Below are 68,791 nucleotides of genomic sequence, written 5' to 3'. Positions count from 1 at the left end.
TGTGGCCTCTGCTACTGCTGCCACCACAGGGCTGTGGCCAGACCACACTCTTCTCTCATCCAGGTACCACAGATTTTCCCCACTGACATTCTACTTTCTCCTTGGTGTTGTGGGTTGATAAGTCTGGAAACCACCATAACTGCCAGTGATTCAATACCCTGAGGCCTACCCCAGCCCTGTCTGTGCCAGCACAGCCCCTGCTTGACTGTGTTCCACTCCCAGCCTGGTGTGATAGCCCCTTCCTGCCAGCCTTCAAGGTTGTCTTGGGTTGGAGATTTGTTTCACTGTGTCACTTTGTGAGTTCTGTAGCTCTAGAATATGTTTAGAGTCATTTTTTACAGGTATTTGGAGGGGTTTGTGGGAGAGCTCAAGCAAGTCCCTGCTTTTATTCTGCCACCTTTGCTCTACCCCCAAGAGAGAATATTTTAAGCATAGAAGGCCACCAGTGGAAGAACATAGTGTCAGGAGATGGAGGTTCTTGACCAAGGATGAGCCAGGAGGCCAGTGGCTCTGGGTCAGAGAGCAAGTAGAGAGAAGTGAAGTATAAGAAAATCAGAAAGGGGGTTGAGCCACTCCCTGGGATGAAGGGCAGGACTTGGGGAAAAGAGGCAGGCAGGGTACTGAGGTCACAATCCAGTGTACCATTGGAGGAAAGGGCCAATCCTGGGGTTCAGAGACCAGACAGAATTGGGCTCTTTAAGACTAGGAGGACTCACACTCAGTAGCCTGCCTATGAACAGGAAGCCTAGGAGCTGAGATCACTCTGCCTTCTGGAAGCCAACTCTTCCAGAGCAGGTCCCAGGTAGGTCTGGACCAGGATCCTACAAAGTACCAGGGTCCTACTGGCTCCCCTTCCTTTGGGCCTCATTTCTCTCTTCTTACATGCTGCTCACCGTTCTCCATGGATGTCAGGAACATGCCTGTCTCTTAGGCCTAGCTGTCTCTTAGGGGTCGCTGTCTCTAAATCTTAACCAGACTCCCAGTCACATACCAAATGCGCCAGGGCACCATCCCCCACTTTATCATTGATTCCCACTGTCTCTTTCTTTGGACTCCTTCTATAGGACCGCAGGTGTCCTGTATCCCTTCCCCCTGCTCAAGGTTGGAAGTTTGGTGTCCTGCCTTCATCCCAGGCCCCCTGTGAATTAATACTTTATGAAATGGGGACATGGTTATGGGCACACCTTGCTCTTCGTGTACTCACTGGGAAACACCACAAGGAGAAGCAGGAAATGAGGAAGGAATCACATTTTAAGAAGGCACAGAGACAAGTTCTGAAGAGTGTGGAGCAGCAGAGAGGAAGAGGGCAGAGCTCTCAGACTGGGAATGGGATGGGGAAGGGAGGCAGAATGAGGGAGAGAAGGGAGGGGGAGAAGCAGAGAACATCTCTCCCCCAACCATGGCTTAGAGTTGGGGTCATTAGGAAGCTTGGACTGGGGATGGCTGGGGATGCAGTGGATGACCTTGGCATCTTCAACGTCTGCCCACGCTCCAAGCGCTCCACCGAGCCTCCTTCAGCCACCTTCGTGGCCATTGGAAGAATTTGTTCTCATCTGCCCATTCCTGGGTGGGAAGGGGTAGTTTTGTGCTTGGGGTTGGTACCCCCTCCCTCACCCATGGGTTTGTGGCCTTTCAGTAACCCTCAATCTGGCTTAGCCAGAGGCAGTTTTCCAAGGGTCACTGCTGAGCATGCTACTGCTTCTTGGGGCCACGGGGGAAAGCTGGGTGACAGGTGGATATCCAAGGAGTGTGAAAATGACTCAGCCAGGCCTCCCACCAGAGGAGCTAGTCCTCCTTGAACAGCCACATCACTACAAAGGAAGAGGGGTGGGGCTAAAGACATCCTAGCAAGCGGGGGAGAGCATTTCCAGCATGGGGGACAGCCATTGGAAAGGCAGAGTCAGGAGATCAGTTCTTGGTCAAACATGAGCCAGGAGGCCAGCATCCCTGGATCAGAGAGCAGGAGGAGGAAGAAGAGAGGAGTGAGGTGTAAGAAGACTGGAAAGGGGCTGGTTATATGAACCTACTGCGTGCCAGGCACCTTGTCCATTTTAGCTCATTTGATTCTGCTGCCAGAATTCTCAGGGTCCTTGTTAGCGACATTCTGAATGAGGCACACAGAAACATACATGCACACAGAAACAAACACACATGCACATGCACTCACAAACGTACACACAAACACACACACATAAACACATGTGCACACACAGATACAGATTTAGATGTAGCTTCTCTCCTCCTGAGGTCTGGGACAGTCCCAGAGACAGGGTATGATCTGGTAGGGCCCTTAGGTAGATAAAGGTAAAAGAAAGTTGAATTTTTTAAAAAAGAGTTTAAGTGTTAATGTCATCAAAAGCCTTCAGTATTTGCAATAAATCCAAGAAAACAATGTCTTCTTTTTGAGTTATTTATTTACTTAGCATTTGTTAAGCTCCTAGTGGGCAGCTAGGTGGCCTAGTGCAGAGAGTCCTGGGCATAAAACTCTTCCAGAGTTCACATCGGGCCTCAGATACTTCCCAGTTGTGTGACTCTGACCAAGTCACTTAACCTTGTTTACCTCAGCTTTCTCCTCTATAAAATGAGCTGGAGAAGGAAATGCAAATCATTCCAGTATCTTTGCCAAGAAAACCCCAAATGGGGTCCGGAAGAGCTGGGCAGGGCCAAAGCTACTGAATAACAAGCTCCTAGGCCTTGGAAGGCATGGCCTGTGAAGGAGAGGCAGGCTGGGTTCTGACGTCCTGACCTAGGGTGACATTGGAGGAAAGGGCTCATCCCGGGGGCCTCTGGGGCTGGGCACTGGGGGCCCTCTTGGGACTAGGAGGAGTCTCCCTAAGTGGGCTGGCTGGAAGCAGAAGCTGAGGTCACTCTGCCTTCCATGGAGATGAGATCCTTCTGCTTTCTTCCATAGAGCTCAATCTCTCTGCCTTCCAGAAGTCAGCTCTTTGGGTGCAGGTGCCAGGTATGACTGAGCCAGGGTCCTACAAGGTCTAGGCCTCTGCTGGCTGCCTTTGCCACTGGGTCTCATCCTCTTCATCTGACCTTGTGGTAAGTGTCCTCCAGCTCCACCAGTACCACGCCTCTCCCGGCCTGACTTCTGTTGGAACTCCCTGCCCCTAACTCTTCTCCAGAGTCCAGATCATTTACCAATGTCTGGGTCACCCTGCCCAGACAGACTATTGGGTCACACTTTCCCAAACTTTAGTCTTGCCCATAGGGACCCAGAAGTCTTTTTCAGCCTTCTCATGAGGATTCATATGTCCTGTCTCCTTGTCTCTAGCTTCTGCCCTCAGATGGCCCCTGTAAGGATCCCCCAGTTCTGCCTACCCTGATGACCCCACCTTGAACACAGTTACCAAAGCTCTCTCCTGGTCCCCCTTCTCTGCACCCGTGGCTCTGGGACTGGTTCCCTGTCAGATCCCAGGCATGTGGCTCCCTGTCTCCACTTTCCCTTTAGGGATTCCAAGCCTAAGCTCTCCCAGAGGGACCCAACAATCCTCCCCAGCTCCTAGTGAGACCTCAGGACACAGTCATCCTGCTTCCCCAGGCTCAGTGTCTCCCTGGAGCCCTTCTGTCATTCCATTGTCCCTGACCTCCCTCCATGAGCTATGTTAGATTGTGCCTTCCAGACCCTATCCCTGCTCCCCTTACCCAGGCCTCCTGATTCCCTGCCTCCCCTTCTTTCAGATCCCTCAGGTCCCATGCCATGGGCCTTCATCCCAGACTGGATTCTGTCTCCCAGTCTCAGGTATCCTGTGGTTATTCCTTGATTGCCCTATTCAAGAGCCCTCCTGTAACAACAATTTGGGTACTGGTTGCTGTGGGGGTGTAAGACCCAAGAAGACCAGCAACAAGAGCTGCTAGCACAGGTTCTTTGACCTGCTTTACTAAGTAGAGTAACTTTAAGGGGTCAACAATCTCACTTTAATCACACATACAAATATACCTCACTTCAGAGCAAATACAAACAAATTATAAATATACATTATAAAGAAAACAAATACAAACCAACATCTGGGTTAGCAAAGCAGGGAGGCAGTTACAATGTCTTGCCCAGAGTCACATGCCACTCTTCCAGAGAGTGAGAGCCCCCAAGGTGAAACATCTGGGTTTCTTTAAAGCCTGCGAGGGCTCTTGACAGTGGCTACCCAGAGTCTCCACGTCAACACTCTTCCAGTGAGTGAGAGCCCCAGACAAAATGCCAACTTCTGAGTTTATATACCCTTCTTAAGACTGGAATGGTTCACACCTAATCAGCAAAAGGGTGCAAGCCTGAGGCTTTACACCTAGTAAGACTTAATCAAAGGCACTTGATTACTTTAGCATTCTCAAAGAGAAAACAGTAAAAAAAAAAAAAGTGCCACCTTAGTTAATATTACACCTCCCCAACTGCAACCTTCCCTAGCTTCCCTCTCTCCTAGATGAAGCATTCAGTCTGCTGTCTAGTTAATGTGTGTATTCATCAGGAAGGGGAATGATTTGGAGGGAGAGCTCTGACTCATAGCTCATTGAGGCTGGTCTTCCCACAACTAGGATCCCAAACCCCTTCTGCCCCTTGGGTCTCCATTGTTCATTCTTCTTCTTCTAAGAGGACCAATGACATCAGTAGGGTGAGATCTTGACTTGCAAGTGAATTAGATCTGAGTGGGGTGGAGCTGTACGAAGTCATCAACTTCACTCTTTCCCCCAGAATCATTCAGAGTCCAGAGGCAAGACATAGGTCAGGACAACTGGTGATGGCCCTGAAGGCAGTGGGAGATCTTGGTCTTTGTAAGCTAAGGTCTTTCCCAGGTCTCAGTTTGTCTGAGGCAATACCCATTGAGAGACTGAAGGCCAGTAAGAAATGAGGCTAAAAATTTGCCTTCTCAAAAATCAACCTGGAAGAGGAAGACCCTCAGGGTTTCTGACTAAAACAGAAGAAAAAATTGTCATTTACACTCACTCTGGACCATCACCACCCAAAAATGAATAAGTGAGGCTTGGGCTAAGCCCTATTATTGGCCAGTCAGTGAGAGCCAGAGTGGTTTGGGTGTAATGGCATCATCATGTAGCTCCTTTTGAATCCCAGGGGGCTTTAACAAAGCCTGGCTGGTCAGAGCTAGATTCCAAGAAATCATAAAAGAAGGCTACATGAGATGAGATTTAATTGTCCCAGTTTTAAAAAAAATCATACAATAAATAAGTAGGGAAGAAAAAAATCTTGCTACCAAATCAAAGATACTTTGGGATGTTTAAGTGATCAACATTTATATTCCTTTGGATAGAACTCCCACAAGTAAGCGTATGATTCCTGTGGACCTGGAACTAAGTGGGGTGTAAATTCACACTGTGTATTCCCTTAAGCTAGCCAACATGTAAGTACATACAAGCAGAGCTTTAATTCTGACTGATTTAGGCAAAAATGAGGAAGACTTAGATGTTCTTAGAGCAATCCTGACTCAGGCTGTCTATATCACTCAAAAATTATCATTTCTGTATGTTTTTAACCATAGCATGGGAAAGGAAGTTTCTTAGTCAAATAGGATGTAAATACAATAAGACAAGAGAATTGACAAAAGTGTCAATTGCAATTACAGTCCCAGGATATCTGTTTCCCCTACACAGTATATGTCCACAGGATGCCAAGATAAGAAACGTCCCACTGTCCAAGACGGTGTCAAAAACAGGCAGAATGTTCCTAGTCACTTGGAGCGCATAGAGCCTAGAAGAGACAAATCTGGCAAGGAGATTAAGCAGACAAGGACCAAAAGGAAGTAGAAGGAATATAGGATCAGGAGTAGGACAAGAACAGGAGTTAACATTGAAAGAAGTCAGGATCCTGAGATGCTGATCAGTGATTAAAGATCTTTTCTGCCCATTCAATACACCTTAGGTGGGGCTGGTTGGGAGAAGTTTGATCAGAGGTTTGTTTGTGAGTAGGTCTACACCTTTTAGCAGTGACAAGAGGAGAGGGGGAGAAGACAAGTAGGGAGATATATATGCTTGCACCAACAATTCTAAGAAATCCCACCCCAGAAGCTGGACCCCCATCCCCATTTTCGGGAGACGAGTGGCCTCACAATCTAACCAGGAATAAGTTTTTACCCAATACAAGCACAAAAACTACAGAATTACCTTATAGGGAAATTTTAATGCCAAGATGGCAGTTTGTAAGTAGGCTAGGGGTGGGGGAGATGGGAATATCATCTGGTTTCCCCGAAATTATATGATTTACAGGAAAACGAAACTTAGGCCTGGTGAGGTTCATATCCTAACTAAATTTGTACTATCTCTATTTGAATATATAGGGAAGCTTTCACAATCTTCTATTTCATTCAGGCTGAGGTGACATCTATAAATCTAAAGAAGGAGGGAGAGAAAGACATTCCTAAAGGCTAAATAATGAGATTCCCACAGCCTCCTATTTCCCTTTTCTCTAAATATTGGTTTTCAAACATTTCAGCTATAAATACATACATATATATATATATACACATACATATATATATGTATTCACACACACACACACATATTCCCTGTGAAGCCTTCACACTCTATTCTCTCACTACCTCACACAGTGCTAACCCCAGGCCTATACCCTTCAATTACTAAGTGCTAACCCCAGGCCTACACCCTTTATTTACTAAGTGCTAACCCCAGGCCTGCACTCTACTTACTAAGTGCTAACCCCCAGCCTCTACCCATCTTGCTGACTGGGTGTGAAGCCCTGGGGCCTTAAGGAGAGTATATATACCCAGAAGGTAGCCATAGAACTCAGAATCTGCAGAGTTCAGAGACTAGGAAACTAGAGAACTCAGAGCTGCAGAGAGAGGGTACATAGATTTGGACCTTGGCCAGACACCTTGAGTGCCTAAAAAATGAAGAGTAGCTGTGGCAGCACTCAGATATTCCTCCCTAGTAGGGCTATAGCTAAGGATATCATCCACTTATTGAAATAAACTGCTGTTAGGTAAGTCCAGATCCCTTAAATTTTTTCCCAAACCCTGACCAAACAAGCAGGGATTTCCCAGAAGCCTTGTGGCAATACTGTCCACGTTCACTAGCCTGGGTTTGATTTTCTCAGGGGGTGTCCACTCCAATGCAAATATAAATTGGGAGTCCTTGTGGAGCGGTATACAAAAGAAAGTGTCTTTGAGATCCAGAGTGGAGAACCATTGAGTGTCCCCCAGAGCCATGGGTGCAGATAAGGGGGACCAGGAGAGAGCTTTGGTAACCGTGTTCAAGGTGGGGTCATCAGGGTAGGCAGAACTGGGGGATCCTTACAGGGGCCATCTGAGGGCAGAAACTAGAGACAGGGAGACAGGACATGTGGGTCCTCATGAGAAGGGTGAAAATATGACTTTTGGGTCTCTATGGGCAAGACTAAAGTTTGGGAAAGTGTGACCCAATAGTCCATCTGGGGAGGGTGACCCAGACATTTGTAAATGATCTGGAGTCTGGAGTGAGGATGGTGGATGGATTAGGGACTACGGGGTGAATAGCAATCAAGAGGCGCCAAGGGGAAGAGCAGGGGCTCCTCAACTGGGGGGGTGGAGCGGGAATCTCCCTGGGGCTATCCCAGCCTCCGTCAGTCCATCTTCACCCTCCAGCGGGCGTGATCCCGCTTCTCCCTGTCTGCTTCCCTTTGCTCTTCCCAGGCAGGGTCTGCATTGGGGCAGCCGCAGCCCCGGCAGGCACCCAGGCGAAAGGACAAGGCCAAGGGCCTCAAACTTCTGGGCTCGATTTCGGACCCACGTGCTCTCCTGGGGGTGCGACGGGTGGAGAGAAGGCTCTGAATGTCTCCCCAGATACTCAGAGTGAAGCGGGACCGCTGCGACGCCCTCTACCGGCCGAGTAGGACTTGCACCAGAACGGCGGAGCTTTGCCTGAATCTGGAGCGATCCTTTCTAGGAAAAGGAACCTGTGTGTGATTGTTGCCCCAGCGGAATCCGCCACTTCCCCTAAAGGCAATATTTGGTTGGGAACGGTCGAATCAGGGACAGAGGCCGATAGGAAGTCCCGCCTCGTCCATGGGAGGAACCAGGGAGAGAGCGATTCTGGGAAACCGAGTCCTCCTGCGGAAACCTTGGAGACCGGAGAGCGGTCCTGTCCGGTAGCCGCAAGTCCTGCAGGGAAATGCAGTCCGGAAAGGCCGCTGGCATAAACTCGCCGGAAGTGGAGGTTGAGGGAACCAATGGGCAGGAGGCGCAGGATGGGAAGGGGGCGGGGCATCCTGTAGGAGTCCGCTGGCTTCCTGGTAGCCAGGAAGGAGCGGAGCATATGCGGAAGTGGGAAGCTGCGGAGGAGCTCCGGGAGCTCGGGGTCTGAAGGGAGGGAGTCCTCTCGAAGGTCCGGTGCGTCTGCGTCCCCTTTCCCGCAGTTGTCGGCCTGGGGGCAGGCTCAAAACTTCCGTCACGGTGCCTCGAGCCTGGGGAGCTCCGGGAGGGGAGCTTGGGGAGTTTCTCATGGGGGAACGTGGCCAAGGTGGAGTTTGAGCTCTGGGTGGACTTTGGAGGCCCTGGGCACTTTAGGGCTGGAGAAGGCTTTCCACGTGATGGAGGGCAGGCTGAGGGAGGGGAGGCCGGCAGGGTCTTTTCCGGGCTTAGTGTCCATTTGGACTCCTTGTGTCACTGCCCTCTGCCTGACCTCCCTCCGAGAGCTGTTGCCTTTCGCCGGGCCTCCTGCCAGGGGGCTGAATCCCAGACTGGCTTTTGTTTCCCAGGCTTCCCCTGAGCATTCTCTGGTGGTTCCGTTCAAGAGCCCTCTCTCTCCTCAACCTTGCCTAGCTTGCGTCCTGTATCTAGGAGTCAGTTTGTAGTCTAGATAATGTGTGTGTGACTGAGGAGGGGGAATGCCGGAGAATGGGGAGGGGAGGGGGAGGCAGAAGAAAATAAGTAAGAGAGGGAAGGAAGTAGGCTTCCTGTTGAGACCATGTTCATTTCAAGCCTGACCCTCCCTGCTTCCTCCTTCCCTCTGTAGGGTGGAGTCTCTCTCCTAAGGGCAGGGCCAGGGCCTTTGTGACTCCTGTGGAGCCTCACTCTTGTAAATCCCTGTAGACCAGTTTGATGCCTAGGAAGAGAAGAGCAAGACCTCTCCCCCTCTGGGATCCTTCTCCCTGCCCAGCTCAGTCTGCAGAGGACCAAGGCCTGGCCCCAGCAGGGAGCCTGGAGCCAGAGGGAATGGCCCCTAGGAGCAGCAGCCCTCCTCTCCAGGTGAGTGCAGTCTGTGCACAGACATCAGCCAATGAGGCCATTGCCGTAGGCATAGAGGATGGTCTATGGAGCTGGCAATGTGGTCCTCCTGGAGCATTTCTTTACAAAAATAGGCATTCAAAGCCTTGTATGACCTACCTTTCCAGTCTTCTGACAGCTTTCTCCCCAGCATATACCCTTGACCCAGTGGCCCTGGCCTCCTGGCTTCTCTCAGCTCTAGGCATTTTCAGTGGCTGTCCGCACTCCTGCAATACTCTCCCTCCCCAGCTGAGACTCCTTTAAGTCCCAACCAACAACTGAAAAGCTGCAGGAAGTATTCTCTCACCACTGTGAATTCTTACTCCTTCCCTCTTCTAATTATGGCCTGTTTGCCCTGGACTTGGCTTGTTTTGTATATGTTGGTTTGCTTGATGTCTCCTCCATTGGATGGTGACCTCCTTGAGGGCTGGGACTGCCTTGTGCCTCTTTTTCTATCCCCGGTCCTGACCATTGGACCTGGTACATGATGGATGCTTAATAGATATGTATGGGATTGAAGTGACAGTTTCTAGTCCTTGAGGAGCCCTTGTCACATCACTCTCTTCTTCCCCTGCTGTCTTCTCTCTGTTCCTTTCCTGAATCTTCCCTTGTTGCCATGTAGAGCCACCAAAGGACCTTGTCCTGCAGGCAGGACAGGATGTCAGAAGACCGTGTCATTAATGCCCCCTGTCATCCTGTGCACTCTTACCTCCCCCAGAGTTCCTCCTTCATCCCTGTCTGCCTGTGGACTTTCAGAAAGAAATGTCTTCCTGGTCTGTCTGTTGTCCTCCACATTTATTCACTGCTCCTGCATTTCTTTAGTGTGGGTGTTTCAGAAGCAAATAATCTCTTCCTTTCTGGTTTCCTTTCTAGAAATGTTTCCAGCTCCTCTTCATTATTGAACATCTGCTTTTTGGCCCCTAATGTTAAGCTCCCATCTGCAGGATGGGTCACCCTGGGCTGCATCCTGATCTCCAGAGTGGTCTGGCTGCTTAACCTTTTTCCCCTCATGCTCTCCCACAGATCTACCTGCCTCACAGGTAGAACACCAACTTTCTCCCTGATTCTACAGGGAGATTCATTTAAGAGGAAGGTAATTCTCAGCTTTATTCTAATTGGTCATTGAAAATGCTTTTCTTGGAGCCTGGAAGAGATAAACCTGGCAAGGAGGTTAAGCAAACAAGCACCAAATAGGCAGTTTAGGAGTATAGAAAAATGTCCCTGGTGTAAAAGACAGTTTCCCTGGAGGGAATTAAAGGTGACTGTTTCATACCTAGCTCCCCTAATCACATGTTCTGTGTAGCACACTGCTTTGGGTTTCAGGAGTGTGAGGCATACCCGAAGAATTAGAATTAGGAGTATATAAGAGCAAGGCTTGATATTTGTTGAGCCTGTGGCTAGTCAGCCACTGGTGGCCCTCTGCTTCCAGGATGCTCTGAACTTGATGTGGATTCAGAACTTCTAAAGGCTGGTCAACTACAGGTTTAGAAGCTTCCTCAGTTGGAATGGCTGTAGCAGCCAGAGAATCTAATTGTTTTGAAAAACAGGCAACTGGCCTGGGGTCAGGTCTTAAGGATAGGATTAGGATTCCCAAAGCCTGTCCTCTCCTTTCATCAATGTACCAAGGTTTTTGCCTGGTCTGGGCCCCACTGGAGTGAGTCAGGGCCTTGAGTGGCAATTAATGGTTGCAGTGCCTCCCAAGCCTTGCTCATAATTGGATATTAAAGGTGATGGAGGGAAACTATGGCTGGGGTAGCAGAAGTAGCTTGGCCAGGAATTCCCTGATCCCAAACAATTGGCTCAACCCTCTCCCACACCTCTGAGGAAACATGAAGGTCTTGTAAACAGAGGGAAAAGGGAGTTATGAGGCGTAACTAGAGAAAATTGGCTTCCCAGTTTCACCATCACGTCTCTTCCCAACAAGAGGCAGGGCCAGAGGAGAGTGTAAGGAAGGAGTGTTCAAACAACGGATCCTTGATGCCCATGACCAAATGGGTCAAGAGGCATGTAGGGCCAGAGCAGTTAGTTAAAACAAGAGAACATAGCCATGATAAAGTGGGTAACCATACCTTCAGCCTCAACTTTGTCCAGGGCTCTGCAAGAGAGGTGAAGAAAGTGGGAGCACTGCCAAGCCCCAGGCTTTCCCCTCCTTCCGAGTCTTGAGAAGACTGGAGGACAGGGTACTGGGAGAAGGCCTCTACCAATTTTCCAACCTTGGGGACAATCCTGCCTCCAGGCTCCAAGCCGTCAACTTCCAGGTGACTGCTCAGACTATGTACCCCTTGAACTGGACCAATCGAGGGAGGTAGGGACAGCTCTACGCCCTTTGCCAGCAGGAAGCAATTTCAGAAGCTGAGACCTTCGCCCTTTATCCCAAAAGAATTTGTATCCTATTTGTTTGAGCAGGGAATGATGAGGGCACAGTGTCTGGGAACCCCCTTGAACCTGGAGTACAGTCTCTGGGCAACCCCCTTGAACTCTCCTTGTATCTTCCCACTTGATCTGGCCTTGGCCTGAGGCTATAACCTTATATTACCTAGCCTTGCCCTTTATTGTCCAGCTACTTCCCACCCTTGATACTATCAATATCCATGCCTTTAATCCCATTCTCTTGGTTCCTGGAGTCTGACCTCATCCCAGTCCCATCAAGCTCCTCCTTAGACTCCTCAAGACCCTCCCTAAACCCCTCCTCTAGTCACCCCAGACCACCCCTCAATCCCTCCCACAATCTTTGTATATATAAGTCTCATCATGCTTCCATGAAGGCACTCAAATTCAATCTAGCTCAGTAGATTGAATCTGGCCCTCTTGTGAAAACAGGCATCACAAAGGGTGGGATTTCTTAACACAGCCCATTATGGTGAATCCCTAATAAACTTTGTCTTTTTCCTTGGAAAAAAAAGAAAATGCTTTTCTCAAAATTCAATAGGGCCCTTAATGACCATTGTTTTAGGAGTTGACTCTATCTAATCCCTTCTCTGCACTTGAGTTTTGTTCTATTAATTAATGAGGGTTGGACTATTAAAATCTGAAGTTTCCTTCAGCTCTACATTCTATGACTTTTAATGATTTAGGGGTTGGTGACATTCAAGGACGTGGCAGTAGACTTCACCCAGGAGGAGTGGGGCCTTTTGGACCATGCTCAGAAGGAATTGTACAAGGGGGTCATGCTGGAGAACGCCCAGAACCTGCTCTCCTTAGGTAAGGACATTTCCTCTGGTAACATTGAGTCTGCAATCAAAGGAATATCTTCATCCCCTGGTGTGCAGGGTTTGGAGCTCTGATCAGTTATTAGAGAGAGACAAGTGTTGGTCTCCTGTCCTGCTGCTTATTTTTTTTTTGGAAGATGGAAGGGAGGGCAATTGGGGTTAAGTGACTTGCCCAAGGTCACACAGCTAGTAAGTGTGTCAGGTGTCTGAGGCTGGATTTGAACTCAGGTGCTCTTGACTCCAGGGCTGGTGTTCTACTCACTGCGCCACCTAGCTTCCCCCTGAAGCTTTCTTTTACCCCTTCTAGGCAGCTTCAGGTGAGTGTGGAAAAATCTCAGACCTGGAAGCAATCTCAGGGTTATTTGATCTCACCTGCACCTGGACATGAATTCTGTCTGCCAAGTTTCTGAAAGCTGCTCGAGTGGCTTTTCCTTACAAGCCCTTCCTCTATGGGTGGGTCTGGGATCTGGAATTTTTTTTTTATTTTAAGAAGCATCAATCTGTAGCTCCCAACTTCTTGTCCCTGGTACAGTGAGTTTGTCCTTAATCTTCCTTCGTATTGCTCTTCAGTACCAGCACAGATGGTGGGAAAGGAAGGGAAGGTAAGAGGCATTTATTCTCACTTCCTATTTGCCAGGTCTTCAGCCAAGGACCTTCTTTACAATATTATGTCACTTTATCCTCCCAATGACCTTCCTGGTTGGGTGATGTTATTCTCCCCATTTAACAATTGAGGAAACTCAATTTTAAGAGACTTGTCCAGGGACATAATCTAGTAGCTGTCTGAGGCTGGATTCAGGCTCTGGCATGCCTCACTATGGGCCCAGGACTCTCTCCAGCACCATCAGCTGCCTCTAACTTCTGGAGAATAAAAAATGTGCAATGAGTCCATCCTTATACGAAGATGTACCAAGGCCACATTTTCTGAATCCAGCCTGGTTCCCTGATCTTCTTCCCCAATTATGCCGAAAGCTCAGGAAAGAAATGCCATGAGACTATCCTTCAGGAGTCCTGGGAACCACCCTCAGGTCCTTCCTTACATGACCCTGGCATTGCCAGGAATAAGAATCTGGCCAAGAAATAGAATTTGGACCAACTAGGCTTTATGGAGTTTGCCAACAGGAGACTCTCACCTGAAGAGGTAGAGATGCCCCAAATGAGCAGTACATGTGGTTTCTACAGGTTTCAGGGAGTAAGGAACAGGGAAGGAGGACAGTGCAGAAGGTGGCTCATCTGGGTCCCTGTTCTGTGACTCCAGTCTGGTCTTGCATAGTAACTCTTTTTAGCCTTAATTGGAATTGGGAGTTTCTATCAGAAAGGGACTTGACAGGATGGGGGGCAGAAGTTTGACTCTTTCTCATAACAGGTGGTTCAAAAGCATAATGTGGCATATCCTGTTCTGGGTTGCTTGCATTACAAGTGCTAATGGATGAGTATAGGGTCACATGTGTGAACATAATAGTGTGAATCTCAAAGTGGAGCAGCTCTGGGTCTGAGCACCTTTCCCTAAAGAGAACTAAATGACAAGTTTGCCTCCATGCTTATCCCTGACTCCCCATGCCCAGGGCTGCCAGTTCCCAGAGAAGACGTGATCTCTTACTTTGAGCAAAGGGAAGCACCATGGATGCTGGAGCAAGAGGGCCTGAGGAGCTGCGGTCCAGGTGAGTGAGGTGAAAGCGGGTCTATGAGAGCTGGGATTACAAGATGTGTTCTGGTGAAGCAAACGCTACATTTGGAGCAGGAAGGACTGACTTGGAATACTTTTTAGCTATCTCTCAGTGGCAGCTTCATGGGTCAGTCACTGAGCCATTGGGCCTCAGTTTCTCCATCAGTAATAATAGGGGTTTTGATTCCATGGCCTTTCACCTTCCTTCCAGGAATCGATATATAATTCACAAAAAAGTCATTGTTTGGAATTTGGGGGCATGGAATTCTGAAAGTATAAAAGGGGTTAAGGTATCCTATATGAGCTCTTTCCTAGACCTTCTTCAAGTTAACCAACGTCTGAGTGCCTGCTCTGTTCCAGACCCTGTACAAAGGACTGAGCACATAAATAAATGCAAAAGACTCCCCCTACTCCCGTGGAGCTCAGTCTGGCGGGACAGAGAACATGCCCACAACTATGTAGAGACTCACTATAGACAGGAAAACTTGGAGCTAGTCAAGAGAGGAAAGGCCCTGATTTCAGAAGGACTGAGAAAGGCTTATTGTGGTAGGTAGGCTTTAGCTAGAGATTGAGGGAAGCCAGCAAGAACGTTGTAAGCAACAGGGATGTCAACAAAACCCCACAGAGTCTGAAGGTGGAATGACCTGTCCCCAGAACAGAAAGGAGGCCCAGACAAATGGATTATCTCATGTATGGAGGCACTCAGAGTAGAAGGGAGAAAGAATACTGGAAGAGTAGGTGAGGGGTATGTGATAAAGTGCTTTCACAACCCTAGAGAGGGTTTTATGTTTCATGTTTCACCGGAGACCCACTGGAGGCTAAATACATGGTGACATGGGGAGGTGAGATCTGAAGGAAGATGAACTTGATAACTGGATTGAGGCTTAGACTAGACTGGGAGGAGAATTGAGGCAGCTGGACCAACCAGCAGACTCTGACCCTATGTGAGGTGTGATGACAGAGGTCTGAACCAAGAATGTGACAATATGGAGACTGAAAGGAGTTCTGGAATGATGCCACAAAGGTGGAATCAAGAGGACTCTGCAAGAGATTGAACATGGGGTTCAGGAGTGTGAGTGTGTGAGAGTTGATGTGGAAGGCATGACATTTCATTTCTGAGCCTGGACTATTCGGAGGATGTGGGAGGGTTGGAGGAAAGAGAATGAGTTTCCTTTTGGATGTGGTAGAAGTAAAACCTAGAGAGAGCAATGTTGCTAAAATCTAGGGAGGAGAGGATCAAAAAGAAGGGGGGAACTGACAGTGTCAAAGCCTGCAAAGAAGTCAAAAAGTATCATGATTAAGAAATGGCCATTGAATTTTAGCAGTTTGGAGATTATTGGTAATTTTTGAGAGATCTGTATCATTTAAACAATAAATTCCAGAGGTTGAGTGCATAGTTGTTTTTTCCCACTCTTGTAAATCCCCAGTTTATTATAAAGTTGAAATAAAGATGGTATCCCCATAGAGAAAGAACTGATAAATAGAAATATGCTTAGATTAATTTTACATAGATATACCTATTTGTGTCTTATTGTGACCTAATTTTGGGCAGTGTGGCAAGGTAGAAAAAAAGCAAGGAAAATAGAAAAGAGTTTCAAAGAAATCCAGGGAAAACAGTTGAAGACAGGAAATGGGAATGCCCATCTCTGACTCTTTAGTTATAAAATGGAGGAAAGATATTGGCCACCATTTCATGGCAGTAGATGGGTGAAATGAGAGTGTTTTAAGGATTAGAGACAAATTATATCATTTGCGGTAAAAAAGAGAGTGATCAGTGTGGGAGAGAGTGAAAGTTGGTGACAAAATGGAGATACTGGAGGAGGAATACATGGAGGTAGATGAGGGGGCAGAATAAGATCATTTGCACATGTAAGGGAATTTTTTTACCAAGGAGAATTATCTTTCTATATGAAATAGCAAGGCAACAATTAAAATATAGACGATAATTGTCACCATTGCACCATGTGATGTGTGGGTCAAAGAGAAGACTTCTGATTTATGACAGATGAGGAGGCTAAGAAAGCCCTTGATAAATGACTAGTTTTTTTCCACTGGTTGGGAGGGAAGTGGTAGCAAGCCATGATGGAGGGTTGGAGATGGATGAAAAGACTTGGAAGAGCTACTGCAGTGAGTAGCACAGGGAGTCAATCAGGGAGATGGCAAAGGATTGCCTTGCCCAATGAGAGCCCCACTGACATTACATAGCCTAAATTGGTAGTAGATCTGGCAGCCTGGTTTCATGATTTTCTCTCTACATTTAGCAGCATCAGAGGAGGAGAGATGGCTGCTCCCTTACTCAGGAGTCTTCTAAGGCTAAGCTTTGCATAAATCAACAGCCCAAGTCCCTTTCCAAATTTCTGTGGCTATACTGTGTATGCCCATTCTTGGAGAATCATTGGCCAGGTCCTTGCATGTGACCACCACATCAGTTTAGGGAGCTGGGAGTTCCCACAGGTGTCCTATGGCAGGAGAGCCTTAAGGAAGGTAGAAAAAAGCCTCCGTACTCTTGAATATTGGTTCCTATCTAGCCCTCACTGCTGCAAGAATGGCAACCCAAGTGAGATCTTGATCTGGTAATTTCAGGTTTGATGAGATGTGGTTACAAGGTTGAACAAGAAGGAGAGAACTACTCCGGTGCAATGATAGACAACCACCAAGTGTTTTTGCATGCCTGTGACCATTTGCACATTAATGTCCAATCTTCCTGGAAGTTTGGAAACAATTTGATGTCAAGTTGAGAAACTGAAAGAATATGTTGCACTTGGTCAAAAGCAGAGTTTGAGATACCCACTGTGGACCACTGTTAAGGTAGAAACATACACATTCTTCTTATCCCAGGAGATAATTATCTTTGTAACCTAATTGGATGATTATTTACCACTTAAGGTGCCACTGACAAATTTTAGGTCAAATCCCTTGGACAACTGCCTCAGTCCTTCAAGGGGTTGCTGAACCTTTGAAGGGGAAGGAGTACAAGAAGACCAGGAGTGAATCATGCTGTCCACTTCTGTACCAAAGGGTGATAGAGTCCAATTCCTGTATGAGACACATATTTTCAGAAATGACCAATGCTATGTATTTTTTAAAATTGTGCTTTATAGAAAGCTTTTAATTTTATTTTAGTGGGCAGAGGCATTTAATGATAATTTTTAAAAAGAAGTAAGTCATGGCTATCTCAAGAAATTAATGGGTTAGAACAAAATCTCTTAAGCCTCAGGTAAATACATAAAAGTGTTGGTACTCTGAATGTAAACGCAGATAATGCTACAGAAAAAATAAGATTGAAACTGATCCCTAGGGAAATTAGGTTCTGATTACTCATAGAGTAGATCATGAAATAATTTGAATCTTTAGTATATGTGCACCAAATGGCACTGTATCTATGGACAAAGAACTGAAAGTGCTGACAATGAAAGGGAAAGGGAAAGATTGAAAATGGAGATCGATTTTTCAAGTGCTCTTGACAGAGTAGACCCACTCACAGGGTTCAAATTGTAGTCCAAGCTGTTAGGATTTAGGTCAAGTCACTCAGCCATTCGGAGCTCATGGTCTGACTTGTGAATGTGATGAGAGTGATGGCCCTAACTGTGTCACAGGTTTTTGTGAGGATCCAATATAAATTCATGCATGAAGCACTTTGGAAATTAAATCATTGTTGGGATGTGAGCCAAGGGCATTTTAAAATCATTGTTTCTTCCCTTTTAAGATGTTTCTCTTTGCCGGAGAAAATAGGGAGTAACTTTTTTCGTTCTGCCTATGAAAGTAAGAGGTTATAAATGTGTGTGTGTTTGTGTGTGTGTATGTGTGTGTGTGAGTTTGTGTGTGTACTATTTGTTTTATTGTTGGCTTTTTTTTTCAGAACGAGAGATCAGCTTGGAAATGAAGGAAACTGCTGTAGAGCTACCCCAAAGATTCATGAGTGATGTCCCCTCTGACTTCAGTTGGAGAGAAGTCTGCACAACACCTGAGAATATCCTAACTGTGGAGAAATATGACTGTAAACAGTGTGGAACGGGCTTTAGAGGGAAAAGATGTCTTATTGTACATGAGAGAATCCACACTGCAAAAAAACCTAATGAATGCAATCAATGTGGAAAGGCTTTTAGATCGAAGTACGGTCTTATTGTACATGAGAGAATCCACACTGGAGAGAAACCTTATGAATGTTTTCAATGTCTAAAAGCTTTCACACAGCGGGCTCATCTTATTAGACATCTACCAACACACGCTAGAGAGAAAGCTTATGAATGTAATCATTGTGGAAAACCTTTTCAATCGTGGGAGAGTCTTACTCTACATGAGGGAATCCACACTGGAGAGAAATCTTTTGAATGTTATCAATGTGGAAAAGCTTTGAAATCAAGGGAGAGTCTTACCCGACATCAGAGAATCCACAGTGGAGACAAACCTTATAAATGTAATCAATGCGGAAAGTCTTTTACATGGAAGGATGGTCTTACTAAACATGAGAGAACACATACAGGAGAGAAACCTTATGAATGTTACCAATGTGGAAAAGCTTTTATACAACAGGCTAATCTTACTAGACATCTGACAACACACACTAGAGAGAAACCTTATGAATGTAATCAATGCGGAAAAGCTTTTAAATTGAGGGAAAGTCTTACTCGACATCAGAAGATCCACACTGGAGAGGCTTTTCAATCATGGGACAGTCTTACTCTACATCAGAGAATCCATACTGGAGAGAAAGCTTATGAATGTGATCAATGTGGAAAAGCTTTTAAATGGAGGGACAGTCTTACTCTACATCAGAGAATCCACACTGGAGAGAAACCATATGAATGTGATCAATGTGGAAAAGCTTTTAAATGGAGGGAAAGTCTTACTCTACATCAGAGAATCCACACTGGAGAGGAACCTTATAAATGTTATCAATGTGGAAAGACATACAGATGGCAAGAAAGTCTTGTTGAACATCAGAGAATCCACACTGGAGAGAAACCGTATAAATGTGATCAATGTGGAAAGGCTTTTAGAGGTAGAAGGTCTCTGCGTGAACATCAGAAGAGAGAAACATTATTAATGTAATCAACGTGCAAAGGCTTTTACAAGGAAGGCTTGTCTTACTGTATATCAGAGAAACCACACTGGAATGAAATCCTATGAATGTGATCAATGTGGAAAAACTTAAATGGTGAAACAGTCTTACTGTACATCAGAGAATCAACACTGGAGAGAAAACGTATGAATGAAATCATTGTGGAAAAACTTATACATCTAGGGACAGTTTTCTTCAACTTCAAAAGATCCAGATATGTCACCAAGGCAATATTCACAATAGTTGTGATCATTCTATGTCAGCATGGTTCTGTTTCACGAAATATAACAGACTCTCCACATAGAAGACAGAAGAAGCAAAACATTTATCAAACACCACACAACCAAATCCCAAAACCAGTAGCTCCATCCAGGCAGGAAGGAAATTAATATACATAATCACAGCAGAGAACCACTCTATCCGAAAGCCTCCACCCTGCTGCTGCTGAGGCCTTCCCACAAACTCACAGCACAGCTAGCTTGCCTCCTCTCTCTCCCTCTAACTGCTCTTAGCATTTCCTGCTCCACTCTTTGTAGTTCCCCTTGTTCAGCAAGCTCCTCCCACCACATGTGACTTGGGCTTCCTGTGATGTAAGCAGGTCACATGGTCTTACTAATGTATGGGGAAGATCTTCAAATTCACATTACAATTCATTCAGCCCCAAGATCTTTCTTATCCATGACATAGGTCAGTAGGAGTTTTGGGATAACTGGTGTCAACAGAACTTTACAACAGGATAACAGGGATAACACAAACTAAGAACTCAAAACAATATCATCATTGCCCTCTCAAATGAATGTGGCTCAAAATCTTAGACTAAGGGATGAACATTGTGTCATCCATAGCTTGTTTCTGCTCTAATTGGATCTAGAGCTGTCCCTGCCTCAAGGTCAAGAGAGTCCCATTTGAGAGGTCAGTTCTTTAGCTTGGTGGACCCCAGGTCCAGGGATGACACATCACAGACGTCATATCCAGGGGTGACATCAGGGGATGACATCCACCTCAAACTATCAGGCATCTGCAGGTGGAGGGTACTAAGCCTACAGGAAACAAATTTAGGAAACAAGTTTGACATATTGTAAGGGCAAGGAAAGTGGGCCTTTTTTGCTCTTTTTTCTTTTGGAGTTCTAATTCTCAGAACTGAGGCAATCAAATGCCTTTGATGGAATCAAGAGTCTTTGATGACCTGATGAAGTCACAAGAGAGCCGAAACCACACGAGTTTGAGTCACATGGTTGTGATGCCCTCTGACCCTGAAGAAGTGTGTATATACTCTGAGGTTAGCATTTGGCTTTGGGGCTCACTCGTTGGAAGAGTGTTTGTGTGATTTGGCCAGACGAGACTCTGGGTGGCCAGTAAGGAGCACCCCCCCCCCACCCCCATCTTTAAAAACCCAGATGTTAGTGCTTTTTCCTCTGGTAACTTTATGTATTGCTATGGACAGACAGAAGGCCTGTTTGCTGATATGTGTTATTTGCTCTGTTTATATAATTTTTGCTTGTAATTCCTATTTGTATTGTCTCTGAAGTTGAGGGTGCTGACTTTTTCCCCTGAACTAAGTGAACGCCATATATATGTTTAATTAAAGTGAGATTGTAAACCTCTTGGAGTTGCTTTCCTTCAGAAAAGCAGATGAGAGCACCTGTTCTAGCAGCCCTCCTGTGTGCTGGTATTGTTGATCAGGAGCTGCAAGCAAAATTATTGTTACACAGATAAAAAGACAGAAAGAAACAAGCAAACCACAACCAGAAGCAGGGTACTTCTGGAGTCCATAAACTCATTATCATAGTCTCATTCACCAGAGAATACATGAGTCAAGGGTACAATTTGGTAATCATCTTCTCCTGAATAAATAACTGTTACAGTACTATCTTTTCCACATGCTATAATTTCTGCAGCCTTTGGAACATCATATGTTTCACGTTTAACCCATGCTTTAGCTCCTCATTTTATTCTGTCAGTAGAACCAAACCCTTCATTTCCTTGGCTAGTCATTTTGCAAGGAGGGTGAGTTTTCACAAGGAATAATAATCACTTGAACTATTCTGTCACTTTTACATAACTGTATGGGTTCTTCACCTACATTTTGGAATGTCACAATAATTTCTCCTTGATAATTTGAATCTGTCACCCCAGTAGTCACTCCAGCCAGTGCCTGGATTCCTTGAGCTGCTAAGCCTGATTTAGATAGTATCTGCCTGGAATACTTCTTAGGGATTCTGATACATGTTTTAGTAGAGATAGTTGTTATTTCTTTTCTATCCAACCCAAAGTCCTCTAAACAATGTAAATCATATCCTGCTGAACCAGGTGTTGCTGCATTTGGTACTGGAACATCTTACGTCACAGTCTAATACTCAGTATTTGAGATCTTATGTGTTTCTTGTTTTCTAATTTGCAGATTTTGGGTCATCATTCTGACTAATGATGTACTTCCTCCTAATGGCCTGTTACTCAAAATATGTAAAGCTGTGAACAAATTATCCTTTCAATGTTGGTATGAATTATTAGAACTTGACAAATCTTACAGATCTTGAACCCTTGTATCCAAGTGAATCATACCTTCAAGGAGACCAGGGAATAGGCTGAGCCCCAGCACAGATTAAAGAAACACAGACGGAATTATAGACTGCACATGTTCATCTTGAGTATATATTGGAAAAACGGATCAAATCCTATAACTAGGGCAATGATGGATACTGGGGTAGAGGTTGACCTGAATTATGGAAACCCTGACAGATTTAAGCATGGATCTGCTATTACCATCACCGGACTGGGAGGCTTATCAGCCAAACAAGTCAAACTACTGATGAAAATTGGCTAAGAAAGAATATGCTGTGGTCATTGTGTCCATCTCTGAATACATCATTGGAATAGATATATTGAAAGGTATGACGCTGAACTTGCCTGAGGGGAGATACCAATTTGCAGTAAGGAAGATAGGAATTAATACAGTTTTAGTGGGAAAAATAAAAATGGACTCAATCACTTTACCGAAACTTCTGAAGTAATTACTTTGTAGCAGCTTTGTGTGCCAGGTAGGCAAGATGTAATTGCCAATACTGTAAAGGAATATGTTGAAGCAGCAGTGTTAGTCTCAATGGAGTAATCCTCTATGGCCAGCATGAAAGTCAGATGGAACATGGAGAATGACTGTGGACTATAGACAGTTGAATAAAGTGACTCCTGCCTTGTATGCTGCTGTTCCAGATAATGTTACCTTAATAGAAATTATGCAGAAATATGGGGATTGGCATGCAGTTATTGATTTGGGCAATGCTTACGTTATGGTCCCAATAGACTCCAAACAATGTGATCAGTTTGCTTTCATGTGGCAAGGCTGAAAATATACTTTCACATGCTTGCCACGAGGATATCTGCATAGCCCAAGTATTTGGGATGGGATTATGGCTAAACATTTGGATGAATTGAAGTTACCTGATGTACAGCTTACTCACTACATAGATGATATTTTCATACAGTTAGAAACTAAAAGAAGTGGAGAAGACTTTGATACTTTTATTTCTGTGTATGAAAAGCAAAGGATGGGAAATTGACCTTGAAAGATTCAAGGCCCAGCTCAAACTGTAAAATTTTGGGGTATACAATGGAATAAAGGACTGGAAGAAATTCTCCCACAAACTCGACAGAAGATCCAGAATTTTCCTATCCCCACCAGTAAGAAAAGCCCAAAAGGTCATAGGATTGTTTAGATATTGGAGATACCACATTCTACATTAGGACAGATTTTGAAACACTTACATAAAGTTACCAGGAGAACATGAATTTGATTGGGGACTTGAACAGAGTAAAGATTTCGAAGAAGCCAACGATGCTATAAAATTGGCTCTGGATTTATGTAAAGTGGCCCAGTGGAATTACAAGTGATTGTACAGGCTGACTATGTGAATTGGAGTTTATGGCAGAAACAATAAAGGTACCCTTAGGATTTTGGTCAAGGAAAGTACCTTCATCTGGAATACAGTATACACCTTTTGAAATGCAGTAGTTAGCTGCATGTTGGGCTTTGGTACACACTGAACACCTGACTCTGGGCCATGAAATGATATTAAGGCCTAGGATCCCAATTATGAGTCAAGTAATGAGTACCTCAGCATCTCACCGATTTGGACATGCACAAGAGGCTAGCATAATTAAATGGAAATGGTATGTTCAGAATAGATACAAAACTGGCAAAAGTGGAGTTTCTTCTCTACATGAATCTATTGCAAATATAGACATTGATGGAAATGACAAATCCCCTGAACCAGTACAACAGTTGGTATAATCCTTGGTAAAATGGAATGACAAACGTGATGGATTGACTGAAGGGCAGAAGAAACATGGATGGTTTAGAGATGGGACAGCAAAATATTTGGGCCATAAAAGACATTGGAAATCATAGCCTATAATCCATGTACTAAGTGGACTTTGGAAAGCACTGAGATAGGTGGAAGTGGTGCTGAACTTATGGTAGTACATCAAGCTATTAAAAGAGAAAGGAGGCCAGTGTCACATATTCACTGATTTATGGGCAGTAACTAATGGCTTAGCTACATGGATACCAATGTGGAAAAAATCAAAATTGGGAAATTCATAGTAAAGTTTAGGGCAAAGAATTATGGGAAGATACATGGGACATGTCTTTGGTTGGTCATCTGTCAGTTTTTCATGTAGATGCTCACATGACCCTCACTATGCTAGAACATGAGTACAACACACATGCTGATAAACTAGCAAAGATTGCTACTGAATATATTGTCCCTACTCTGACACCAGTTGATGATCTGGCACTAGCCAAATGGATCTACCAAACGGCCAGCCATTTAGGGGTCCAGGCACACACCAGTGGGCACAAGATTGAGGTATTAGTATCTCTTATTCATTGTTAAAGCAGAGGAATGTCATATATGTCAGCTGGGAAAGGAATGAACTGTCCCTTGGGTAGTAACTGGAGAAATAGCAAGGGGAAAAATTCCAGCCCAGATTTGGCAGATAGATTATATTGGCCCACTACCCCAAGATAAAGGATGCAAATTTATATGTACTTGTGTTGACACCTATTCAGGTGTACTAGTGGCTTGTCCTTTTAAGAATGCAACCCAGAACAACATCTGTAAAACTCTTACTATTATAAGTCTACATTATGGAACCCCAGTTCAGATTCAAAGTGACACTGGGTCACATTTCAAAGGTAATAAGATGAAGAGATATTGTGTACTGAACAATATAGAGTGGATACATCATATTCCATATGCATCTGGGTTGATAGAAAGAATGAATGGATTATTGAAAGGACAGTTAAGATAAGTTCAACATTGGAAGGATAATTTGTTCGCTCCTTTATGTAATTTGAATAATAGATCATTAGGGGGAAGTATACCTCTAGCCAGAATGATGAGCCCAAATCTGCCAACTAGAAAACAGGAAACACATAAGAGTCAAAGTAGTGAGTATTGGGCCGTGGGAGAAGGTGTCCCACCAGCGTATCCAGGAATAACTGGATTGGCAGGATTTGATTTAGGTTGTTTAGAGGAGCTTTGCTTGGATAGAAAAGAGATTTAAAAAAAAAATCTCTGCTGGGCTATGTATGAGAATCCGTAAGAATCATTTTGGATGGATATTACCTAAATTGGGATCAGTAGCTGAGGGAATAAATGTATTAGCTGGAGTGATAGATTCTAGTTATCAAGGAGAAGTTATTGTGGCACTCCAGAATTTAGGTGAAGAACCTATACAGTTGTGTAAAAATGATAGAATAGTTCAACTGATTATTATTCCTTGTGAAACAATACCCCTTGTTCAAAGTGACCCTCCTTCCAAAATCACTATCAGAGCAAAGGAAGGAATTGTTTCTACTTAATAGAACAAATTTGTGAACTAAAGTGTGGGTAAAGCTGAAGCCAGAAGATATTCCAAAGGCTGCAGAAAGTATAGCACATGGGAAAGATAACACTCTAACAGTGGTTTACCTAGGAGAAAATAGTTATGAAATTGTGTCCTTGACTCATGTATTCTATTGTGAATTAGGCTATGATAGTCTCTGTTTCTTTTTGGATTTTGTCTGTTAAGTATGTTTATGAGATTTGTTTCCCACAGTCTTAGTACCATCCACCTGCAGATGCCTGATTGCTTAAGCCAGATGTCACTCTCTGTTGTGTTCGGATGTCACCCCTGGACCTGTCCACTACTGTGATGTGTCATCCATCCCTGGACCTGTTGTCAACTGAGTTATGGATACCAGCTTGCTAAAGAACTGACCTCTTGAATAGGACTCTTTTTCTCTTGGGTCAGGGATAGCTCTTTGTGCAATTTCAGCAGGAAGAAGCTTTGGAGGATGAGACCTTCACCCCTCACCCCAAGATTTCGAGCTCCAACCATTCTAGAGGGAATGATGACATTGTTTTGTATGCTTATCTTGTGTTATCCCTGTTATATTGTTGTGTAAAGTTCTGTTGACAGTAGTTATCCCAAAACTCCCCTTGCCCTATTAATGGATAAGAAAGATCTTGGGGCCAACTGTAATAGCAATTTAGATTTGAAGATCTTTCCCACCCATTAATAAGCCATGTGACCTGCTTACATCACAGGAAGCCTAAGTCACGTGTGGTTGGAGGAGCTTGCTGAGAGGAAAAGGAAGTTGTGTCACAGCAAATGCTGAGAGAGAGGAGAGAGAGAGAGCTGTTGTGGCTGTTAGAGATGAGGTAACACAAGTAGACCTCTGATAACTGAAGAGACTGCGACGCTTGTACTGTGAGTTTTTTGTGGGGAAGACCCCAGCAGGGGGTCAGAGAGGTTTCGGCATAGCAAGGCTCCATGTTGTGATATGATGTAGCTAATGCTTCGCGGTTGTGATGGATTGGGTCGGTGGCTTATGGGACATGGTTCTCTGTGGTCTGAATAAATGGTTTACTTCTACCTTCTATGTGGAGGGTCTTGTATACTTTGTGAAAGAGAACCACAGAGGCATTTTGACAATTTCCATCTCCATCGTTATTATTGCCGTACTGTTTCAATGTCCCAACCCCCTTTCCTTTGCTCCCTTGATTCCTGTGCTTTCTAGTGTTTTAATGGGAATGGGTGTTGTATTTTGTCAAAAGCTTTTTCTGCATAATTATGTTCATATAGTCCCTGGGTTTGTCTTGGCAGATAGTCTCCAAATATTTTACAGTGTCTACAGTAACTTTGAATGGAATTTCTCTTTGTATCTCTTGCTGTTGGGCTTTGTTAGTAATGTATAGGAATGCCGAGGATTTACGTGGGTTTATTTTATATCCTGCAACTTTGCTAAAGTTCTTTATTATTTCAAGTAGTTTTTTACTTGATTCTCTAGGATTCTCTAAGTAAACCATCATACCATCTGCAAAGAGTGATAATTTAGTTTCTTCTTTGCCTATTCTAATTTCTTCAATTTCTTTTTCTTCTCTTATTGCTACAGCTAACATTCCTATTACCAAATTGAATAATAGGGGTGTTAATGGACATCTTTGTTTCACCCCTGATCCTGTTGGGAATGCATCTAGCTTATCCCCATTACAAGTAGTGTTTTTCATTGGTTTTAGGTAGACGCTGTTTATAATTTTAGGAAAAAAAAAGAAAGAAGAAAACCAAATTACCAGTATCAAAAATGAAAAGGGTGACTTCACCTCCATTGGAGAGGAAATTAAAACAATAATTAGGAATTATTTTGCCCAATTGTATGCCCATCAATTTGACAACCTTAGGGATATGCATGAATATCTACAAAAATATGCATTGCCCAGGTTAACAGAAGAGGAAGTAAAATTCCTAAATAACCCCACCTCAGCAAAAGAAATTGAGCAAGACATCAATGAACTCCCTAGGAAAGAATCTCCAGGGCCAGACGGTTTTACATGTGAATTTTATCAAACATTTAAAAAACAGTTAATTCCTCTACTTTATAGACTATTTGGGAAAATAGGCGAAGAAGGAGTCCTACCAAACTCTTTATGACACAAATATGGTACTAATACCCAAACCAGGAAGAGTGAAAACAGAGCAAGAAAATTATAAACCAATTTCCCTAATGAATATTGATGCAAACATTTTAAATAAAATATCAACAAAAAGACCACAGCAACTTCTCAGAAGAATAATACACTACAACCAGGTAGGATATATTCCAGGAATGCAAGACTGCTTCAATATTAGGAAAACTATGAGCATAATTGATCATATCAACAACAAAATAGCAGAAAACGTATGATCATCTCGATAGATGCAGAAAAAGCCTTTGACAAAATACAGCACCCATTCCTATTAAAAACACTAGAAAGCATAGGAATAAATGGAGCCTTCCTTAAACAGGGTCCATTTTTGTGTATGTGCCATGTACCACTGAGATAAAGGTATAGTCCTTTCTATCCCCATTCAGTTTTTTCCAGAGGTCTATCATATCTACCTTTTCTAAAATTCTGTTCACCTTCTTAACCTCTTTCTTGTTTATTTTGAGGTTAGATTTATCAAGTTCAAAGAGGGAGAGGTTGAGGGTCCCCACTAGTACAGTTTTGCTGTCTATTTCTTCCTGAATCTCCCTTAACTTCTCCTGTAAGAAACTGGATGCTATACCACTTGGTGCATATATGTTAAGTAATGATATTACTTCATTGTCTATGGTGCCTTTTAGCAGGACATAGTTTCCTTCCTTATCTGTTTTAATTAGATCTATCTTTGCTTTTGCTTTGTCTGAGATTAGGATTACCACCCCTGGTTTTCTTACTTCCATTGAAGCATAATATATAAGTAAAGCATTACAGACTGATTAGAAGGCCCTCATTAAGATTAAAACTGCTTATTATTTATGTATGGAGAAGTTATCAGCATTCTTATAACTGTCATCATTACTAAGGTAGTTTGAAAAAAACTGGCAACTGAATTGTGTATAGTGGGGTGATGATAAAAAACAAAACTGGGGAGGGAAAGTTGAAAGGAAGAAATGATATTGGAAAAAGGGAGTATGAAAAGAAGAGCTCAGAGAGGAAGCAAGTAGCGGTGGATGGCTAGTAATGTTGGAACATTACTCTCATCTGTGTTGAAAAAGAAAGTGCCTGTGCATGTGAAAGGGTGTAGAAGTCTTCTGAATGTCTAGAGAGATAAGAAAATTGGGGAACAGGGTCAGGAACAGACTTTTCAGAGGGGTGTGTGGACTGGGATTTTGGAGGGTGAGAGAGAGGATGGAGGGATTTTTGGAGGCCTTGTGGAGTAAAATTGAGGGGAAAAAAATGGGGGATTCTGAGGGGTTCGGTCAATTGGGGCATAGGAGGGTGCATGGAGAAGATAAAGTAAAAGCAATGGGGCGAAAAGAGAGGGTAGAAAAGAAAAACATGAGTAAAAGTAAAATAGGAAGAAATTCACCGACAGTAATTATCGCTTTAGATGTGATTGAGATGACAGCAACGTGCTTTGTGGTGCCAAAGAACTGGAAATTGCAAGTATCTAAATTGTCATTACATCCCCATCATTTGGGGAAAGGCTGGACAGGTTGTGCTATGTGGTTGTGGTGGAATGCTACTGTGCTGGAAGAAAGGATCAGCTCAACGAACTTTGAAAGGCCTGGAAAGAATTGCACAAAATTATTAAGAGCAAAGCGAGCAGGACCAAGAGAACATTATATACAGTAACAACAATATTGTCTTTAGAAGAGTTTTACCAAAGAAGTCATTTTGACTATTCTAAAGACACAAATTAAAAATAAAGGACATGTAAAGAGTGGCGCAATCTGCATCCAGAGAAAGAACTGACAAATAGTGGTATGTGTGGAATAGTTTTACATAAATTTATATGTGTGTGTATACATACATACAGACATATGTACATATATATATGATAGCCATCTCTAGGGATGGTGTAAGGGCAGAGAGAAAGAAAAGAAGTTTCCATGGCAACTATTATACATTTCAAGGAATACCAAGTTATACATGGGAGATTTACAATTCCACAAGCAATAATTTTTTTGTCTATTGCGCTCTTAGGGAAATGCTTGTTTTGTTCCCTGAATTTAAATTTTTTTTTAAAAAAAGTAAAACATAGTTCCTAATCCTAAGGCACTCACATTCTCATGGAGGAGAGAACATGGAAATTATTTTTTACATATAAGATCTATTTGTTATATAAAGTATTGTCATATATTCATATCCATGTGTTTATATACACATATGTATATACATAAAATATACAAATTTGGTCTGTGGCTTCCCTGTCCTCTGATCCATAAGTTCTCAGCCTTGGTCTCTGTGTCCTTTGAATTTAAGTAAACTTCCTTATAACTCCATTCAATATCAAAGTAAATAAATTCTTGAGTTTACTATGAATATACACGTAAGAGATTAAGAAATACTATTTTAAAAAGAACATATCACATATCAGTTCTGTTAAAGAAGATATTTCCCATCATCCTTTCTCATGCTCTTCCTCACATTTGGAACACAAACTTTCTCCCTGATTCCTTAGGCGACACATTTCAGAGGAAAATATTTCTCAGATTTACTCATAATGATCATATGAAAAGCTTTTCTCAGAATTCAATTGGTTTCCTAATGACTCTGGTTTTAGGAGTTGACTCTGATTCTCATAAAGGGTCTGACCTTTCAGCAAATCCCTTCTCTGTGCTTCAGTTTTGTTCTGTAAATTAATGAGGGTTGGAGGGTTATTTAAATCTGAAGTGTCCTTCAGCTCTACATTCTATGACTTCCAATGATTTAGGGGTTGGTGATATTCAAGGATGTGGCTATGGACTTCACTCAGGAGGAGTGGGGCCTCTTGGATCATGCTCAGAAGGAGGTGTACAAGGGGCCTGCTGGAGATTGCCTGGAATCTGCTCCCCCTGGGTAAGGATACTTCCTCTGGTAATGCTGAGTCTGCCATCATAGGGAATATCTTCATGCCCTGGTGTGCAGGGTTAGGAGCACTGATTAGTTATTAGAGAGAGAGAAGTGTTGGTCTCCTGTCCTGCTGCCTGGAGTTTCCTATAGAAAGTCTGTGCATTGTGTGACAGGAACCTGAGGGTTTCCTTGTTGCTCCTGAAGCTGTCTCTTACCTCTTCTAGGTACCTTCCTATTAGTGTGGAAGAATCTCAGGGGTTCTTTGGTCTAACCTCCACCTGGCCATGAATTCTGTCTGCCAAGGCTCTGAAAGGTGCTCAGGAGGCTTTCCCTTACAAGCCTGTCCTCTTTGGGATGGGTCAGGGATCTGGAATATTCTTCTTTTCTAGAAGCATCAATCTGTAGCTCCCAACTTCTACTTGTGCCTCAAATAGCGAGTTTGTCCTTAATCTTCCTTCCTGTTGCCCTCAAATTCCAGCACAGATGGTGGGAAAGGAAGGGAAGGGAAGAAGCATTTATTCTCACTTCCTATTTGCCAGGTGTTCAGCCAAGGACCTTCTTTACAATATTATGTCATTTTTTCTTCCCAATGACCTGCCAAGTTAGGTGATATTATTCTCCCCATTTGACAGTTGAGGAAACTGAGTTTAAGAGACTTGTCCAGGGACATACATCTAGCAGTATAGAAGGTTTTTATACATTTCAGGGAGGAAGGAACAGGGGAGGGAAGAGAGCAAAAGCTGGCTCATCTAGGTCCCTGTCCTGGAACTCCAATCTGGTCTTGCATAATAAGCCTTTTTCACCTGCATTGGAATTAGGAGTATCTATCAAAATGGCACTTGACAGGATGGGGGGCAGAGGTTTGGCTCCTTCTCACAGCAGGCTGTACATAAAGATAACGTGGCATGCCCTATGTTGGGTTGCTTGAACTACGAGCACTAATAAGTGAGAACATGCTAATGTGTGTGAATTTAATGAAGTGGATCTCAAAATGGAGCAGTTCTAGGTCTGAACACTTTTCCCTAAACAGAAATAAATTGCAATTTTCTCTCCATACTCATTCCTATCTGACTCCCCATGCCCAAGGCTGCCAGTTCCCAGAGAAGACATGAGCTCTTACTTTGAGCAAAGGGAAGCACCATGGAAGCTGGAGCAAGATGGCCTGAGGAACTGCTGTCCAGGTGAATGAGGTGAAAGCAGGTATATTAGAGCTGGGACTACAAGAGGCTGCTATTTGTTGTGATGAAGCAAGAGCTAGGTCTGGGGGCAGGAAGGCCTACCTTGGAATTCTTTTTCAGCTATTTCTCAGCAGTGGCTTCATGGGTCAGTCAGCTCTTTACTAGAACTTCTTTAAGTCAACCAACGAGTGTCTGCTCTGTTCCAGACCCTGTGCAAAGGACTGAGCACATAAATAAATGCAAGGGACGTCTCCTGCCCCCATGGAGCTCACAGTCTGGTGGGTCAGAGAGCATGCCAACAACTGTGTAGAAACCCCCTATGGACAGGATAAATTGGAGGTAGTCAAGAGACGGAAGGCCCTAAATTTAAGGTGGACTGGGAAAGGCTTATTGTGGTAGGTAGGCTCTAGCTGGAGATTGAGAGAAGCCAGCAAGAACATTCTAAGCAACAGGGATGGCAACAAAACCCCACAGAGTCTAAAGGGGGAATGACCTGTCTCCAGAAAAGAAAGGAGGCCCAACAAATGGATTATAACATATATGGAGGAGGTCAGAGTAGAATACTGGAAGAGTAGGTGAGGGGTAGGATATGAAGTACTTTCACAGCCCTAGAGAAGGTTTTATATGTCATATTTTGCTGGGGAGCCACTGGAGGCTGTTGAGTACATGGTTACATGGTCAGGTGGGAGCTTAAGAAAGATAAACTTGATAACTGGATGGAGGATTAGACTGGACTGAGGGGAGAATCGAGGCAGCTGGACCAACCAGGATGAAGGTCTTCTGTACTTTTCCCACACAGTAAGTTATCATTATTTATGTTAAAACAAAGCATGCCCAATTAAATACTTAAGTTGTTAAGCATTGTCTCCCCACTGTTGAATAGCTTATTTCAGTATTTCTAAAGCAAAGTTCATTTAGTGACAGTATAGTTGCACCACTGTCCAGAACTTACTTTTTATTAGCAACATTTCGTACACAGTGGCTTCCCCAAAATCACAAAGAAGAAGAAATAGAAGATTGTAAATGATAATATTGATTTCTTATATGATATGAAGTTATTGACAGTCAAATGACATTGATTCAGCTGAATGAGATTCTAAATTATGTTACATACAAAATCACTTTATACATCTATTAATTTACCCCTGTAAAGAAGAAGAAAACGAAATCGCCAGTATCAAAAACAGAAAGGGTGAATTCACCACCAATGAAGAGGAAATTAAAACAATAATTAGGAATTATTTTTCCCAACTCCTTGCCCATAAATTTGACAATCTCAAAGAAATGGATGAATATTTATAAAAATATAAATTGCCCAGAGTACCAGAGGAGGAACTAAAATACTTAAATAACCCCATCTCAGAAAAAGACATTGAACTAGCCATTAATGAACTATCTAGGAAAAAATCTCCAGGGCCAGATGGATGCAGAAGCAAATTCCATCAAACATTTAAAGGACAATTATTTCCCATACTGTATAGACTATTTGGGAAAATAAGCAAAGTTATGATACAAATATGGTACTGATACCTAAACCAGGAAGACTCAAAGCACAGAAAGAAAATTATAGACCAATTTCCCTAATGAATATAGACACAAAAATTTTTAATAAAATATTAATAAAAAAATACCCCAATTTATCACAAGAATAATGCACTATGACCAGGTAGGATTTATACCAGGTATGCAGGACTGGTTCAATATTAGGAAAACTATCAGCATAATTGATCATATCAACAACAAGAATAAGAGAAACCAAATGATTATCTCAATAGATACAGAAAAAAGTTTTAACAAAATGCAACATCCGTTCCTATTACAAACACTAGAGAGCATAGGAGTAAATGAAGTGTTCCTTAAAATGATAAGTAGCACCTACCAAAACCCACTAGCAAGCATTTTATGTAATGGGGATAAGCTAGATGCATTTCCAATAAGATCGGAGGTGAAACGAGGATATCCATTATCCCCACTGTTATACAATATGGTACTAGAAATGTTCGCTTTAGCAATAAGAGAAAAAAAGAAATTGAAGGAATTACAATAAGCAAAGAGGAAACTAAGTTACCACTCTTTGCAGATGATATGATGACATACTTTGAGAATCATCTTTCCCTCTTGTTCCTTATTTAATATCCCCTCCCTTATCTTCTCCCCCACTGTCCTTATCTTATTCTATACACACTTACAAAAATCCTTCTTCAACCCTATCCCCCTTCTTCAACCCTATCATCTTTCTCAAAGTTCAGCAGACTTCTAAACCTCTTCGGATATATATGTTGTTTCTTGTTCATCCCAAATGAAACTAAGTTTCCAACATTACCAGCCTTCCACACCTACCGGTTTCCTCTGTATTTGGTTCTTCCTTCCATGCCCCATTTCTGAGGTAATTGCTGCCTTTTCCCTGTTCCTATCCCATTTTGATTTTTAGAATCACCCCATCATACACAAATCAGCCACAATTTTTCTTGCAAACTACCTTAGTAATGACAACAGTTTTGATAATACTATTACTAATAATTACTAATATCAATAACATTTTCACATATCATAAGTAAATAGTTTGTCCTTAATCAGTGCCTTAGAATTAGTCTTTAGTTTATTCCTTATGTTTATTCTGGTACCACAGGTAGCAAGCCAGCTGTTATGGCCTCCTCTTTCACCCTCATCAAGAAGCTTCTTAATTCCTCTTCACTTTCTGCCCTTGAAGTGGTACCATCTGCATATCTGCGATTGTTGATATTTCCTCTGGCAAACTCAATTCCACTTTTTGATCCCTCCAGCCTGGCCTTTCACATGATGTATTTTGCATACAATTAAATAAAAACAGGTGACAACATACAATCTTGTTGTCCTCCTTTTCCAATCAGGAACCAATCAGTTATTCCACGTTCAGTTTTACCCATTGCCTCTTGGCCCTCCTGCAGGTTCCTCAAGAAGACAAGCAAGGTGATTTGGTACTCCCATCTCTTTGAGGACTTGCCACATTTTGCTGTGATCCAAACAGTCCAAAAAGCTTTAGGATGGTCAATGAAGGAGAAGTAGGTTTGTTTGTTTTTTTTTTCTGAAACTCCCTTGATTTCATGATAATCCAAAGAATTTAGGGTTAGGGTTGACAACTTAGCGTCTACTTTGTCTGCTTCTTTGAAAACCAGCCTGTTCTTCTGGTGATTCTTGGTTCACATGTTGCTGCAGCCTAGCTTACAGAATCTTAAGGATAACTTTACTAGCATGTGAGATGATATCTCTGATGTTCTTGAAGAGATCTTATCATTCCCATTCTATTGCTTTCTTCTATTTCTTTGTATTTCTCATTTGAGCAAACCTTATGTCTTCTTCCTACTCTCTGGAATTCTGCATTCACTTGGGTGTATCTTTCCCTTTCTCCTTTCCCTTTCCCTTTCCTTCTGTCCTCAGCTATTTCTAGAACCTCATCAATCACCATTTTGGTTTCTTGCTCTTTTTCTTTGGAACTTTTTTTTGCTGCCTCTTGTCTAGTGTTGCAAACCTCTGTCCATAGTTCTTCTGGCACTCTACTGATGTGATCCCTTCAATGAATTCATCACCTCCATGTGCTTATTCATAAGGGGTGTTATTTAGGTCATACCTATATTGTCTGATGGTTTTCAGTGTTTAGAGAACACACTCACAGAAAAATTCTGCCAATTGTCTCTTTTGAAAGTTAACTACAGTTATGCGAAACTGCCAAATATCATCCTGGCAACTGCCAGTTGACCATATCAACTCTTCTCAAGCAAGGAGTCCCACTTTGAATCAAGGCCAGGGTCTGCTGAGACTAAGGTGGCTCAAAGGTGTAACTTCCATACATACTCCTCTGGATTCAGTTTTATAATTTTCATCATCACTAGTCAATCTATCAGATAAAAATCATTTCTTTCTTAGAAATAAGCTTCCAAGAACACCACCTCCTTGGCTACTGAGTCATAATTGGACAAACTTCTTTTAGTAACTTTTTCCCCAGAGCTGATAACATTTTATAATCTTTTCAAAAGAGAAGGTCCCAAGGCACGCGTTAAATCCCCAAAGGACTACCTAGAAAAAGAGAATCTACAAAATCTTCTGTACTCTTCCCAAACAGTAATTTATCATTATTTATTTTAAAACAAAGCATGCTCAATTAAATACTTAAGTAGTTAAGCATTTTTACCCCACTGTTGAATAGCTTAATTCAGTATTTCTAAAGAAAACTTCATTTAGTGAGAGTATAGTTGCATCACCCTCTAGAACTTATTTTTTATTAGCAACATTTCATACACAGTGTTTTCCCCCAAATCACAAAGCATTAGGAATAGAAGATTGTAAATGATAATATAGATTTCTAATATGGCATAAAGCTACTCACAGTCAAATGACATTGATTCAGTTGAATGTGTTTCCAAATTATGGTACATATAAAATCACTTCATGCATCTATGAATTTACCACCATGGAATGATTGCATTCATTGACCAGTGTAGCAGCCTTTAGATCAAATTACACTTTTTTCTCTTATATTGCCATTTCTAAATAGGTCACCCTCATGAAATTTCTTAGAGAGAAAACGTTTTTCTCTCTCTTAGAGAGAAAGCTCTAATAGTTTTAGGTACCAGAAAAAACCTTTTTTTAGAAGTTGAGGTGTCTGACATACTGCGCTCTTCTCAGCAACCTAAGGTGCCAGGACAACTCCAGGGGACTCACGATGGAGAATGCTATCTTCATCCAGAGAAAGAACTGTGAAGTTTGAATACAGATCGAGACGCACTACATGCTCGCCTTTTTTGCTTCTCTTTTGTTTTTGTTTTTGGGTTGTTTTTTTTTTTTTGGTTCCGTTTCTTCTTTCTCATGATTCATTCCATTGGCCATAATTCTTTTCCACAACTTGACTAGTGCATAAATTAATTCAATGCGAAGTTATACATGATAGTTATATGACATTCCATGTCGTCTTGGGGAGGGAGGGGGGAGGGAGGGGAGAAAATCTGGAACTCAAAACTATGTAGAACCGTGTCTGGTAAACTAAAAATAAATAAATTAATTAAAAAAAAGAAGTTGAGGTGTTCATTGACAAGATTGTAGGCAGGAGGCTGAAGTGAGTAGAGAGAACTTTCTTTTTTTGTATGATGATTATTTTTATTATTATTATTTAATTATATATTTGTAGTTTTCAACACTCAAATCTGTAAGATTTTGAGTTCTAAATTTTCTCCCCATCTCTTCCCTAACCCCCATCCCAAGATGGTATGCGTTCTGATTACCTTTGCCCCTGACTATCCTCCTTTCTGTCATCCCCTTCCCGATTAATTTCTTGCAGGAGAAGGTAGATTTCTACACCCCACTGCCTTTATATCTTATTTCCTAGTTTCATGTAAAAAACTTTTTTAACATTTGTTTTTAAGACTTTTACCTCCAAATTCTCTCGCTTCTTCCCTCCCCACCCACCCTCATTGAGAAGGCAAGCAATTCAGTATAGGTTATGCATGTGTTCTTATGCAAAACATTTCCATAATAGTCATATTATGAAAGACGAACTATATTTCCCTCCATCCTATCCCATCCCCCCTATTTATTCTATTTTCTCCTTTGACCCTGCCACTTTTCAAAAGTATTTGCTTCTGACTACCTCCTCTCTCAATCTTCCCTTTCTTTTATCATCCCCCCCTTATCCCCTTCCCTCCTACTTTCCTGTAGGGCAAGATACCCAATTGAATCTGTTTGTTACTCCCTCCTTAAGTCAAACTTCATGAGACTAAGGTTCACTCACTCCCTTTCACCCCTCTCCTCTTCCCCTCCATTGTAACAGCTTTTTCTTGCCTCTTTTATGTGAGATAAGTTACCCTATTTTATCTCTCCCTTTCTCCCTCTCCAAACATATTCCTCTCTCACCTATCAATTTTATGTTTTAGATGTCATTCCTTCATATTCAACTCACCCTGTGCCCTCTGTCTATATCTACATATATATGTACATATATGTATATATTCCCTTCAAATACCTTATTACTGAGAAAGGTCTCATGAGGAACAAATATCATCTTTCCATGTAGCAATGAATGTAAACAGTTCAACTTTAATAAGTCCCTTATGGTTTGTCTTTCCTGTTAACCTTTTCATGCTTCTCTTGATTCTTGTATTTGAAAGTCAAATTTTCTGTTCAGCTCGGGTCTTTTCATCAAGAGTGCTTGAAAGTCCTCTATTTCATTGAATGTCTGTTTCTCCCCAGAAGTATTATGCTCAGTTTTGCTGGGTAGGTTATTCTTGGTTTTAATCCTACCTCCTTTGACCTCCAGAATATCCTGTTGCAAGCCCTTTGACCCCTTAATGTAGAAGCTGCTAGATATTGTGTTATCCTGATTGTGTTTCCACAATATTCAAATTGTTTCTTTGTTGCTGCTTGCAACATTTTCTCCTTGACCTGGGAACTCTGGAATTTGGCTACAATATTCCTAGGAATTTTCCTTTTGGCATCTTTTCCAAGAGGCACTTGATAGATTCTTTCAATTTCTATTTTACCATATGGTTCTAGAATATCAGGGCAATTTTCCTTGATAATTTCTTGGAAGATGAGATCTAGGCTCTTTTTTTGATCATGGCTTTCAGGTAGTACAATAATTTTAAAATTAGCTTTTCTAGACCTATTTTCCAGGTCAGTGGTTTTTCCAATGTGATATTTCACATTGTCTTCTACTTTTTCATTCTTTTGGTTCTGTTTTATAATTTCTTGATTTCTCATGAAGTCATTAGCTTCCATTTTCTCCATTCTAATTTTCAAGGAATTATTTTCTTTATTGAGATTTTGGCCCTCCTTTCCATTTGGCCAATTCTGCTTTTTAAGGCATTTTCTCCTCGTTGCCTTTTTGGATCTCTTTTGCCATTTGGCTTAGTTTATTTTTTGTGGTGTTATTTTCTTCAGGATTTTTTGGATCTCCTTTATCAAGCTGTTAATTCATTTTTCATGATTTTCTTGCATCACTCTCATTTCTCTTCCCAATTTTTCCTCTACTTCTCTTACTTGATTTTCAAAATCCTTTCTGAGGTCTTCCATGCCCTGAAACCAATTTATATTCTTCTTGGTTGCTTTGGATATAGGAGCTTTAACTTTCTTGTCTTCTGCTGCATGTCTTAATCTTCTTTGTCACCAAAGTAAGATTCTATAGCGTGATTTTTTTATACTGTCTGCTCATTTTCCCAGCCAGTTACTTAATTTTTGTGCTCTTTGTCAAGGTAGAATTCTGCTTCTAGGGTGGAGAATGCTCTGTCTCAAGTTTCAGAGTTTCACACAGCTGTGTCAGAGTTATTTCTAGGCACCTGTAAATTTTCAGTTCTTCTAATGTAGTACAATTGAAGGAGAAGTGTTTACTTCTCTCCCGGCCTGAGCTCTGCTCTGTGAGTGACCACAAGCACTCTTTTCTGCCTTGGAATTGGAGGAGGATTGCCTCTCCATAGTCACCACAAGCTCTGCCACACCAGCACACCTCCTTACCCCAGGACCGCCACCACTGCAACCCAGAACCAAACAGGGCAAAGCAAGAGAATCCTGCCTCAGCACGAGCAAAGAAATCCCTGCAACACCCCTCTGATCAGTCACTTGATCCCCTCACCGCCTTTGAGCCTGGAGCTCCAGAAGCAAGCACCGCTGCTGCTGCGGCCTCTGCTACTGCTGCCACCACAGGGCTGTGGCCAGACCACACTCTTCTCTCATCCAGGTACCACAGATTTTCCCCACTGACATTCTACTTTCTCCTTGGTGTTGTGGGTTGATAAGTCTGGAAACCACCATAACTGCCAGTGATTCAATACCCTGAGGCCTACTCCAGCCCTGTCTGTGCCAGCACAGCCCCTGCTTGACTGTGTTCCACTCCCAGCCTGGTGTGATAGCCCCTTCCTGCCAGCCTTCAAGGTTGTCTTGGGTTGGAGATTTGTTTCACTGTGTCACTTTGTGAGTTCTGTAGCTCTAGAATATGTTTAGAGTCATTTTTTACAGGTATTTGGAGGGGTTTGTGGGAGAGCTCAAGCAAGTCCCTGCTTTTATTCTGCCACCTTTGCTCTACCCCCAAGAGAGAATATTTTAAGCATAGAAGGCCACCAGTGGAAGAACATAGTGTCAGGAGATGGAGGTTCTTGACCAAGGATGAGCCAGGAGGCCAGTGGCTCTGGGTCAGAGAGCAAGTAGAGAGAAGTGAAGTATAAGAAAATCAGAAAGGGGGTTGAGCCACTCCCTGGGATGAAGGGCAGGACTTGGGGAAAAGAGGCAGGCAGGGTACTGAGGTCACAATCCAGTGTACCATTGGAGGAAAGGGCCAATCCTGGGGTTCAGAGACCAGACAGAATTGGGCTCTTTAAGACTAGGAGGACTCACACTCAGTAGCCTGCCTATGAACAGGAAGCCTAGGAGCTGAGATCACTCTGCCTTCTGGAAGCCAACTCTTCCAGAGCAGGTCCCAGGTAGGTCTGGACCAGGATCCTACAAAGTACCAGGGTCCTACTGGCTCCCCTTCCTTTGGGCCTCATTTCTCTCTTCTTACATGCTGCTCACCGTTCTCCATGGATGTCAGGAACATGCCTGTCTCTTAGGCCTAGCTGTCTCTTAGGGGTCGCTGTCTCTAAATCTTAACCAGACTCCCAGTCACATACCAAATGCGCCAGGGCACCATCCCCCACTTTATCATTGATTCCCACTGTCTCTTTCTTTGGACTCCTTCTATAGGACCGCAGGTGTCCTGTATCCCTTCCCCCTGCTCAAGGTTGGAAGTTTGGTGTCCTGCCTTCATCCCAGGCCCCCTGTGAATTAATACTTTATGAAATGGGGACATGGTTATGGGCACACCTTGCTCTTCGTGTACTCACTGGGAAACACCACAAGGAGAAGCAGGAAATGAGGAAGGAATCACATTTTAAGAAGGCACAGAGACAAGTTCTGAAGAGTGTGGAGCAGCAGAGAGGAAGAGGGCAGAGCTCTCAGACTGGGAATGGGATGGGGAAGGGAGGCAGAATGAGGGAGAGAAGGGAGGGGGAGAAGCAGAGAACATCTCTCCCCCAACCATGGCTTAGAGTTGGGGTCATTAGGAAGCTTGGACTGGGGATGGCTGGGGATGCAGTGGATGACCTTGGCATCTTCAATGTCTGCCCACGCTCCAAGCGCTCCACCGAGCCTCCTTCAGCCACCTTCGTGGCCATTGGAAGAATTTGTTCTCATCTGCCCATTCCTGGGTGGGAAGGGGTAGTTTTGTGCTTGGGGTTGGTACCCCCTCCCTCACCCATGGGTTTGTGGCCTTTCAGTAACCCTCAATCTGGCTTAGCCAGAGGCAGTTTTCCAAGGGTCACTGCTGAGCATGCTACTGCTTCTTGGGGCCACGGGGGAAAGCTGGGTGACAGGTGGATATCCAAGGAGTGTGAAAATGACTCAGCCAGGCCTCCCACCAGAGGAGCTAGTCCTCCTTGAACAGCCACATCACTACAAAGGAAGAGGGGTGGGGCTAAAGACATCCTAGCAAGCGGGGGAGAGCATTTCCAGCATGGGGGACAGCCATTGGAAAGGCAGAGTCAGGAGATCAGTTCTTGGTCAAACATGAGCCAGGAGGCCAGCGTCCCTGGATCAGAGAGCAGGAGGAGGAAGAAGAGAGGAGTGAGGTGTAAGAAGACTGGAAAGGGGCTGGTTATATGAACCTACTGCGTGCCAGGCACCTTGTCCATTTTAGCTCATTTGATTCTGCTGCCAGAATTCTCAGGGTCCTTGTTAGCGACATTCTGAATGAGGCACACAGAAACATACATGCACACAGAAACAAACACACATGCACATGCACTCACAAACGCACACACAAACACACACACATAAACACATGTGCACACACAGATACAGATTTAGATGTAGCTTCTCTCCTCCTGAGGTCTGGGACAGTCCCAGAGACAGGGTATGATCTGGTAGGGCCCTTAGGTAGATAAAGGTAAAAAAAAGTTGAATTTTTTAAAAAAGAGTTTAAGTATTAATGTCATCAAAAGCCTTCAGTATTTGCAATAAATCCAAGAAAACAATGTCTTCTTTTTGAGTTATTTATTTACTTAGCATTTGTTAAGCTCCTAGTGGGCAGCTAGGTGGCCTAGTGCAGAGAGTCCTGGGCATAAAACTCTTCCAGAGTTCACATCGGGCCTCAGATACTTCCCAGTTGTGTGACTCTGACCAAGTCACTTAACCTTGTTTACCTCAGCTTTCTCCTCTATAAAATGAGCTGGAGAAGGAAATGCAAATCATTCCAGTATCTTTGCCAAGAAAACCCCAAATGGGGTCCGGAAGAGCTGGGCAGGGCCAAAGCTACTGAATAACAAGCTCCTAGGCCTTGGAAGGCATGGCCTGTGAAGGAGAGGCAGGCTGGGTTCTGACGTCCTGACCTAGGGTGACATTGGAGGAAAGGGCTCATCCCGGGGGCCTCTGGGGCTGGGCACTGGGGGCCCTCTTGGGACTAGGAGGAGTCTCCCTAAGTGGGCTGGCTGGAAGCAGAAGCTGAGGTCACTCTGCCTTCCATGGAGATGAGATCCTTCTGCTTTCTTCCATAGAGCTCAATCTCTCTGCCTTCCAGAAGTCAGCTCTTTGGGTGCAGGTGCCAGGTATGACTGACCCAGGGTCCTACAAGGTCTAGGCCTCTGCTGGCTGCCTTTGCCACTGGGTCTCATCCTCTTCATCTGACCTTGTGGTAAGTGTCCTCCAGCTCCACCAGTACCACGCCTCTTCCGGCCTGACTTCTGTTGGAACTCCCTGCCCCTAACTCTTCTCCAGACTCCAGATCATTTACCAATGTCTGGGTCACCCTGCCCAGACAGACTATTGGGTCACACTTTCCCAAACTTTAGTCTTGCCCATAGGGACCCAGAAGTCTTTTTCAGCCTTCTCATGAGGATTCATATGTCCTGTCTCCTTGTCTCTAGCTTCTGCCCTCAGATGGCCCCTGTAAGGATCCCCCAGTTCTGCCTACCCTGATGACCCCACCTTGAACACAGTTACCAAAGCTCTCTCCTGGTCCCCCTTCTCTGCACCCGTGGCTCTGGGACTGGTTCCCTGTCAGATCCCAGGCATGTGGCTCCCTGTCTCCACTTTCCCTTTAGGGATTCCAAGCCTAAGCTCTCCCAGAGGGACCCAACAATCCTCCCCAGCTCCTAGTGAGACCTCAGGACACAGTCATCCTGCTTCCCCAGGCTCAGTGTCTCCCTGGAGCCCTTCTGTCATTCCATTGTCCCTGACCTCCCTCCATGAGCTATGTTAGATTGTGCCTTCCAGACCCTATCCCTGCTCCCCTTACCCAGGCCTCCTGATTCCCTGCCTCCCCTTCTTTCAGATCCCTCAGGTCCCATGCCATGGGCCTTCATCCCAGACTGGATTCTGTCTCCCAGTCTCAGGTATCCTGTGGTTATTCCTTGATTGCCCTATTCAAGAGCCCTCCTGTAACAACAATTTGGGTACTGGTTGCTGTGGGGATGTAAGACCCAAGAAGACCAGCAACAAGAGCTGCTAGCACAGGTTCTTTGACCTGCTTTACTAAGTAGAGTAACTTTAAGGGGTCAACAATCTCACTTTAATCACACATACAAATATACCTCACTTCAGAGCAAATACAAACAAATTATAAATATACATTATAAAGAAAACAAATACAAACCAACATCTGGGTTAGCAAAGCAGGGAGGCAGTTACAATGTCTTGCCCAGAGTCACATGCCACTCTTCCAGAGAGTGAGAGCCCCCAAGGTGAAACATCTGGGTTTCTTTAAAGCCTGCGAGGGCTCTTGACAGTGGCTAACCAGAGTCTCCACGTCAACACTCTTCCAGTGAGTGAGAGCCCCAGACAAAATGCCAACTTCTGAGTTTATATACCCTTCTTAAGACTGGAATGGTTCACACCTAATCAGCAAAAGGGTGCAAGCCTGAGGCTTTACACCTAGTAAGACTTAATCAAAGGCACTTGATTACTTTAGCATTCTCAAAGAGAAAACAGTAAAAAAAAAAAAAGTGCCACCTTAGTTAATATTACACCTCCCCAACTGCAACCTTCCCTAGCTTCCCTCTCTCCTAGATGAAGCATTCAGTCTGCTGTCTAGTTAATGTGTGTATTCATCAGGAAGGGGAATGATTTGGAGGGAGAGCTCTGACTCATAGCTCATTGAGGCTATCACTGGTCTTACCACAACTGGGATCCCAAACCCCTTCTGCCCCTTGGGTCTCCATTGTTCATTCTTCTTCTTCTAAGAGGACCAATGACATCAGTAGGGTGAGATCTTGACTTGCAAGTGAATTAGATCTGAGTGGGGTGGAGCTGTACGAAGTCATCAACTTCACTCTTTCCCCCAGAATCATTCAGAGTCCAGAGGCAAGACATAGGTCAGGACAACTGGTGATGGCCCTGAAGGCAGTGGGAGATCTTGGTCTTTGTAAGCTAAGGTCTTTCCCAGGTCTCAGTTTGTCTGAGGCAATACCCATTGAGAGACTGAAGGCCAGTAAGAAATGAGGCTAAAAATTTGCCTTCTCAAAAATCAACCTGGAAGAGGAAGACCCTCAGGGTTTCTGACTAAAACAGAAGAAAAAATTGTCATTTACACTCACTCTGGACCATCACCACCCAAAAATGAATAAGTGAGGCTTGGGCTAAGCCCTATTATTGGCCAGTCAGTGAGAGCCAGAGTGGTTTGGGTGTAATGGCATCATCATGTAGCTCCTTTTGAATCCCAGGGGGCTTTAACAAAGCCTGGCTGGTCAGAGCTAGATTCCAAGAAATCATAAAAGAAGGCTACATGAGATGAGATTTAATTGTCCCAGTTTTAAAAAAAAATCATAGAATAAATAAGTAGGGAAGAAAAAAATCTTGCTACCAAATCAAAGATACTTTGGGATGTTTAAGTGATCAACATTTATATTCCTTTGGATAGAACTCCCACAAGTAAGCGTATGATTCCTGTGGACCTGGAACTAAGTGGGGTGTAAATTCACACTGTGTATTCCCTTAAGCTAGCCAACATGTAAGTACATACAAGCAGAGCTTTAATTCTGACTGATTTAGGCAAAAATGAGGAAGACTTAGATGTTCTTAGAGCAATCCTGACTCAGGCTGTCTATATCACTCAAAAATTATCATTTCTGTATGTTTTTAACCATAGCATGGGAAAGGAAGTTTCTTAGTCAAATAGGATGTAAATACAATAAGACAAGAGAATTGACAAAAGTGTCAATTGCAATTACAGTCCCAGGATATCTGTTTCCCCTACACAGTATATGTCCACAGGATGCCAAGATAAGAAACGTCCCACTGTCCAAGACGGTGTCAAAAACAGGCAGAATGTTCCTAGTCACTTGGAGCGCATAGAGCCTAGAAGAGACAAATCTGGCAAGGAGATTAAGCAGACAAGGACCAAAAGGAAGTAGAAGGAATATAGGATCAGGAGTAGGACAAGAACAGGAGTTAACATTGAAAGAAGTCAGGATCCTGAGATGCTGATCAGTGATTAAAGATCTTTTCTGCCCATTCAATACACCTTAGGTGGGGCTGGTTGGGAGAAGTTTGATCAGAGGTTTGTTTGTGAGTAGGTCTACACCTTTTAGCAGTGACAAGAGGAGAGGGGGAGAAGACAAGTAGGGAGATATATATGCTTGCACCAACAATTCTAAGAAATCCCACCCCAGAAGCTGGACCCCCATCCCCATTTTCGGGAGACGAGTGGCCTCACAATCTAATCAGGAATAAGTTTTTACCCAATACAAGCACAAAAACTACAGAATTACCTTATAGGGAAATTTTAATGCCAAGATGGCAGTTTGTAAGTAGGCTAGGGGTGGGGGAGATGGGAATATCATCTGGTTTCCCCGAAATTATATGATTTACAGGAAAACGAAACTTAGGCCTGGTGAGGTTCATATCCTAACTAAATTTGTACTATCTCTATTTGAATATATAGGGAAGCTTTCACAATCTTCTATTTCATTCAGGCTGAGGTGACATCTATAAATCTAAAGAAGGAGGGAGAGAAAGACATTCCTAAAGGCTAAATAATGAGATTCCCACAGCCTCCTATTTCCCTTTTCTCTAAATATTGGTTTTCAAACATTTCAGCTATAAATACATACATATATATATATACACATACATATATATATGTATTCACACACACACACACATATTCCCTGTGAAGCCTTCACACTCTATTCTCTCACTACCTCACACAGTGCTAACCCCAGGCCTATACCCTTCAATTACTAAGTGCTAACCCCAGGCCTACACCCTTTATTTACTAAGTGCTAACCCCAGGCCTGCACTCTACTTACTAAGTGCTAACCCCCAGCCTCTACCCATCTTGCTGACTGGGTGTGAAGCCCTGGGGCCTTAAGGAGAGTATATATACCCAGAAGGTAGCCATAGAACTCAGAATCTGCAGAGTTCAGAGACTAGGAAACTAGAGAACTCAGAGCTGCAGAGAGAGGGTACATAGATTTGGACCTTGGCCAGACACCTTGAGTGCCTAAAAAATGAAGAGTAGCTGTGGCAGCACTCAGATATTCCTCCCTAGTAGGGCTATAGCTAAGGATATCATCCACTTATTGAAATAAACTGCTTGTTAGGTAAGTCCAGATCCCTTAAATTTTTTCCCAAACCCTGACCAAACAAGCAGGGATTTCCCAGAAGCCTTGTGGCAATACTGTCCACGTTCACTAGCCTGGGTTTGATTTCTCAGGGGGTGTCCACTCCAATGCAAATATAAATTGGGAGTCCTTGTGGAGTGGTATACAAAAGAAAGTGTCTTTGAGATCCAGAGTGGAGAACCATTGAGTGTCCCCCAGAGCCATGGGTGCAGATAAGGGGGACCAGGAGAGAGCTTTGGTAACCGTGTTCAAGGTGGGGTCATCAGGGTAGGCAGAACTGGGGGATCCTTACAGGGGCCATCTGGGGGCAGAAACTAGAGACAGGGAGACAGGACATGTGGGTCCTCATGAGAAGGGTGAAAATATGACTTTTGGGTCTCTATGGGCAAGACTAAAGTTTGGGAAAGTGTGACCCAATAGTCCATCTGGGGAGGGTGACCCAGACATTTGTAAATGATCTGGAGTCTGGAGTGAGGATGGTGGATGGATTAGGGACTACGGGGTGAATAGCAATCAAGAGGCGCCAAGGGGAAGAGCAGGGGCTCCTCAACTGGGGGGGTGGAGCGGGAATCTCCCTGGGGCTATCCCAGCCTCCGTCAGTCCATCTTCACCCTCCAGCGGGCGTGATCCCGCTTCTCCCTGTCTGCTTCCCTTTGCTCTTCCCAGGCAGGGTCTGCATTGGGGCAGCCGCAGCCCCGGCAGGCACCCAGGCGAAAGGACAAGGCCAAGGGCCTCAAACTTCTGGGCTCGATTTCGGACCCACGTGCTCTCCTGGGGGTGCGACGGGTGGAGAGAAGGCTCTGAATGTCTCCCCAGATACTCAGAGTGAAGCGGGATCGCTGCGACGCCCTCTACCGGCCGAGTAGGACTTGCACCAGAACGGCGGAGCTTTGCCTGAATCTGGAGCGATCCTTTCTAGGAAAAGGAACCTGTGTGTGATTGTTGCCCCAGCGGAATCCGCCACTTCCCCTAAAGGCAATATTTGGTTGGGAACGGACGAATCAGGGACAGAGGCCGATAGGAAGTCCCGCCTCGTCCATGGGAGGAACAAGGGAGAGAGCGATTCTGGGAAACCGAGTCCTCCTGCGGAAACCTTGGAGACCGGAGAGCGGTCCTGTCCGGTAGCCGCAAGTCCTGCAGGGAAATGCAGTCCGGAAAGGCCGCTGGCATAAACTCGCCGGAAGTGGAGGTTGAGGGAACCAATGGGCAGGAGGCGCAGGATGGGAAGGGGGCGGGGCATCCTGTAGGAGTCCGCTGGCTTCCTGGTAGCCAGGAAGGAGCGGAGCATATGCGGAAGCGGGAAGCTGCGGAGGAGCTCCGGGAGCTCGGGGTCTGAAGGGAGGGAGTCCTCTCGAAGGTCCGGTGCGTCTGCGTCCCCTTTCCCGCAGTTGTCGGCCCGGGGGCAGGCTCAAAACTTCCGTCACGGTCCCTCGAGCCCGGGGAGCTCCGGGAGGGGAGCTTGGGGACTTTCTCATGGGGGAACGTGGCCAAGGTGGAGTTTGAGCTCTGGGTGGACTTTGGAGGCCCTGGGCACTTTAGGGCTGGAGAAGGCTTTCCACGTGAGGGAGGGGAGGCCGGCAGGGTCTTTTCCGGGCTTAGTGTCCATTTGGACTCCTTGCGTCACTGCCCTCTGCCTGACCTCCCTCCGAGAGCTGTTGCCTTTCGCCGGGCCTCCTGCCAGGGGGCTGAATCCCAGACTGGCTTTTGTTTCCCAGGCTTCCCCTGAGCATTCTCTGGTGGTTCCGTTCAAGAGCCCTCTCTCTCCTCAACCTTGCCTAGCTTGCGTCCTGTATCTAGGAGTCAGTTTGTAGTCTAGATAATGTGTGTGTGACTGAGGAGGGGGAATGCCGGAGAATGGGGAGGGGAGGGGGAGGCAGAAGAAAATAAGTAAGAGAGGGAAGGAAGTAGGCTTCCTGTTGAGACCATGTTCATTTCAAGCCTGACCCTCCCTGCTTCCTCCTTCCCTCTGTAGGGTGGAGTCTCTCTCCTAAGGCAGGGCCAGGGCCTTTGTGACTCCTGTGGAGCCTCACTCTTGTAAATCCCTGTAGACCAGTTTCATGCCTAGGAAGAGAAGAGCAAGACCTCTCCCCCTCTGGGATCCTTCTCCCTGCCCAGCTCAGTCTGCAGAGGACCAAGGCCTGGCCCCAGCAGGGAGCCTGGAGCCAGAGGGAATGGCCCCTAGGAGCAGCAGCCCTCCTCTCCAGGTGAGTGCAGTCTGTGCACAGACATCAGCCAATGAGGCCATTGCCGTAGGCATAGAGGATGGTCTATGGAGCTGGCAATGTGGTCCTCCTGGAGCATTTCTTTACAAAAATAGGCATTCAAAGCCTTGTATGACCTACCTTTCCAGTCTTCTGACAGCTTTCTCCCCAGCATATACCCTTGACCCAGTGGCCCTGGCCTCCTGGCTTCTCTCAGCTCTAGGCATTTTCAGTGGCTGTCCGCACTCCTGCAATACTCTCCCTCCCCAGCTGAGACTCCTTTAAGTCCCAACCAACAACTGAAAGCTGCAGGAAGTATTCTCTCACCACTGTGAATTCTTACTCCTTCCCTCTTCTAATTATGGCCTGTTTGCCCTGGACTTGGCTTGTTTTGTATATGTTGGTTTGCTTGATGTCTCCTCCATTGGATGGTGACCTCCTTGAGGGCTGGGACTGCCTTGTGCCTCTTTTTCTATCCCCGGTCCTGACCATTGGACCTGGTACATGATGGATGCTTAATAGATATGTATGGGATTGAAGTGACAGTTTCTAGTCCTTGAGGAGCCCTTGTCACATCACTCTCTTCTTCCCCTGCTGTCTTCTCTCTGTTCCTTTCCTGAATCTTCCCTTGTTGCCATGTAGAGCCACCAAAGGACCTTGTCCTGCAGGCAGGACAGGATGTCAGAAGACCGTGTCATTAATGCCCCCTGTCATCCTGTGCACTCTTACCTCCCCCAGAGTTCCTCCTTCATCCCTGTCTGCCTGTGGACTTTCAGAAAGAAATGTCTTCCTGGTCTGTCTGTTGTCCTCCACATTTATTCACTGCTCCTGCATTTCTTTAGTGTGGGTGTTTCAGAAGCAAATAATCTCTTCCTTTCTGGTTTCCTTTCTAGAAATGTTTCCAGCTCCTCTTCATTATTGAACATCTGCTTTTTGGCCCCTAATGTTAAGCTCCCATCTGCAGGATGGGTCACCCTGGGCTGCATCCTGATCTCCAGAGTGGTCTGGCTGCTTAACCTTTTTCCCCTCATGCTCTCCCACAGATCTACCTGCCTCACAGGTAGAACACCAACTTTCTCCCTGATTCTACAGGGAGATTCATTTAAGAGGAAGGTAATTCTCAGCTTTATTCTAATTGGTCATTGAAAATGCTTTTCTTGGAGCCTGGAAGAGATAAACCTGGCAAGGAGGTTAAGCAAACAAGCACCAAATAGGCAGTTTAGGAGTATAGAAAAATGTCCCTGGTGTAAAAGACAGTTTCCCTGGAGGGAATTAAAGGTGACTGTTTCATACCTAGCTCCCCTAATCACATGTTCTGTGTAGCACACTGCTTTGGGTTTCAGGAGTGTGTGGCATACCCGAAGAATTAGATCAGGAGTATATAAGAGCAAGGCTTGATATTTGTTGAGCCTGTGGCTAGTCAGCCACTGGTGGCCCTCTGCTTCCAGGATGCTCTGAACTTGATGTGGATTCAGAACTTCTAAAGGCTGGTCAACTACAGGTTTAGAAGCTTCCTCAGTTGGAATGGCTGTAGCAGCCAGAGAATCTAATTGTTTTGAAAAACAGGCAACTGGCCTGGGGTCAGGTCTTAAGGATAGGATTAGGATTCCCAAAGCCTGTCCTCTCCTTTCATCAATGTACCAAGGTTTTTGCCTGGTCTGGGCCCCACTGGAGTGAGTCAGGGCCTTGAGTGGCAATTAATGGTTGCAGTGCCTCCCAAGCCTTGCTCATAATTGGATATTAAAGGTGATGGAGGGAAACTATGGCTGGGGTAGCAGAAGTAGCTTGGCCAGGAATTCCCTGATCCCAAACAATTGGCTCAACCCTCTCCCACACCTCTGAGGAAACATGAAGGTCTTGTAAACAGAGGGAAAAGGGAGTTATGAGGCGTAACTAGAGAAAATTGGCTTCCCAGTTTCACCATCACGTCTCTTCCCAACAAGAGGCAGGGCCAGAGGAGAGTGTAAGGAAGGAGTGTTCAAACAACGGATCCTTGATGCCCATGACCAAATGGGTCAAGAGGCATGTAGGGCCAGAGCAGTTAGTTAAAACAAGAGAACATAGCCATGATAAAGTGGGTAACCATACCTTCAGCCTCAACTTTGTCCAGGGCTCTGCAAGAGAGGTGAAGAAAGTGGGAGCACTGCCAAGCCCCAGGCTTTCCCCTCCTTCCGAGTCTTGAGAAGACTGGAGGACAGGGTACTGGGAGAAGCCTCTACCAATTTTCCAACCTTGGGGACAATCCTGCCTCCAGGCTCCAAGCCGTCAACTTCCAGGTGACTGCTCAGACTGTGTACCCCTTGAACTGGACCAATCGAGGGAGGTAGGGACAGCTCTACGCCCTTTGCCAGCAGGAAGCAATTTCAGAAGCTGAGACCTTCGCCCTTTATCCCAAAAGAATTTGTATCCTATTTGTTTGAGCAGGGAATGATGAGGGCACAGTGTCTGGGAACCCCCTTGAACCTGGAGTACAGTCTCTGGCAACCCCCTTGAACTCTCCTTGTATCTTCCCACTTGATCTGGCCTTGGCCTGAGGCTATAACCTTATATTACCTAGCCTTGCCCTTTATTGTCCAGCTACTTCCCACCCTTGATACTATCAATATCCATGCCTTTAATCCCATTCTCTTGGTTCCTGGAGTCTGACCTCATCCCAGTCCCATCAAGCTCCTCCTTAGACTCCTCAAGACCCTCCCTAAACCCCTCCTCTAGTCACCCCAGACCACCCCTCAATCCCTCCCACAATCTTTGTATATATAAGTCTCATCATGCTTCCATGAAGGCACTCAAATTCAATCTAGCTCAGTAGATTGAATCTGGCCCTCTTGTGAAAACAGGCATCACAAAGGGTGGGATTTCTTAACACAGCCCATTATGGTGAATCCCTAATAAACTTTGTCTTTTTCCTTGGAAAAAAAAGAAAATGCTTTTCTCAAAATTCAATAGGGCCCTTAATGACCATTGTTTTAGGAGTTGACTCTATCTAATCCCTTCTCTGCACTTGAGTTTTGTTCTATTAATTAATGAGGGTTGGACTATTAAAATCTGAAGTTTCCTTCAGCTCTACATTCTATGACTTTTAATGATTTAGGGGTTGGTGACATTCAAGGACGTGGCAGTAGACTTCACCCAGGAGGAGTGGGGCCTTTTGGACCATGCTCAGAAGGAATTGTACAAGGGGGTCATGCTGGAGAATGCCCAGAACCTGCTCTCCTTAGGTAAGGACATTTCCTCTGGTAACATTGAGTCTGCAATCAAAGGAATATCTTCATCCCCTGGTGTGCAGGGTTTGGAGCTCTGATCAGTTATTAGAGAGAGACAAGTGTTGGTCTCCTGTCCTGCTGCTTATTTTTTTTTTGGAAGATGGAAGGGAGGGCAATTGGGGTTAAGTGACTTGCCCAAGGTCACACAGCTAGTAAGTGTGTCAGGTGTCTGAGGCTGGATTTGAACTCAGGTGCTCTTGACTCCAGGGCTGGTGTTCTACTCACTGCGCCACCTAGCTTCCCCCTGAAGCTTTCTTTTACTCCTTCTAGGCAGCTTCAGGTGAGTGTGGAAAAATCTCAGACCTGGAAGCAATGTCAGGGTTATTTGATCTCACCTGCACCTGGACATGAATTCTGTCTGCCAAGTTTCTGAAAGCTGCTCGAGTGGCTTTTCCTTACAAGCCCTTCCTCTATGGGTGGGTCTGGGATCTGGAATTTTTTTTTTATTTTAAGAAGCATCAATCTGTAGCTCCCAACTTCTTGTCCCTGGTACAGTGAGTTTGTCCTTAATCTTCCTTCGTATTGCTCTTCAGTACCAGCACAGATGGTGGGAAAGGAAGGGAAGGTAAGAAGCATTTATTCTCACTTCCTATTTGCCAGGTCTTCAGCCAAGGACCTTCTTTACAATATTATGTCACTTTATCCTCCCAGTGACCTTCCTGGTTGGGTGATGTTATTCTCCCCATTTGACAATTGAGGAAACTCAATTTTAAGAGACTTGTCCAGGGACATACATCTAGTAGCTGTCTGAGGCTGGATTCAGGCTCTGGCATGCCTCACTATGGGCCCAGGACTCTCTCCAGCACCATCAGCTGCCTCTAACTTCTGGAGAATAAAAAATGTGCAATGAGTCCATCCTTATACGAAGATGTACCAAGGCCACATTTTCTGAATCCAGCCTGGTTCCCTGATCTTCTTCCCCAATTATGCCGAAAGCTCAGGAAAGAAATGCCATGAGACTATCCTTCAGGAGTCCTGGGAACCACCCTCAGGTCCTTCCTTACATGACCCTGGCATTGCCAGGAATAAGAATCTGGCCAAGAAATAGAATTTGGACCAACTAGGCTTTATGGAGTTTGCCAACAGGAGGCTCTCACCTGAAGAGGTAGAGATGCCCCAAATGAGCAGTACATGTGGTTTCTACAGGTTTCAGGGAGTAAGGAACAGGGAAGGAGGACAGTGCAGAAGGTGGCTCATCTGGGTCCCTGTTCTGTGACTCCAATCTGGTCTTGCATAGTAACTCTTTTTAGCCTGAATTGGAATTGGGAATTTCTATCAGAAAGGGACTTGACAGGATGGGGGGCAGAAGTTTGACTCTTTCTCATAACAGGTGGTTCAAAAGCATAATGTGGCATATCCTGTTCTGGGTTGCTTTCATTACAAGCGCTAATGGGTGAGTACAGGGTCACGTGTGTGAACATAATAGTGTGAATCTCAAAGTGGAGCAGCTCTGGGTCTGAACACCTTTCCCTAAAGAGAACTAAATGACAAGTTTGCCTCCATGCTTATCCCTGACTCCCCATGCCCAGGGCTGCCATTTCCCAGAGAAGATGTGATCTCTTACTTTGAGCAAAGGGAAGCACCATGGATGCTGGAGCAAGAGGGCCTGAGGAGCTGCGGTCCAGGTGAGTGAGGTGAAAGCAGGTCTGTGAGAGCTGGGATTACAAGATGTGTTCTGGTGAAGCCAACGCTATATTTGGAGCAGGAAGGACTGACTTGGAATTCTTTTTCAGCTATCTCTCAGCAGCAGCTTCATGGGTCAGTCACTGAGCCACTGAGCCTCAGTTTCTCCATCAGTAGTAATAGGGGTTTGGACTCCATGGCCTTTCACCTTCCTTCCAGGAATCGATATATAATTCACAAAAAAGTCATTGTTTGGAATTTGGGGGCATGGAATTCTCCTGAAAGTACAAAAGGGGTTAAGGTATCCTATATGAGCTCTTTCCTAGACCTTCTTCAAGTTACCCAACGTCTGAGTGCCTGCTCTGTTCCAGACCCTGTACAAAGGACTGAGCACATAAATAAATGCAAAAGACTCCCCCTACTCCTGTGGATCTCAGTCTGGCGGGACAAAGAGCATGTCCACAACTATGTAGAGACCCACTATAGACAGGATAAATTGGAGCTAGTCAAGAGAGGGAAGGCCCTGAATTTCAGAAGGACTGGGAAAGGCTTATTGTGGTAGGTAGGCTTTAGCTAGAGATTGAGGGAAGCCAGCAAGAAAGTTCTAAGCAACAGGGATGGCAACAAAAACCCACAGAGTCTGAAGGTGGAATGACCTGTCCCCAGAACAGAAAGGATTATCACATGTATGGAGGAGCACAGAGTAGAAGGGAGAAAGAATACTGGAAGAGTAGGTGAGGGGTATGTGATAAAGTGCTTTCACAACCCTAGAGAGGGTTTTATGTTTCATGTTTCACCGGAGACCCACTGGAGGCTAAATACATGGTGACATGGGGAGGTGAGATCTGAAGGAAGATGAACTTGATAACTGGATTGAGGATTAGACTAGACTGGGAGGAGAATTGAGGCGGCTGGACCAACCAGCAGGCCCTGGCCCTATGTGAGGTGTGATGACAAAGATCTGAACCAAGAATGTGACAATATGGAGGTTGAAAGGAGTCTCTGGAATGATGCCACAAAGGTGGAATCAAGCGGACTCCACAAGAGATTGAACATGGGGTTCAGGAGTGTGAGTGTGTGAGAGTTGATATGGAAGGCATGACATTTCATTTCTGAGCCTGGACTATTGGGAGGGTTGGAGGAAAGAGAATGAGTTTCCTTTTGGATGTGGTGGAAGTAGAGCCTAGAGATATCAATGTTGCTAAAATCTAGGGAGGAGAGGATCAAAAAGAAGGGGGGAACTGACAGTGTCAAAGCCTGCAAAGAAGTCAAAAAGGATTAGGATTAAGAAACGGCCACTGAATTTTAGCAGTTTAGAGATTATTGGTAATTTTTGAGAGATGTGTATCATTTGAACAATAAATTCCAGAGGTTGAGTGCATAGTTTTTTTTTTCACTATTATAAATCCCGAATTAATTATAAAGGACTAATAAAGCTGGTACCCCCAAATAGAAATATGCCTGAATTAATTTTACATAGATGTAGCTATTTGTGTCTGATTGTGACCATATCTTGGGCAGTGTGGCAAGGTAGAAAAAAAGCAAGGAAAATAGAAAAGAGTTTCAAAGAAAGCCAGGGAAAGCAGTTGAAGACAGGAAATGGGAATGCCCATCTCTGACTCTTTAGTTATAAAATGGAGGAAAGATATTGGCCATCATTTCATGCTGGTACATGGATGTAATGAGAGTGTTTTAAGGATTAGAGACAAATTATATCATTTGCGGTAAAAAAGAGAGTGATCAGTGTGGGAGAGAGTGAAAGTTGGTGACAAAATGGAGATACTGGAGGAGGAATACATGGAGGTAGATGAGGGGGCAGAATAAGATCATTTGCACATGTAAGGGAATTTTTTTACCAAGGAGAATTATCTTTCCATATGAAATAGCAAGGCAACAATTAAAATATAGACGATAATTGTCACCATTGCACCATGTGATGTGTGGGTCAAAGAGAAGACTTCTGATTTATGACAGATGAGGAGGCTAAGAAAGCCCTTGATAAATGACTAGTTTTTTCCACTGGTTGGGAGGGAAGTGGTAGCAAGCCATGATGGAGGGTTGGAGATGGATGAAAAGATTTGAAAGAGCTACTGCAGTGAGTAGCACAGGGAGTCAATCAGGGAGATGGCAAAGGATTGCCTTGCCCCAATGAGAGCCCCACTGACATTACATAGCCTAAATTGGTAGTAGATCTGGCAGCCTGGTTTCATGATTTTCTCTCTACATTTAGCAGCATCAGAGGAGGAGAGATGGCTGCTCCCTTACTCAGGAGTCTTCCAAGGCTAAGCTTTGCATAAATCAACAGCCCAAGTCCCTTTCCAAATTTCTGTGGCTGCTATGTTTGCCCATTCTTGGAGAATCATTGGCCAGGTCCTTGCATGTGACCACCACATCATTTTAGGGAGCTGGGAGTTCCCACAGGTGTCCTATGGCAGAAGAGCCTTAAGGAAGGTAGAAAAAAGCCTCCGTACTCTTGAATATTGGTTCCTATCTAGCCCTCACTGCTGCAAGAATGCCAACCTAAGTGAGATCTTGATCTGGTAATTTCAGGTTTGATGAGATGTAGTTACAAGGTTGAACAAGAAGGAGAGAACTGCTCCAGTGCAATGATAGACAACCACCAAGGGTCTTTGCATGCCTGTGACCATTTGCACATTAATATCCAATCTTCCTGGAAGTTTGGAAACAATTTGATGTCAGGTTAAGAAACTGAAAGAATATGTTGCACTTGGTCAAAAGCAGAGTTTGAGATACTCACTGTGGACAGCTGTTAAGGTAGAAACATACACATTCTTCTTATCCCAGGAGATAATTATCTTTGTAACCTAATTGGATGATTATTTACCACTTAAGGTGCCACTGACAAATTTTAGGTCAAATCCCTTGGACAACTGCCTCAGTGCTTCAATGGGTTGCTGAACCTTTGAAGGGGAAGGAGTACAAGAAGAGCAATAGTGAATCATGCCCATTTCTGTACCAAAGGGTGATAGAGTTCCATTCCTATATGAGACACATATTTTCAGAAATGACCAATGCTATGCATTTTTTAAAATTGTGTTTTATAGAAAGCTTTTAATTTTATTTTAGTGGGCAGAGGCATTTAATGATAATTTTTAAAAAGAAGTAAGTCATGGCTATCTCAAGAAATTAATGGGTTAGAACAAAACCTCTTAAACCTCAGGTAAATACATAAAAGTGTTGGTACTCTGAATGTAAACGTAGATAATGCAACAGAAAAAATAAGATTGAAACTGATCCCTAGGGAAATTAGGTTCTGATTAGTCATAAAGTAGATCATGAAATAATTTGAATCTTTAGTATATGTGCACCAAATGGCACTGTAGCTATGAACAAAGGACTGAAAGTGCTGACAATGAAAGGGAAAGGAAAAGATTGAAAATGGAGATCAATTTTTCAAGTGCTCTTGACAGAGTAGACCCACTCACAGGGTTTGGATTGTAGTCCAAGCTGCTAGGATTTAGGTCAAGTCACAGGTTTTTGTGAGGATCCAATATAAATTCATTCATGGAGCTCTTTGGAAATTAAATCATTGTTGGGATGTGAGCCAAGGGCATTTTAAAATCATTGTTTCTTCCCTTTTAAGATGTTTCTCTTTGCCGGAGAAAATAGGAAGTAACTGATTTTTCATTCTGCCTATGGAACTAAGAGGTTATAAATGTATGTGTGTGTGTGTGTGTGTGTGTGTGTGTGTGTGTGTGTGAGAGAGAGAGAGAGAGAGAGAGAGAGTTTGTGTGTGTGTACTATTTGTTTTATTGTTGGATTTTTTTTTTCAGAAGGAGAGATCAGACTGGAAATGAAGGAAACTGCTGTAGTGCTACCCCTTTCTGTGAAAGCAATTCACAAGCAAAGATTAATGAGTGATGGTCCCTCTGACTTCAATTGCAGAGAAGTCTGCACAACACCTGAGAATATCCTAAATGTGGAGAAATATGACTGTAAACAGTTTGGAAAGGGTTTTAGAGGGCAAAGATGTCTTATTTCACATGAGAGAATCCACACAGCAAAAAAACCTTATGAATGCAATCAATGTGGAAAGGCATTTAGATCGAAGGACGGTCTTATTGTACATGAGAGAATCCACACTGGAGAAAAACCTTATGAGTGTTTTCAATGTGGAAAAGCTTTCACACAGCGGGCTCATCTTATTAGACATCTACCAACACACACTAGAGAGAAAGCTTATGAATGTAATCATTGTGGAAAACCTTTTCAATCGTGGGAGAGTCTTACTCTACATGAGGGAATCCACACTGGAGCGAAAACTTTTGAATGTTACCAATGTGGAAAAGCTTTGAAATCAAGGGAGAGTCTTATCCGACATCAGAGAATCCACAGTGGAGACAAACCTTATAAATGTAATCTATGTGGAAAGTCTTTTACATGGAAGGATGGTCTTACTAAACATGAGAGAACACACACAGGAGAGAAACCTTATGAATGTTATCAATGTGGAAAAGCTTTTATACAGCAGGCTCATCTTACTAGACATCTGACAACACACACTAGAGAGAAACCTTATGAATGTAATCAATGTGGAAAAGCTTTTAAATGGAGGGAAAGTCTTACTCTACATTCGAGAATCCACACTGGAAGGGAACCTTATAAATGTTATCAATGTGGAAAGACATACAGATGGCAAGAAAGTCTTGTTGAACATCAGAGAATCCACACTGGAGAGAAACCTTATAAATGTGATCAATGTGGAAACGCTTTTAGAGGTAGAAGGTCTCTGCGTGAACATCTGAAGATCCACACTGGAGAGAAATATTATTAATGTAGTCAACGTGCAAAGTCTTTTACAGGGAAGGCTTGCCTTACTGTATATCAGAGAAACCACACTGGAATGAAATCTTATGAATATGATCAATGTGGAAAAACTTAAATGGTGAAACAGTCTTACTGTACATCAGAGAATCAACACTGGAGAGAAAATGTATGAATGAAATCATTGTGGAAGAACTTATTCATTGAGGGACAGTTTTTTTCAAAAGATCCAGATCTGTCACCAAGGCAGTATTCACAATAGTTGTGATCATTGTATGTCAGCATGGTTCTGTTTCACGAAATATAACAGACTCTCCACATACAAGACAGAAGAAGCAAAACATTTATTCAGACACCAGAGAACCAAATCCCAAAACCAGTAACTCCATCCAGGCAGGAAGGAAATTAATATATATAATCACAGCAGAGAACCACTCTATCCCAAAGCCTCCACCCCGCTGCTGCTGAGGCCTTCCCACAAACAGCACAGCTAGCTTGCCTCTTCTCTCTCCCTCTGACTGCTCTGAGCATTTCCTGCTCCACTCTTTGTAGTTCCTCTTGTTCAGCAAGCTCCTCCCACCACATGTGACTTGGGCTGCCTGTGATGTAAGCAGGTCACATGGTCTTATTAATGTATGGGGAAGATCTTCATATTCACGTTACAATTCATTCAGCCCCAAGATCTTTCTTATCCATGACACAGGTCAGTAGGAGTTTTGGGATAACTGGTGTCAACAGAACTTTACAACAAGATAACAGGGATAACACAAACTAAGAATTCAAAACAACATCATCATTGCCCTCTCAAATGAATGTGGCTCAAAATGTTAGACTAAGGGGTGTCATTGTGTCATCCATAGCTTGTTTCTGCTCTAATTGTATCTAGAGCTATCCCTGCCTCAAGGTCATGAGAGTCCCATTTTTTTTTAAAATTTCTTTATTTTTGGGGCAGCTAGGTGGCGCAGTCAGTAGAGCACCGGCCCTGGAGTCAGGAGGACCTGGGTTTAAATCCGGCCTCAGACACTTGACACATGTACTAGCTGTGTGACCTTGGGCAAGTCACTTAACCCCAATTGCCCTGCCAAAAAGCAAAAAAAAAAAAAATTTCTTTATTTTTAGTTTACCACACACGGTTCTACATAGTTTTGAGTTCCAGATTTTCTCCCCTTCCTCCCCCATCCCTCCCCAAGACGGCATGGAATCTCATATAACTGTCATGTATAACTTCGCATTGAATTAATTTATGCACTAGTCAAGTTGTGGAGAAGAATTTTGACCAATGGAATGAATCATGAGAAAGAAGAAACAGAACCAAAAAAAAAAACCAACCCAAAAAAACAAAAGAGAAGCAAAAAAAAAAGGCGAGCATGTAGTGCGCCTCGATCTGTATTCAAACTTCACAGTTCTTTCTCTGGATGAAGATAGCATTCTCCATCGTGAGTCCTCTGGAGTTTTCCTTGCCCCTTAGGTTGCTGAGAAGAGCGCAGTATGTCAGGGTTGGTCCTCAGGGAATCCATATATCTGTGGCTGTGCACAACGTTCTCCTGGCTCTGCTCTGCTCACTCAGCATTATGTCATGTAGGTTTTTCCAGGTTGTTACGAAGTTTGCATCATCCCCATTTCTTATGGCACAATAGTATTCCATCACCTTCATATACCGCAGCTTGTTCAGCCATTCCCCAATTGATGGGCATCCCTTTGATTTCCAATTCTTGGCTACCACAAAAAGAGCTGCTATAAATATTTTTGTACATATGGGTCCTTTTCCCGCTTGTGTGATTTCTTTGGGATACAACCCTAGAAGTGGTATTGCTGGGTCAAAGGGTATGAACATTTCTATAGCCCTTTGGGCATAGTTCCAAACTGCCCTCCAAAATGGCTGGATCAGCTCAGAACTCCACCAGCAATGCAACAATGTTCCAATTTCCCCACATCCTTTCCAGCATTTATCATTTTCCTGTTTTGTTATTTTAGCCAATCTGACAGCATCTACCTAAAACCATCGACAAGCATTATTTGTAATGGGGATAAACTAGATGCATTCCCAATAAGATCAGGGGTGAAACAAGGATGTTCATTATCACCCCTATTATTCAATTTGGTACTAAAAACATTAGCTGTAGCAATAAGAGAAGAAAAAGAAATTGAAGGAATTAGAATAGGAAAAGAAGAAACTAAATTATCACTTTTTGCAGATGATATGATGATTTATCTAGAGAATCAAGTAAAAAACTACTTGAAATAATAAACAACTTTAGCAAAGTTGCAGGATATAAAATAAACCCACATAAATCCTCAGCATTCCTATACATTACTGACAAAGCCCAATAGCAAGAGATAGAAAGAGAAATTCCATTCAAAGTTACTGAAGGCACTATAAAATATTTGGGAGTCTATTTGCCAAGACAAACCCAGGGCCTATATGAACATAACTATGAAACACTTTTCACGCGAGTAAAATCAGATCTAAATAAATGGAAAAATATCAGTTGCTCATGGTTAGGCTGAGCTAATATAATAAAAATGACAATTTTACCTAAATTTATCTATTCAGTGCCATACCAATCGAACTACCAAAAAATTTTTTTACTGAGCTGGACAAAATAACAAAATTCATTTGGAAAAACAAGAGGTCTAGAGTATCTAGGATATTAATGAAAAGACATGCTAGAGATGGTGGCTTAGCCACACCAGATATTAAACTGTACTACACAGCAGCAGTCATCAAAACTGCCTGGTACTGGTTAAGAAACAGGGGTGTGGATCAGTGGAATAGGATAGGTACACAAGTAGGTGAAATCAACAAGTTTAGCAATCTACTCTTTGATAAACCCAAAGAGGCCAGCTTCTGGGCTAATAATTCACTTTCACAAAAACTGTTGGGAAAATTGGAAAATGGCAGGGCAAAAACTGGGCATAGACCAATATCTTACACCATATACCAAAATAAAGTCAAAATGATTTAGGAGTAAAAGCTGATTAAGTAATTTGGGAAAGCAAGGAATAGTTTACTTATCAGATTTGTGGAAAAGTAAAGAATTCATGACCCAACAAGAGATAGAGAGCATTACAAAATGCAAAATGGATAATTTTAATTATGTCAAATTGAAATGTTTTTGTACAAAAAAAGCCAATGCAACAAAAATTAGGAGGGAAGCAGAAAATTGGGAGAAAATCTTTGCAACTAGTATCTCTGATAAAGGCCTCATTTCTAAAATATACAGGGAGCTGAGCCAAATATATAGGAATACAAGCCATTCCACAATTGAGAAATGGTCAAAGGATATGAACAGGCAGTTTTCAGAGGAAGAAATTAAAGCTATCTACAGGCATATGAAAAAATGCTCTGGATCACTACTGATTAGAGAAATGCAAATCAAAACAACTCTTAGATACCACATCTCTCCTGTCAGATTGGCTAAAAGAGAGTCCCATTTAAAGGGTCAGTTCTTTAGCTTGGTGGACACCTGGTCCAGGGATGACACATCACAGTCATCACGTCCAGGGGTGACATCAGGGGATGACATCCAGCTCAAGCTATCAGGCATCTGTAGGTGGAGGGTACTAAGCCTAGAGGGAACAAATCTAGCAAACAAATTTGCCAGATTTTAAGGGCAAGGAAAGTGGGACTTTTTTGCTCTTTTTTCTTTTAGTTCTAATTCTCAGCACTGAGGCAATCAAATGCCTTTGATTGAATCAAGAGTCTTTGATGACCTGATGAAGTCACAAGAGAGCCGAAATCACACAAGTTTAAGTCACATGGTTGTGATGCCCTCTGACCCTGAAGAAGTGTGTATATACTCTGAGGTTAGCATTTGGCTTTGGGGCTCACTCGTTGGAAGAGTGTTTGTGTGATTTGGCCAGACGAGACTCTGGGTGGCCAGTAAGGAGCCCCCCCGCCACCCCCATCTTTAAAAACCCAGGTGTTAGTGCTTCTTCCTCTGGTAACTTTATGTATTGCTATGGACAGACAGAAGGCCTGTTTGCTGATATGTGTTATTTGCTCTGTTTATATAATTTGTGCTTGTAATTCCTATTTGTATTGTCTCTGAAGTTGAGGGTGCTGACTTTTTCCCCTGAACTAAGTGAACGCCATATATATGTTTAATTAAAGTGAGATTGTAAACCTCTTGGAGTTGCTTTCCTTCAGAAAAGCAGATGAGAGCACCTGTGCTAGCAGCCCTCCTGTGTGCTGGTATTGTTGATCAGGAGCTGCAAGCAAAATTATTGTTACACAGATAAAAAGACAGAAAGAAACAAGCAAACCATAACCAGAAGCAGGGTACTTCTGGAGTCCATAAACTCATTATCATAGTCTCATTCACCAGAGAATACATGAGTCAAGGGTACAATTTGGTAATCATCTTCTCCTGAATAAACAACTGTTACAGTACTATCTTTTCCACATGCTATAATTTCTGCAGCCTTTGGAACATCATATGTTTCACGTTTAACCCATGCTTTAGCTCCTCATTTTATTCTGTCAGTAGAACCAAACCCTTCATTTCCTTGGCTAGTCATTTTGCAAGGAGGGTGAGTTTTCACAAGGAATAATAATCACTTGAACTATTCTGTTACTTTTACATAACTGTATGGGTTCTTCACCTACATTTTGGAATGTCACAATAATTTCTCCTTGATAATTAGAATCTGTCACCCCAGTAGTCACTCCAGCCAGTACATGTATTCCTTGAGCTGCTAAGCCTGATTTAGGTAATATCTGTCTGGAATGCTTCTTAGGGATTCTGATACATGTTTTAGTAGAGATAGTTCTTATTTCTTTTCTATCCAACCCAAAGTCCTCTAAACAATGTAAATCATATCCTGCTGAACCAGGTGTTGCTGCATTTGGTACTGGAACATCTTACCTCACAGACTAATACTCAGTATTTGAGATCTTATGTGTTTCTTGTTTTCTAATTTGCAGATTTTGGGTCATCATTCTGACTAATGATGTACTTCCTCCTAATGGCCTGTTACTCAAATTATGTAAAGCTGTGAACAAATTATCCTTTCAATGTTGGTATGAATTATTAGAACTTGACAAATCTTACAGATCTTGAACCCTTGTATCCAAGTGAATCATACCTTCAAGGAGACCAGGGAATAGGCTGAGCCCCAGCACAGATTAAAGAAACACAGACGGAATTATAGACTGCGCATGTTCATCTTGAGTATATATTGGAAAAACGGATCAAATCCTATAACTAGGGCAATGATGGATACTGGGGTAGAGGTTGACCTGAATTATGGAAACCCTGACAGATTTAAGCATGGATCTCCTCTTACCATCACCGGACTAGGAGGCTTATCAGGCAAACAAGTCAAACTACTGATGAAAATTGGCTAAGAAAATTGTGGTCATTGTGTCCATCTCTGAATACATCATTGGAATAGATATATTGAAAGGTATGACACTGAACTTGCCTGAGGGGAGATACCAATTTGCAGTAAGGAAGATAGGAATTAATACAGTTTTAGTGGGAAAAATAAAAATGGACTCAATCACTTTACCCAACCTTCTGAAGTAATTACTTTGTAGCAGCTTTGTGTGCCAGGTGGGCAAGATGTAATTGCCAATACTGTAAAGGAATACGTTGAAGCAGCAGTGTTAGTCTCGATGGAGTAATCCTCTATGGCCAGCATGAAAGTCAGATGGAACATGGAGAATGACCGTGGACTATAGACAGTTGAATAAAGTGACTCCTCCCTTGTATGCTGCTGTGGCAGATAATGTTACCTTAATAGAAATTATCCAGAAATATGGGAATTGGCATGCAGTTATTGATTTGGGCAATGCTTGCGTTATGATCCCAATAGACTCCAAACAATGTGACCAGTTTGCTTTCATGTGGCAAGGCTGAAAGTATACTTTCACATGCTTGCCACAAGGATATCTGCATAGCCCAAGTATTTGGGATGGGATTATGGCTAAACATTTGGATGAATTGAAGTTACCTAATGTACAGCTTACCCACTACATAGATGATATTTTCATACAGTTAGAAACTAAAAGAAGTGGAGAAGACTTTGATACTTTTATTTCTGTGTATGAAAAGCAAAGGATGGGAAATTAACCTTGAAAGATTCAAGGCCCAGCTCAAACTGTAAAATTTTGGGGTATAAAATGGAATAAAGGACTGGAAGAAATTCTCCCACTAACTTGACAGAAGATTCAGAATTTTCCTATCCCCACCAATAAGAAAAGCCCAAAAGGACATAGGATTGTTTAGATATTGGAGATACCACATTCCACATTAGGACAGATTTTGAAACACTTACATAAAGTTACCAGGAGAACATGAATTTGATTGGGGACTTGAACAGAGTAAAGATTTCGAAGAAGCCAACGCTGCTATACAATTGGCTCTGGATTTATGTAAAGTGGCCCAGTGGAATTACAAGTGATTGTACAGGCTGACTATGTGAATTGGAGTTTATGGCAGAAACAATAAAGGTACCTTTAGGATTTTGGTCAAGGAAAGTACCTTCATCTGGAATACAGTATACACCTTTTGAAATACAGTAGTTAGCTGCATGTTGGGCTTTGGTACACACTGAACACCTGACTCTGGGCCATGAAGTGATATTAAGGCCTAGGATCCCAATTATGAGTCAAGTAATGAGTACCTCAGCATCTCACCGATTTGGACATGCACAAGAGGCTAGCATAATTAAATGGAAATGGTATGTTCAGAATAGATACAAAACTGGCAAAAGTGGAGTTTCTTCTCTACATGAATCTATTGCAACTATAGACATTGATGGAAATGACAAATCCCCTGAACCAAGGCAACAGTTGGTATAATCCTTGGTAAAATGGAATGACAAACGTGATGGATTGACTGAAGGACAGAAGAAACATGGATGGTTTAGAGATGGGACAGCAAAATATTTGGGCCATAAAAGACATTGGAAATCATAGCCTATAATCCATGTACTAAGTGGACTTTGGAAAGCACTGAGATAGGTGGAAGTGGTGCTGAACTTATGGTAGTACATCAAGCTATTAAAAGAGAAAGGAGGCCAGTGTCATATATTCACTGATTCATGGGCAGTAACTAATGGCTTAGCTACATGGATACCAATGTGGAAAAAATCAAAATTGGGAAATTCATAGTAAAGTTTAGGGCAAAGAACTATGGGAAGATACATGGGACATGTCTTTGGTTGGTCATCTGTCAGTTTTTCATGTAGATGCTCACATGACCCTCACTACGCTAGAACATGAGTACAACGCACATGCTGATAAACTAGCAAAGATTGCTACTGAATATATTGTCCCTACTCTGACACCAGTTGATGATCTGGCACTAGCCAAATGGATCTACCAAATGGCCAGCCATTTAGGGGTCCAGGCACACACCAGTGGGCACAAGATTGAGGTATTAGTATCTCTTATTCATTGTTAAAGCAGAGGAGTGTCATATATGTCCCATGGGTAGTAACTGGAGAAATAGCAAGGGGAAAAATTCCAGCCCAGATTTGGCAGATAGATTATATTGGCCCACTACCCCAAGATAAAGGTTGCAAATTTATATGTACTTGTGTTGACACCTATTCAGGTGTACTAGTGGCTTGTCCTTTTAAGAATGCAACCCAGAACAACATCTGTAAAACTCTTACTATTATAAGTCTACATTATGGAACCCCAATTCAGATTCAAAGTGACACTGGGTCACATTTTAAAGGTAATAAGATGAAGAGATATTGTGTACTGAACAATATAGAGTGGATACATCATATTCCATATGCATCTGGGTTGATAGAAAAAATGAATGGATTATTGAAAGGATAGTTAAGATAAGTTCAACATTGGAAGGATAATTCATTCACTGCTTTATGTAATTTGCATAATAGATCATTAGGGGGAAGTATACCTCTAGCCAGAATGATGAGCCCAAATCTGCCAACTAGAAAACAGGAAACACATAAGAGTCAAAGTAGTGAGTATTGGGCTGTGGGAGGTGTCCCACTACCGTATCCAGGAATAACTGGATTGGCAGGATTTGATTTAAGTTGTTTAGAGGAGTTTTGCTTGGATAGAAAAGAGATTTTAAAAAAAAATCTGTACTGGGCTATATATGAGAATCCCTAAGAATCATTTTGGATGGATATTACCTAAAGTGGGATCAGTAGCTGAGGGAATAAATGTATTAGCTGGAGTGATAGATTCTAGTTATCAAGGAGAAGTTATTGTGGCACTCCAGAATTTAGGTGAAGAACCTATACAGTTGTGTAAAAATGATAGAATAGTTCAACTGATTATTATTCCTTGTGAAACAATACCCCTTGTTCAAAGTGACCCTCCTTCCAAAATCACTATCAGAGCAAAGGAAGGAATTGTTTCTACTTAATGGAACAAATTTGTGAACTAAAGTGTGGGTAAAGCTGAAGCCAGAAGATATTCCAAAGGCTGCAGAAATTATAGCACATGGGAAAGATAACACTCTAACAGTGGTTTACCTAGGAGAAAATAGTTATGAAATTGTGTCCTTGACTCATGTATTCTATCGTGAATTAGGCTATGATAGTCTCTGTTTCTTTTTGGATTTTGTCTGTTAAGTATGTTTATGAGATTTGTTTCCCACAGTCTTAGTACCATCCACCTGCAGATGCCTGATTGCTTAAGCCAGATGTCACTCTCTGTTGTGTTCGGATGTCACCCCTGGACCTGTCCACTACTGTGATGTGTCATCCATCCCTGGACCTGTTGTCAACTGAGTTATGGATACCAACTTGCTAAAGATCTGACCTCTTGAATAGGACTCTTTATCTCTTGGGTCAGGGACAGCTCTTTGTGCAATTTCAGCAGGAAGTAGCTTTGGAGGATGATACCTTCACCCCTCACCCTAAGATTTTGAGCTCCAATCATTCGAGAGGGAATGATGACATTGTTTTGTATGCTTATCTTGTGTTATCCCTGTTATATTGTTGTGTAAAGTTCTGTTGACAGTAGTTATCCCAAAACTCCCCTTGCCCTATTAATGGATAAGAAAGATCTTGGGGCCAACTGTAATAGCAATTTAGATTTGAAGATCTTTCCCACCCATTAATAAGCCATGTGACCTACTTACATCACAGGAAGCCTAAGTCACGTGTGGTTGGAGGAGCTTGCTGAGAGGAAAAGGAAGTTGTGTCACAGCAAATGCTGAGAGAGAGGAGAGAGAGAGAGCTGTTGTGGCTGTTAGAGATGAGGTAACACAAGTAGACCTCTGATAACTGAAGAGACTGCGACGCTTGTACTGTGAGTTTTTTGTGGGGAAGACCCCAGCAGGGGGTCAGAGAGGTTTTGGCATAGCAAGGCTCCATGTTGTGATATGATGTAGCTAATGCTTCGCGGTTGCGATGGATTGGGTCGGTGGCTTATGGGACATGGTTCTCTGTGGTCTGAATAAATGGTTTACTTCTACCTTCTATGTGGAGGGTCTTGTATACTTTGTGAAAGAGAACCACAGAGGCATTTTGACAATTTCCATCTCCATCGTTATTATTGCCGTACTGTTTCAATGTCCCAACCCCCTTTCCTTTGCTCCCTTGATTCCTGTGCTTTCTAGTGTTTTAATGGGAATGGGTGTTGTATTTTGTCAAAAGCTTTTTCTGCACAATTATGTTCATATAGTCCCTGGGTTTGTCTTGGCAGATAGACTCCAAATATTTTACAGTGTCTACAATAACTTTAAATGGAATTTCTCTTTGTATCTCTTGCTGTTGGGCTTTGTTAGTAATGTATAGGAATGCCGAGGATTTATGTGGGTTTATTTTATATCCTGCAACTTTGCTAAAGTTCTTTATTATTTCAAGTAGGAGAAATCAACAACTATAGCAATCTACTCTTTGATAAACCCAAAGAGGCCAGCTTCTGGGCTAATAATTCATTATTTCACAAAAACTGTTGGGAAAATTGGAAAATGGTAGGGCAGAAACTGGGCATAGACCAATATCTTACACCATATACCAAAATAAAGTCAAAATGGGTTCATGATTTAGGAGTAAAGGCCGATACTATAAGTAATTTGGGAGAGCAAGGAGTAGTCTATTTATTGGATTTATGGAAAAGAAAAGAATTCATGACCCAACAAGAGATAGAGAGCATTACAAAATGCAAAATGGATAATTTTGATTATGTCAAATTGAAATGATTTTGTACAAAAAAAGCCAATGCAACAAAAATTAGGAGGGAAGCAGAAAATTGGGAGAAAATCTTTGCAACTAGTATCTCTGATAAAGGCCTCATTTCTAAAATTTACAGGGAACTGAGCCAAATATATGGGAACACAAGCCATTCCCCAATTGAGAAATGGTCAAAGGATATGAACAGACAGTTTTCAGAGGAAGAAATTAAAGCTATCTATAGGCATATGAAAAAATGCTCTGAATCACTACTGATTAGAGAAATGCAAATCAGAACAACTCTTAGATACCACATCTCTCCTGTCAAATTGGGTAAAATAACAAAACAGGAAAATGATAAATGCTGGAAAGGATGTGGGGAAATTGGAACATTGTTACATTGCTGGTGGAGGTGTGAGCTGATCCAGCCATTTTGGAGAGCAATTTGGAAATATGCCCAAAGGGCTATGAAAATGTTCATACCCTTTGACCCAGCATTACCACTTCTAGGGTTGTATCCCAAAGAAATCACACAAGCGGGAAAAGGACCCATATGTACAAGGATATTTATAGCAGCTCTTTTTGTGGTAGCCAAGAATTGGAAATCAAAGGGATGCCCATCAATTGGGGAATGGCTGAACAAGCTGTGGTATATGAAGATAATGGAATACTATTGTGCCATAAGAAATGGGGATGATATGGACTTCGTAACAACCTGGAAAAACCTACATGACATACTGCTGAGTGAACAGAGCAGAGCGAGGAGAACATTGTCCACAACCCACAGGTATATGGACTCCGTGAGGACCAACCCTGACATACTTCGCTCTTCTCAGCAATGTAAGGTGCAAGGACAACTCCAGGGGACTCACGATGGAGAATGCTATCTACATCCAGAGAAAGAACTGTGAAGTTTGAATACAGATTGAGGTGCACTACATGCTCGCCTTTTTTGCTTCTCTTTTGTTTTTGTTTTTCGGTTTGTTTTTTTTTTTGGTTCTGTTTCTTCTTTCTCATGATTCCTTC

General features: G+C 43.3%; 2 protein-coding genes and 1 long non-coding RNA gene across 6 annotated transcripts; all 3 read left to right on the top strand.

The window, feature by feature from the left end:
• Window positions 1–8,197: 8,197 nt before the first annotated feature.
• Window positions 8,198–20,750, top strand: LOC118854434 (zinc finger protein OZF-like). Of its 4 annotated transcripts, XM_036764819.1 has the most exons (6): window positions 8,198–8,333; window positions 8,959–9,191; window positions 10,083–10,302; window positions 12,284–12,410; window positions 13,984–14,079; window positions 17,944–20,750. In XM_036764819.1, exons 3-6 carry the CDS (start codon window positions 10,219–10,221, stop codon window positions 19,134–19,136), a joined length of 1,500 nt encoding a protein of 499 aa, XP_036620714.1. In that variant the 5' UTR covers window positions 8,198–8,333; window positions 8,959–9,191; window positions 10,083–10,218; the 3' UTR covers window positions 19,137–20,750. The 4 variants fall into 4 exon arrangements, with proteins under 4 accessions (XP_036620714.1, XP_036620691.1, XP_036620706.1 ...); XM_036764796.1 differs by lacking the exon at window positions 10,083–10,302 and having other exon boundaries at window positions 17,944–20,438; XM_036764811.1 differs by lacking the exon at window positions 10,083–10,302 and having other exon boundaries at window positions 8,280–8,328; window positions 9,036–9,191; window positions 17,944–20,438.
• Window positions 20,751–31,089: 10,339 nt separating this feature from the next.
• Window positions 31,090–34,004, top strand: LOC118854426. The gene is made up of 2 exons (XR_005010718.1): window positions 31,090–31,168; window positions 33,795–34,004. It is a non-coding gene; the product is annotated as an uncharacterized LOC118854426 (long non-coding RNA).
• A 13,843-nt stretch (window positions 34,005–47,847) lies between these two features.
• LOC118854416 (zinc finger protein OZF-like) lies at window positions 47,848–58,175 on the top strand. The gene is made up of 5 exons (XM_036764780.1): window positions 47,848–47,984; window positions 48,875–49,094; window positions 51,073–51,199; window positions 52,774–52,869; window positions 56,662–58,175. Exons 2-5 carry the CDS (start codon window positions 49,011–49,013, stop codon window positions 57,660–57,662), a joined length of 1,308 nt encoding a protein of 435 aa, XP_036620675.1. The 5' UTR covers window positions 47,848–47,984; window positions 48,875–49,010; the 3' UTR covers window positions 57,663–58,175.
• Window positions 58,176–68,791: the final 10,616 nt, after the last annotated feature.

Source organism: Trichosurus vulpecula, chromosome 1, assembly GCF_011100635.1.
Source record: "Trichosurus vulpecula isolate mTriVul1 chromosome 1, mTriVul1.pri, whole genome shotgun sequence".
NCBI classification, from domain to species: Eukaryota; Metazoa; Chordata; class Mammalia; order Diprotodontia; family Phalangeridae; genus Trichosurus; species Trichosurus vulpecula.
Note: the sequence above shows the minus strand (reverse complement) of the source record. Positions and strands in the feature narration are given on the sequence as shown.

Bases quoted from the DNA above. Each gene is read 5' to 3' on its own strand.
- LOC118854434 (XM_036764796.1), top strand. From the start codon at position 9,045: ATGCCTAGGAAGAGAAGAGCAAGACCTCTCCCCCTCTGGGATCCTTCT. The intron at 9,192-12,283 runs GTGAGTGCAGTC...TTAATGATTTAG, and splicing joins GCAGCAGCCCTCCTCTCCAG to GGGTTGGTGACATTCAAGGA. The intron at 12,411-13,983 runs GTAAGGACATTT...CCCCATGCCCAG, and splicing joins CCAGAACCTGCTCTCCTTAG to GGCTGCCAGTTCCCAGAGAA.
- LOC118854416 (XM_036764780.1), top strand. From the start codon at position 49,011: ATGCTCTCCCACAGATCTACCTGCCTCACAGGTAGAACACCAACTTTC. The intron at 49,095-51,072 runs GTAATTCTCAGC...TTAATGATTTAG, and splicing joins GAGATTCATTTAAGAGGAAG to GGGTTGGTGACATTCAAGGA. The intron at 51,200-52,773 runs GTAAGGACATTT...CCCCATGCCCAG, and splicing joins CCAGAACCTGCTCTCCTTAG to GGCTGCCATTTCCCAGAGAA.